The sequence below is a fragment of the Acartia tonsa genome, chromosome 4 (genome assembly GCF_053477335.1).
Source record: "Acartia tonsa isolate MP-2025a chromosome 4, ASM5347733v1, whole genome shotgun sequence".
NCBI classification, from domain to species: Eukaryota; Metazoa; Arthropoda; class Copepoda; order Calanoida; family Acartiidae; genus Acartia; species Acartia tonsa.
The window spans coordinates 24,697,894-24,769,982 of NC_137263.1; the positions used below are offsets into that span (position 1 = coordinate 24,697,894).

Here is a 72,089-nt window from a genome sequence, read left to right on the forward strand (position 1 = left end):
TGCTCAGCTGTGATTGGTTGTTCAGCAGACTTAGCGTAGACTCAGGCTTCTGATTGGCTGGAAATCCTAGAGGATGGCATTCTCACACTACAGTACTTTCAATACAGCGTAAATTATACTGAATATTTAAATGATTTTGACTATAAAGAAGCGTGTTTTTATTGTAAAAATGTTATCAGTTACTGGTATCCTAAGTTTTTGCCAAAAATAAGCTTATAATTTTCTTTCTAGGCAACGTTTTTTAATAATGAAAATTCTATATATTAGCAATAAAAAACATTCAAAATTTCATTGTACTAAAAATATGATTTTGAAATGTCTATAACTTTTTTGTTTTTAAAGCTGGAGGCTTCAAATTTTGGGTATTGGGTCTACTCATGGCAGTCTTTCAGCAGTTAAAGCGGTATATTTCTTGCATGGTTCCTTCAAGGAATATACCATACCCAATACCCCAAATTTAAAGCCAACTCAATAAAACCTAATGGCAGTATGTAGAATGTGAACATATTCAATCCCTGAAAATTTCAGTCGTCAACCTTGAATAGGAATTAATAAAATCACAAAAATCTAGGAATCAATCTAGCAACCCAATTATTGGGCAAATCTTGATGAAATTTTGTTGAAATATAAAACATAAAAAATGAATTATAGAGTAGCTTTGCTACTATAAACATGTTTATTTTATTTTGAGTTTTGAAAGATTATAACCTTCCCAATTGTTAGTAGAAATATCTACTCTATAACTAGGGTCATTCTGTCTGTCCATCCAATTAAGTTTCTTAGCCCATGAAAGATAGAGGTTTGATTTTTCTTTCTTGGATTTTCTATGGTGCATGTATTTACATTATATAGTGTTGGCAGCTAGACAACTCATGCCTGCTTTTTAACCACTTTCATAGCTTTCATTCATTTTACATTTTCTAAGCTTCTGTCAATGTTAAACATATAAGCTTTATTTTGGTAGATTCACCTAATTCATATGCAGATTTTACTATTTTATAAAGTTAGGTACATCTTTCTTTAAAAGAAACCTTTAGGAAATTTATTTCTTTTACTGCTGAAAGACTGTCACAAGTAAACCCAATATGCTAAATTTTAGGCTTCAAAAACAAAAATTGCCTATACATATAATTTTGTTATTGAAGGGAGGCTTCAAATTAAGATTTTTTGGTCTACTTGTGGCAGTCTTTTAGCAGTTAAAGCAATGTATTTCCTGCAGGCTTCCTTTAACCCAGATGTACATCTGTCTGACTGAATTCATTAAAGGAACCCTGCAAGAAATATACTGCTTTAGCTACCTAGAATAAGCTTATTTTTGGCAAAAACTTTGGATGCCAGTAACTGATAACATTTTTACAATAAAAACACCCTTCTTTATAGTCAAAATCATTCAAAAAAATAAAGTTTTTGTTTTATAAAAACATTAGCAGTCAGACCACTCCTTGACTGCTTTTTAACTTCTTTTACAATCTGCATATCTTTAAAAAGTACATTCCCCCCCCCCCCTCCAAAAAATGTATGTTTGGTATTACTTTGATAGATATTTTACATTCCTGTAGAAAATCTTCTCAAAGAACATGTCTTTACTTTTTAAAAAGATGAGTTTTTTAGTGTAGATTCCTATGAAATATGCCGTTCTAATCTATACATTGTTTTGTTCATTTGGGGTACTAAATCGATTAATAGATTTTCAAGTTTATGTGATTTTCTCAACTCCTTTTCAAGATAAAAGGCTGAAAATTTCAGGGATAAATCAATTTTACATTCTAAATATTTTCACCAAGTTTTAATAAACTGTTTTGAACCTATTTTTAAAAAGTATATCAGAAATATACTATGACACCAGTAGAATCATACTGCAGAGAGTGAAATCAAAAGAACTAATTTTACTCAACACTAGAATACAATATTTATGAAGCAAAACACTCTAGAAGCTAAGAATTTTACCCCAAAATAAAAAAACTTCTGGTCTGCAAATCTTTCTCAATCCATAGTAAATAATAAACTTCAAAATCCCCCAAAAAAATTATTTTGGGACCTATTCATATTTTATGTCATAAAAATACCCCGCTTTAACTGCTGAAAGCCTGCTACAAGTAGACCCAATACCTAAAATTTGAAGCCTCCAGTTTCAATAACAAAAAGGTTACAGACATTTCAAAATTATTATTTTAGTACAATGAAAATTTTGAAAGATTTTCATTTTAACAAGGGAAATTTCAATATCAAATTACGTTGTCTGGAAGCAAAATTAAAAGCTTATCTTTGTCAGAAACTTAGACTGCCAGTAAATGATGACATTTTTACAATAAAAACACCCCTTTTTATAGTCAAAATGTCTTTTAAAAACTTGGTTTAAATTGCAAGTGTAAAATCATAGCGGGAAAAAATTAAACTAATGTAAGTAATACAGATGCTCAGCTGTGATTGGTTGTTCAGTGGACTTTGCGTGAACTCAGACTTCTGATTGGCTGGAAATCCTCAAGGCTGGCATCCTCACGCTACAGTACTCTCAATATAACACAAATTAAACTGAATTTTTAAAGATGTTTTTGACTATAAAGAAGAGTGTTTTAATTGTAAAAATGTTATCAGTCACTGGCATCCTAAGTTTCTGCCAAAAATAAGCTTATTATTTTCTTTCTAGGCTGTATATTTTAATAATAAAAATTCTATTATTAGCAATGAAAAATTTTCATTGTACTAAAAATATGATTTTAAAATGCCTATAACTTTTTTGTTTTTGAATCTGGAGGCTTCAAATTTTGGGTATTGGGTCTACTCGTGGCAGTCTTCAGCAGTTAAAGCGGTATATTTCTTGCATGGTTCCTTTAAAGCGTTGTATTTCTTGAAGGTTACATATAAAAATTTTGTGTTTTTTACGTCAAATTCTAATCATTTATTTTTCAAATGAATTTATATTTAACGTTTAAATGGTTCAGCATACCCCTTTTCCTTATATTTAGGTGTCATTTATATGATTATTATATCTACACTCATATTATTTTTTTGTATAATAAAATGTATTTGGCAACTATTTAGATTTTCTCTTCAAACCGGTTTTCACCCCCTCCCTTGTTATTTTTTATGCAGTTGCAGAATGTGAGAATTTGAAGGCGAAGGAAGAGAAAAGGTTATTTCAGGGAAGGTTGTAAGCAATTTCCCTTGTGGCCGAGAGGAGTTTTTAAATAGCTTAAAATGATAATACACTGCCCCCCCAAAAAAAGAGTATGGGGCCCCCCATACTCTTTTTTACTCCCCTCAACCCCCCATCTCTTTTTAGAGGCAGAGAATAGGGGAACGGAGAAGGGAGGTGGAGACAAGGAGCAAGAAATTTGAACAGCGAGAAAAGGGATAGTTAAACGTGCCGTCTTATATTCTTGCCAAGCAGGCAGGCGTGTCGGGCCAGTTTCTTGCGACGGGCAGGCAAGCGTGCTGGGACACATTATATGTTGATTGGGAAAGAGAAAAGGGAGATGAACGCAAGGAGCAAGCGATATACACAGGGAGAAAAGGGGAAGGTGTCATTAATACTAGCAATGGTTGCCAACTAAAAATGAAAATAAGATTTCTAATATTTTTTATAATCCTTCTAGCTTTTTTTTACTATTATATCTTACGAGTAATATTTTAATACCACATCCTTTTACATTATTAGAAAAATGTAATTTCTAGTTGGCAACTGTTGAATGCTTACCCCTTTTCTCCCTATTCATATCCCTTGCTCCTTGTTCACACCTCCCTCTTCGATTTCCCTATCGTCTGCCTTTAAAAGAGAGGTGGGGGAGTGGGGAGTAAAAAAGAGTATGGGGGGGCCCCCATACTCTTTTTTGAGGTAGGCCGTGTATTCTCATTTTAAGCTATTTAAAAACTCCTCTCCGGAGAATGTGTTTTTAATATTTTTACTTTTTGTAAGCTGACTTCATAAATCTTAATCCTTTTTTTCAAAGCAATAACAATGGCAAAATTTAAATTTGTTTTTCAATGAAAAAAACAAGATCCATATTGGAGCTAACAACTCTTTGCTGAGTTAAAAAAATTCCGTACCCTTCTTTTTACCCCTCTTTATTCTCTTTCCTTTAAACCTTCTCTTTACTCTATCCCTCTTTTTATTCTTTATGAATTTCCTTTCCACTTTCCTCCTCTCGGATGAGTGTCACTCCATTCTCTTCCAATTTCATTTTTAGATTACCTTCCCTTCAAAGAGATACCGCATTACGTTTTATTTTAGATACAAATAAGATGCGAAATACTTGTTTTCGTAAAAACTTTGTTGTTTAGGTTTTTATTCTTTCATTTAAAACAAAGATATCAATTTTCAAGTGTTTTTTATCTTTTTAATTTCCTATAATTATGATAATTAGTCGGAAAAACTTAATAGTTAGCTTTATTTTATGAAAAGTTTTTACGAATAATTTACAAATTGTAATGCTATTTCTTATTTTTGCTTTATTTTCTGAATGAAACGTCATATTTTATTTGTTGGTTGTTGTTTTCATAACAACCTGAAAATTGAGATTTAAACAAAATAATAATATCTGGTACATCTGTTATTCCCCCTTTCCCCCTTCTCTTTTCAATGTCCTCCACTCTTCACCCACCCCCTCCATTTTCCCCCCTTTCACTGCTCCTCCTTCCCCCTCTCCCTCCCTACGTACGTCAGTGATAAATCTAAACGCGCAGTGGAAACATTATTATAGTTGCGTGTGAAAGCTAAAAAAAAAAGTAAAAATTATCCATAAATAGTTCTCTATTATTAATAATATTATAATATTGAAAAAATTATATATTAAAAAGAGTTTAAAATCTAAGAAATCCAACTATGGTGCTCCGTGGATAGTGTGTGTTGTGTTTGAATTTATGGATTATGTGGTGGGGTCCCTCCTGCATGGGTAGGTGTCCTGCATGGATAGGTGGACACTATGGTTAGGGAATCAAGACATCTTGCTGTAGCTAACCTCCCTCAAAATGTGAATAAAGATCGGGTTAAAGAATATTTTAACAGGTAATAACTTTTTCTTTCTTCAAGTGAATGATATGTGAACTAGTGATAACGATTTGGAGATCAAAGTGTCGTTTTATAGTCAAATTGAAACGTTTTGTTAATGAACGTTTTCATTTGTTACGGATATGTAATAGTCCAAGTGAGAATTGTATATTTTATTTAGGTTTTATCATTTTATGTTCTATCATAGCACGTTTTTTGTATTATTGATGTTTAAGCTCATTGAATATATATCAACCTGTAGGATAAAGTAGTGTGATTCTTTTGTTGGTTGAGGATAAAGATCTCTGTAAATGCTGTTCTAAATTGGTTACACTCTTAAGGAAAGCTTATTGATTGTTGATTGAAGCTATTTTCTATTGTTTCCTAGGGTTCAGGGTTGAAGCAACTAGTTCATTTAAATTAAAGGGGTAGTTTCACGAAATGCATTTGAATGATTTTCAAGTCTTGATGTTTTCAAAACAACGTGGTAGAAAATTGAAATTCTTTCAAATATATGCCATGTAAATATAGTTTAACCCATTAGCTAGTAAAAAATATGCGGTTGACTAATTTAAGTTCAAATGCATTTCGTGAAACTACCCTTTTACAAATCCAGAAAAATTTTCAAATTACTGAGCTTTTTAGGGAAAACTAGCCCAATTCGGAAAAAATAATTGAATTGCAGTTTTGCTCCTACTTTGGGTTTCATTTTGGTATTGATTTTGGGGATGTATAACGATTAAGTACATAAATATCACAAGATTTTTTTTGGAGGGGGGCCCAATTTGCTTAATCTCGTTATTTCGTTTTTAGTTTTAATGGATTCTTATTCTAAGGAATGTGTGTGTGTTGGGGGGGGGGGGGGGGGGCTGAAATATAGCCTAAAACCACCTAAAGTCTTTTCCTTTCTCTGGAAATTAAACAGCCAGAAACCATTCTGGGTCCTATATGTATCTTCTTGTAAACGGATAACTCAATGGCTCAATAGTTAGCGAGATTTCAGTGGAAAAAACTACTTTGTGATAATATAATAAGAACTCGAAGTAGGAAGGGGGGGGGGGGGATAAAAAGCCCATTGGTATATTTTCCCTTGAAAATGAAGATAATATAATAATGTTAATATTGTAAGAGAGAGAAAGAGAAAATATGTACGTGATATTCCCTAACATATAAAATAATATCTTACTTTTATTCTATATATATAATCTAGGAAATAATATAAGTTAATTTTGGCCGGCTAATTCTTTTCTTTTTGGGATTATGATTTTTCTTCAAGTATATCTTAAAACCTGTCCAGATTCTTTGTAAAGTTGGCCTGCAATCAAAGACTGTTCTGTTAAGTAGTTAAAGAGCTAAGATTATAAAGTTGTCTGAAAAAAAGCATATTTAATTAAGTTTAAAGGCCAAAAAAATAAATCTGACTTATTTCTTATTCGATTAATGTACATACGTATAGAATAGTTTGTTTTGCAGTCTGAGATTAATCACTTAGCCTGTCCTATTATGTCAAGTTAACTTTCTATATTGCTGTGGCAGAGATACATTCTATAAACTAGCCATTTGACAGTAACACTAACATTATATAGATACGTTTTCTTAACCCTTTCTTTTAAAGCTATTGATATGGCTTTGTCCCAAGCAACTAGGGGCGGATTCCCCAATTGAGACACCTAAGTTTAGATAGGTGGTCTGATATAAGTTAAAAGGAATTAATAATATGCGAATTTAGTCATAGTTTTATGAAAAAGTATTTATCTTGGCATGAAAGAAAAATAATAGATGGGGCACTAGCTATAAGTAACTCTCAGGGTGGGATCCTGTGCCGACTTTCATTTGGGTCTTTGAATATGAGCCAATAGTGTCTGAAATGTTAACACCAAGCCAAGTCGCTACAAAAGAGCAGAAAGCAATCTGCTAGCAGTTCCTGGTAGTTGTCTGGGTTAAACATGTTATATATACTTTTACATTTATTATCTAGTTGATATGACAGTTTTAGCATCTTATTGAGTCCATTTATATAAAAAATGAAGTCTAGGACATTTAATTTAAAATTAATTTAATTGGATAATATGTAAATTGGAAGAAAAAATTGTATACATGTGTTTTAGTTTGCACTTGCTGTGTCGATATAATGAAACACACATGCACTGCACATACACAGTGCTGTTTCTAGGCGTTTTAGTGGAGATCATAATATAGAAAATTGAAATCCCATAATATTCTAATATTGCTCAAGATTATGCATTGACTAAAGACTCTAAAAAGGTTTCTTAGTTTGTAATAATTTTATTCAAATCTGTGCTCCAAAAAAATATTTAGGCATAAAAAATGTCAAGGACCCAAATACTCCATACATTTCATCTATGGTATAATTAGGATTTATAGGTAAGAAAATAAGGAAAGAAAAATGGGTACTTTTCTATTTATCGCAAAAATACCAACCAAATTGCCTAAACTTCCTGTTAAAATGAGGTCCAGGCTTGTTTCCAAATGGAACCGGTTTTGACCATTCAAGGGGTAATTTTTTATTGAATTTGAGTGTATCACTTGGTGAATAGGAAGGTTGAAGAATTTTTTGAATCGGCCGCATTATTGGGTGGGGGAGGGGTTGTAATTGGTAGTCAACGTATCATCGATCAAAACCTTTTTTTTTTCTTCTAAGAAAGGCAAAAATTGTCTGTTACAAACTGAACTTAATATTCTTTCGTGGCTTGATTTTATCTTCTTTAATTCTTGCATTTTATTACAGATTAGCCTGAGCAGTGACCTCATTAAGTTTTGATAAATCCCTCTAGCTAGCTATCTACTTCAAACCAAAAGAGCAGAAGCATTTTTTTTTGTATTTTCCATGCACAATTATCAAGGGAGAATATTTTTCGGTGCACTAACGGAGGGATTTTTCATGCGATAAAAAACCATTTCATTTTCCAATCAAAATAAAACAATTCCCTTAAATATCAAAGATTAATTTTTGTTGATGTAATACTTAAAGGAAGCATGCAAGAAATACCACGCTTTAACTGCTGAAAGACTGCCACAAGAAGACCAAATACCCCAAATTTGAAGCCTTCAGCTTCTATAACAAAAAAGTTCTAGGCATTTTAAAATGACATTTTATGTACAATGGAAATTTTGAAAGAATTGCAATGCTCATGTTAAAAACTTTAAAATTAAACTACGTGGCCTAGAAACAAAATTATAAGCTTATTTTTGTCATAAATTTAGGTTTCCAGTTACTAATTATATTTTTACAATAAAAATACCCATTTTTATAGTCAAAATCATTAAAAAAAATTAAGTTTTACTTGCGTTGTACCGAATATACTGTAGCCAATCAGAAGGCTGAATCAGCTTAACAACCAATCACAGCTAAGCTTGTATTAGTTTACCCCTTTGTTTCCGCTATGATTTTCGTTTAAAAATGCAATTTAAATCGAATTTTTTTCATAGATTTTGACTATAAAATGTGGTGTTTTTATTGTAAAAATGTAATCAGTTACAGGCAATCTAAGTTTCTGACAAAGATAAGGTTATAATTTTATGTCTAGGCAACGTAATTTAATATTGTTTTTTCTTTTATGAGCATTGGAAATCTTTCAAAAATTCCATTGTACATAAAATGCTATTTTGAAATGCCTAGAACTTTTTTGTTATTGAAGCTGAAGGCTTATATTTTAGGGTATTGGGTCTTCTTGTGGCAGTCTTTCAGCAGTTAAAGCGTGTCATTTCTTGCAGGCGTCCTTTAAATTGTAATCAATTTGTCTCAAAAATGATAATAAACGTAAGATGCAAGGTAGTTTTCTTCAGATAAACTATCCCTTCCCGATCTAATGGGATCAGCTAAATAAGGAATGCTAATGTCTTCACCTAATGAAGAAAGTCCTGCGAAAATTTTGCTATATTAGTTGAATAATAATTTTCAGTTATTCCATAGGTAGTATAGTAATAGTATACCTATTTTTTAAAAGAAAATTGCAATTTACTTAGGTATCTATCTGATTAATATTATGAACTTATTTATAAAAGTGTGAAAATAAGTACATGCAAGCCTGCACAGAGCGTGTCACTCCTTTTGTCAAATTGTCTGGTTTTACTTTTTCGATGACTTGCCTTTTTTTCTTTCAAGCCACTTGCTTTGAAATGGTGAGTGATTATGTTTGTTTCTCCTTGGTCGCATCTATTTTCATAAAGATAACAATGCCAACTCAGATGGTTTCAATTATTGTTTCTTTGTACCTTTATGGTCAATTATAAGTTAATTGGCAGTTAGGGTCTACAGTTCTATTTGAGTTCAACAAGGGTTTTGTAATTGGTAAACTTATTAAGATTAAAGTACTCCATATGTTTAGGAGAAGCGAAAAGTAGCCTAAACCTGTTCAGGACCAGTTCTAAGCTTTCTGATTGTAGTTATATATACTGAGTTAGATCATAAGATTACTGCATTATTATTTACTCGAACATGCACTTTCCCTAAATCTATTAATACAATGTCTAAACTAATTATGGAATTGGGGGAAAATATGAAGGTTTTGGGGGGAAATTATGAATATTCTAAGAATGAACGTGACATTCTTGTAGATTCTAATTTCTCCCGCCTTTCTTTTTTCGAGGTGCGAAGTGTCTCTATAGCTTATCTTTTCCTATAACATTCTTTTAAATCACTTAAACTTTTCCTAAAATACATACCCAATTTATATTCCCCCCCCCCTATTATTTAACTCATTTTTGCTCTTTCTTTTATTCACATGATTTAGTTTTTCTGAGTGCTTTGGATTTTATGTTCCTTGTATCATTCTGCCTGGCATAAGGTTGTTGGTGTGACCTGAAATAATGATTGACAACAAGATTAATACATACAATTTCCTCCCCTTCCATCCTGTTTATATATATAACTATGTACCTTGTAGGAACGGAATCCATATTTATAACATCCTTCCTTTTTAATTGCTCTGGAAATTTAGTTTACTCAAGAAGTATTATATACCATGTACTTAACTATTTTTATTGCTGGCTATTCAGTGGACATTTTCTCAATTTTCTTATTTTAACGGTAAAAATTTATTTAATAAAGGTAAAAAAGGGCTTTGAAAGGGTTAATTTGTAATGCTTTTCTTCTTGCCAAATCTTAGCTAAAAAGCTTTCAGATATTAACACAAAAACTTATTTTCTCAGAGTTAAAGATAGATCATATAAAAACTGGTATTTCCACCACTTTTCTTTGCCCCCAACCGAAATTTAAGTTTCTATTTTTGTAATAAAAACCTTTGTGTTTTTTGTTGTTTTAATGTTATAACGATTATAATTTCAAAATCCAATCAAAATTGAAGACAAAAGATAAAAAAAATATTTTTTCTTTCCTTACTAACTGGAATTACTGCATTTTTTAAACTAGTGGTATAGTATTATTGTAAGATAAAAGTAGATAGATACATAACATTTAAAATTGATCTCATTTCATTGGTTTTAACATTTGGGTAGGGCACATTCTTTTTATATCAAATTATTTTAAAGAAAATATGGAGGGGGGGGCGGGGGAGGATTAGTTTCTCGTTATTTATGCCAAAATTACTTAAGTTATCTAAAAAATTACATTGAAATGACTTTTGGTATTTAGGCTATTTGTATTTGTGATGTATTTTGTTTATAAAAAAGATGAATTTGATGATTTTGACACGACTGGTGCAAAATCCGACCCCTCCTTTTGAAAAATACTGCAGTTTGGGGTTTATGGATTCAAATATGAAATGACGTCTGATCATTTTTCTCAGCTTAAGATGACAGAAAGTGGTCCATTGGACTGATACAGTCATGTCCTGTACGTATTGAGATAACAAATTCAATTAATGAAAATATTCGTTGGCAATTAAAAATTATTAAATGCATACCTAGACGTGTAGTGTGTGCCCATATATTAACTTTTTTTCATTCATAAACTCTCCAAGCTCACAGATAGACAAACCTTTGATGCACATAAAAAAGTAATCATGATAATGAAACGTTTTGTTCGTTTTCAACGTTCTTGCAAAGTGCCTTACACAGTCAAACATACATACATTATGCTTAATAATTATTTGGGGTTTTGCAAGAACCATGCCCACATACCTTCACTTATACACACACACGCACATAAATTATGACCCAAGGCATGTGTATGTATACTGTAGAGAGGGTTATATGCCATTTTTTGGCATTTTTTTCCTATAATTTTTATCTATAAAGATGGTTTGTTCTAACTTTTACCATTTACTTAATAAATAAAAGGCAATGAGAGAGATGGATTTAAATTAGAAAGAGAGAGAGAGAGAGTAGCACAAGAATTTCTATGTCTTGCAATTGTTATATGAAGAGGGTTCCTATATTGGGTATATCCTTCCCAATGTATCATATCTGTAAAATGCGAGAGTGGATTAGCCCGCTATTCAGGGCTATGTAGCATTGGGCCGGTTGTGTATAGAGTCGGTCGCTCTCCACTGTATTCTCTGGCTAAACTGCTTGGGGTTAGTTGGGGCTCGGAAATCCGTGATGAGTCGGTCGCTCGCACACTATGGACTAACTCCTGCCATATATTTATTCTATAAGAGCGGTAAGAGGATTGAAAAAAAAGTAGTCTAGCTCTGTTTTTGATATTTTAGAATAAATGTATGTATAAATATTGCGATATATTTCTCTGCTACTGCCGGATAAGGCATTTTTAACAAGATATATTTGCAATTAAACACAAGATAGGAGAGTCAACAAAAAAAAGGCACAAAAATGACGTGATTTTCTTTAAACCGCAAAAAAATATTGAAAACAAAATAGATTTTTAAACGCGTTCAAGGAACTCTGTTAGAAAAATATGTTGTAGAATGCAGTGAAATATATAAGAAGCGCCAATATTACTCCGAAATCGCTAAAAAGTGTTGAAAAAAAGTATTTGTTTAATGTACATGGCAATTGTATGACTATGAGTCATGACTACAATCAAACAAAGTCATAAGAGAGTCACAATATTTTCTTTATTACATGGGGCTTCCCCCCAAGCCTCTAGGGACTACAAAGGGTAAGTAATTGCACTTAAAACAGTACAGAAATTCAGATTTCAGGGGTTTAATTTGGCATTTTTCTGGGATGTTTCCCCTTTTTTGTCCTTCCAGGAAATGGGCAATTCAAATATAAAAATTTCCAATCGAGCCATCCCAGAGATCTTAAGTAAGACACAGACACATTTGACATGCATAGGAAAATTAGAAATTATTGTATGCTAGTAGACCCAGACACGTATTTGAGCTATAATTTAATATTAATATGGAAAAATGTAAATATCAATTCATTTGTATGATTTCTATATATTTGATACAGTTTTTCAGTTGCCTAGCAACTCGTTAATTCGCATGATATGGAATATATATTGTTTATATTTAATATAAAATGTTGAATTACTTTTAAGAAGAACTATTTTATATATATTTTAGTATTATTTAGTTCTATTGATATTTTTTGTTGCTGGTTATGTCCCTAGACTTTAGGGAAACTTTTATTCACCTTAGAAAGGCGTTTAAGAAAAAAAGTAATAATTACTATTTTCTTGGGGGGGGGGGGGGGTAAATAGCTTCCCTAAAAATTTTAGTCTTGTCCATCTACATTGAAACCCTAAGCAACAACTATACCTACAGACAGACCCTCATCCTATTTCTTTTACTAAAACCCGACCCTGACAATTTGAATAAATTTTTTGCATTTATGGTTTAAAATCTAATAAAGAATTGTAGGAAAGGGGTAGGGTTATTTTTTAACGTATATAACATTTTTTATTTCTATATTTCTTTAAAATGGAATTCATAAGCTATATATTCAGGGAAATTAAAATATTGTCTGCTTGTTATATTGTCAAAAATTTTAAAATATTAATCCCTGTCTCGTGAATCAAACCTTGCTCTATTTTTTTAATACTTTGCTTGTTAAAATTATGTTTAACCACCTTATCCCTGGATAATTTAAATTTTAGCCAATCTAAAGCAGATTAAAATTAAAACAAGTCATCACTTTAAGGTTTATTTGATCATCTACTTGGGTTAAGGAATGGTAACTTTTGTGAGATTGTTTTATTAAGGGTATTAGTATGGTTTAAGTTTATTTTAATGTTACTTGTTTGAAGGAAAATATAATTTTTACCATAAATCTTTATATAAATCAAACATGTCTAAAAAGTTTAGACATAACTAACATGTTTTTGACTCTTTATTCCTCTTTCTTTCTCTCTGTTAATTTTTCTAATCATGTACATTTGTAATTTAGAAAAATTTGTTTTAATAACTAAACTCATTAAAGACCAAATTACTCGATTACGAAATATACCTATTCAATAGATCAAGGATGACAACATCCATAAAAGCGAAGCTCATCAAATCAGAGGGTGAAGTAATGTTCTAATGTTTCTATAACTTCTATAGGTAACAAAGTAATATTATAGTATATTACGGGTTTTAGATTAACTTAAAGTTTGAAAACTATGGAACGATTCTTATATGCCTATAATAACGTTCAAAACTATCTTTTAGTGATGGACAGAATAATATTTTAAAATGGAGTAGGTAATTTTTTTAGCTACGCCAAAAACAACCGTGCTTGTTCGATATTATTTTAAGATTTCTATTAAGATAACAAAAAGATGAATTCATATGAAATCTATTCATTACAACTTTTGTATTTGTCATTTCAATTACAGAACATAAAAGAAATATCATTTATGTAATCTTTAATCTATATTTTTTAGTAGAGCAGCTACTCGTCACTTAGGTTAATGTTTTACTGTGCTTCGCTACTTAAGGATGTTTTCTCAGTAAGAATACAAAATGTATTGGGTTGCTTAAAACTGATTTAAAAGTACACTTTTTGGTTTTCCAAGAAATAATTCTACAAGTACAAGATTAAACAAGTTAAGATAAGTAAACAGAAAAATGTCCTTTTTTTAGATATTCACATTTTTAAAGGCATTGTAATGGGCAATATAGCCAGAGATGTGACTGGAATATATTCAATCTCAAGGCCTTTGGATCAATCAAAGGGAATTCTGATTTATTTCTGATCATTTTATCATTCAGAATCCATGTTCAATTTGTGAATTTTCAATAATCATCAATGGACTTTCAATTCAATTTATTTGCATTTTATTAGGGCAGCCTTATTTCATTATTTTAAAAACTAGAACGTGTCAAATTCAACCATAAAAATCTATTAGTTTCTCCTGGCTCCCTTTTGTGAAAAAAGATTTTTTATAGGCTGAAAAAAATATACGCATGTATGGAGTCTTTAGATTAATAATTTTTGGTTTTAAAGATAATATATGAGCATGATTTTGTGGCGGATACATATTATGATTCTTATCAAGGGCTGCCAAAGATGCTAGGTTGCCTGTGCCAGCTAGAATAGAATCGTGGCTTTAAAATGTGAACAAATGATTAAAAGAGTGCATCCATTGATTGTTTTGTGGCCCCGTTTTTTAGTAGTAGCGAAGCTACTCTATAATTTACTTTTTCTGTACGATCGCCAGTCAGTCCGTAACGCTATGGGGAAAATGTTATTTGCTCGGCTGCCATTAAAGACAGCATGTCTGTCTGTCGGTCATGCTTTAAAAGAAGTTAACCTTATTTTTTCCTTTGTGATTTTCGTTGATTTTTTATATTCTCTCAATTTTTCCTTTTTTTTATGAGAACTGAACAGATTTTTGTGCTTCGCTACTTATGGATGTTGTCATCCTTGCTTTTGGTACTTTTCTGATTTAGATTTAGCATAAAGTTAGTATTTTATCTTATTTAGCTAAAATAAAACTATGTATTTGAATTTTTTTTTAAATTTAACATCTTTTTTAAGAGTGCTTTAAGGGATTTTTTTTATAGTGCATAGACAGCTCTGGTTAAATCCTGCTAATGGGTTAAAGGATTTACTTTTTAATGTGGGTGCGCTATGGGCCGCCCTCTCCGCATGACATTAAAACAACTATTCAGACAAATATGCAACACCTGTTAATGCTAATATTTGCCTACCCCCCGCCCCCCCCCCCCCCCTTTAGTTTAATATCCTAATTTCTCGGAATAATATTCATAAATATCCAGCAAATTGATCTTATGAAATGTTAATAGGTGTACTTAATTGAGTGATGTTATGGTTGCGATTTTAGCTGAAAGTGTAACTAGTTGCTGCTATGTCAGGCGCGCAGTTGTCAATATAAACATTTTACTTACCGTGCATTAATTTAATAATTTTGAAAATAGAACTTTCTTTTCAGCTAGAAGGCTAGGTCACTTGTATAAAATATTATGTATCCCTATTTTTGCTTCTGTCAAAAACAGCATTTGATTTTTTTCCTTCATTGATAACAAGCAACATCTAAAATCAATTGTAGAAAAGCTTTGCTCGTCAATAAGGCAATTTTATGCATGTAGAATATTCATGATGCTAGATTATCATATCCATCCTACATTTTCTTATTCGCGTATTTATGGAAATTTATATTTGTATCTAGGGCCCTTTCTGCATTTCAGTCATTCATAAATAGATTAATATATGTGTATATATATGTACATATACATAGATATACCATTTATAATGTCAATTTAAATTCAAGAGTAGACGTTTAGAAATGTCAAATTTTGAAAAGTAGAAACTTAAATTCTCTATATTTTTGTGAAACTATTTTATCTTTTAATACTTTTATCTGTTTGTTAAAAAATTGACGTCAGAGTATTTTTATCTCTAGGCTAACTTAACAAATATTTTATTTTATTTTTAAGACGTTTTTCAAGTGTTTTTATTTAATTTTGTACCAGCGGCTGTGCCTCTAGTCTAAATTATTATTTGACTTTGAGAATTTGATATTGAAAGCAGCAAATCTTTCCTGAAAAGCAGAGAATAGATGCAAACTTACATACATACACAATTTTTACCTTTTTTAAATACAACAAGGATATAAATCCCATGTAAACGAAGCGTGTGAAAAGAGAGTCTTTAGAAATAGACGTTCTGAGCATTAGGCATTGCTTTGAAAGTTGAGCTTATATAATCTGAATAAGCCTAAGCTTAAATTTAGAAAGTCTGGTTTTTGAAATTGTAGTAGGATTTTTGTCCTAAGCTCAACATCTTGGAAAATGCTGTCCTAATAAGTTGTAATTATTATGGTTTCTTTTAAATGCCTTAAAGTGATTTTAGGCTATTTTCCCAATATCCCACACAATACCGTAGAGGCTAGGGGCGAATCAACTAGTACTTTGAAAGCAATATGAACTATATGAGATGTTATTTTTTATGACTTTTTTTTCTTTGTATACAATAAATTTTATTTATTTGTAGATACACAGATATATATATATATATATTTGTAAAGAAAGCCCATCTGTTACAATTTTACTTTAGAGCAAGTTTTCTTTCTCTCTCACTCTTTTGAAATGTGTCTTAGTTGAAGTCTTTTCATCGCTATATATTTGTCATAAAGGAAAGAGAGAAATTATGATATGAGGGGGGGAGGGAGGAAATTAGTTTCTCTGATGGAAGTTTCAAGTATTTTCAGTTTCTCATTAAGAAAATGTAAGAGAAAATGTTGGTATTAATGGTAAATAGAACTGAAAATTGTGTGTTTAATCGCCCTAGCAAGTGGTGTTGGTTTATGCCTACCTTACACAGGCAGTATGGCTTAGTTATTCTTTATTTTTTAAAAACTTTTCACGTGTCAATGAACCTTTAGTAATGAAAATAAAATATGCTTAACTCTAAGTGGATTTGGACTCGCTTGCAGTTCATAAGCTCATATATTTTATATATAGATTTTGTTTGAGTTGTTTATTAGTTTAGCTCATTAAAAAAAAAGAGTGTTTTTCATGTTCTTTCTAGTCGACCTAGTTCAATATTTGGTAGGTTCTATATGTATATTGCAGGGAGAAAGAGGGAGTGTAGGTTTCATTGTAAGTGGAATATAAGGCCTTATCTTCTTGACATGCAGTATTGGGGGGGAGGGAAGGGCTGAATAGATTATATTTTGCACATACACACACTCGCTCAAAATATGAAGATAGTAAAGAATGTAGAGTGTGGGGGGGGGGGGGAGGAAGGGGGCCTATCTAGCATCAAATTTTGGATCCATGGCCCTACTCTACTCTACAGATCATGTCAAGAAGAAGCCAAGGTGTATATATACGAAAGAACACAAAAATATGAATATGATGAAGGGAAATTTTTTTTAGGGATGGGGAGTAGTTTCCAGGACGGAGGTGGTGGTGGAGGGGGGGGGGGTTATTGAGGGAGGGAAGTGGTTTAAATTAAGGGAAGAGGTAAATTGAAGATTATGTAAGGAGGGATGGTGGTGGTGGTGGGGAATGTTAGCAAGTGTCTTGGAGACAGGAAAAAGGGGGTGGAGAATGGAAAGTGAGGTGGATTTATAAGAGAACTTAGTATACACACTGGGATAGAAAATAATAAAAGATGGAGAGTAGATTTAAACGAAAAGAGAAGGATTTTTATAAATTTTTTAGTGTAGATCTTTAGCCTGTTAGTTTTTTTGTCCTCTTATGATTTCGTACACTAAAAAGTGTTTGGTTTGCTGTAAAAAACCACTCTCATTTCTCACATAACTTTAAAAGCGATTTTATATTGACTTTAATCTTACCTTTTAACTTATTTGTTTGCTAGCACAGTGTACATATATAGTAGAGCCTTTATATACAGAATGGGAGGGGAGAGGGGGAATTTTTGGGGAGAAATAGAACAGAGAGGGAGCAGGAAGAAGAGAAGGGTACTGGATGGAAAGTTAGACCAGTCTTGCCGCCTGCAGTCCTGGGTAATGCTGACAGGGGGCTCGGCAACCTTAGTTAATATACAGCGAGAGAGTACTGGGGCTCGTGGCCTGAATAGCTGAGTGCACCAGACCACGGCAGCGAGCGATCGACTCTAGTGTAGAGGCCTGATACACGACCTACACTAAAAACTACTCTCTGCTTCAAACTTTTAATTAAAGGAATCATTTTAATAAAGAGGAAACAAACAAATATATCATAACATTGTTTTTATAAAGATTTCTACAGAATTGACATTCATTTTATAGAATAAAACCCAATAAAAGTCTGATATAATATTTGGCTGATTTAGAAATAGCATGACTTCCCAGATATATGTATTTTTACTATGCGTCTAACTCTACCATAATTGTAAATGCTTTTAAGAAACAGGTTTTCAAGAACCAAAATTATATAGATACAAAGTCCATTATATTGGGGTATTTTTTTTAACGAAAACTGTGTGTAAAGTGTATGTATGTATGTGTTTATATTGCTCAAGCTTATCTTATTATTTTATTCAGGAAATGAACGAATATTCGTTTTTCCATAAACCGCACACACATACACGCATATATATACACGTAACACAGGTCTATAATCATAGAAATCATTATTTATATCCATTTTTGTTAATGAGGAAAAAAATATTTTGTAGTTGATTGTCAATGTATTTTATTATTATAATGTATGACTTACGTTACGTATGTAGGCCAGAGTAATGATAAAAACAAGAACTTTCATATTCAAATTAAACGCAGCCATAGCTGTCTCTAATCGGAATGCTGCCATTTCAACTACTAGCAATAGTACAATCACTGTGGCTTTTTTGACAATAAGTGGTCATGTTTTTTGTCAAACTCTTACTTCTCAATAATAGGTTATTTTATTTGCAATATTTTTCACTCACTTGCAAAAATACATCATTACTGTATAAACACAGGTTTATTGCTATTTTTACCACCATGAGATTCAACTGGAAACATTGTATCAACGACATATTGTCATGTTTTTGTCCTCTATATTTGATTAAAGTAAAGTTAGTCATGACTGACGTATTCACTTATATTAAAGCTTATTGAAAATAGAAATTCCTTTTAGCTTCAGAGTAGCTGCGCTCCTTAAAAACTAGGAATACGACGTATTTTGATAAGCTTCCAAAATGAATGTAAATATAATGATTACACACAGACGAACAAACACACATTCATACACTTTCTTATACAAATATTTTGAAAAATGTTTAAAAAGAGTACATATATATCTATAAACATTTATATTTTATAAACAGGTCTCATGTTATTTTTACTTTTCAGGTATGTTTATTTTTCCTCAAAACAAAATTGGTGGACAATTTCTTATTTCTCAGAATTTTGTGATAACAATAATATTGATGCACAAGAAAAAGTTATCAAAAGAACTTGTGGCAAAGTGATAATTGCCCAGAAAAAGTTTAAAGAATGGCCTTTAACACATGATAAGGTGTATAAAATAAGCCATTATTAGTGAATGAACGTTGGTAGATTGATAAAATTAGTTAGTATATCTGGTTTGACTTCTCTCAAAGGGCTGTACTGTGGTTTTTTTTCCGGGAAGCTTCATATTCTGTTATGGACAGGGTAGAGGGTATATTACAACCAATCTTTGGGGCTAGGGACGTTGTCAATATTAAAATATTGATTTATTTCAAAAACGATTTCGTTTCTAATTCCCTTAGATCCCAATCGTTTTTATATCTCTGATCGATTAAACGTTTGCTTAGTGTTGTACTTGTCGTTTATGGTTACTATACATTCTACATTGGGATACTAGCAGCTGCGCCCCCCTATCTAGGGGCTCTGTATTTCTAGGGAAAGGAGAGAGTAGAAAGAAAATAGCCTTAAACCATACCTGGACTTAAAACGGGTTTTAAATTGAATAGTCTAAAACCATCCCAGCTTCACTTAAATGAAAAACTTAATATTCTAGGTATTTAAATATTTTGGATTTACGTTTTTAAGATAATTTTTCCAACAAAAAGTCGTATATTAAATGTCCTAAGTCATTTAGATGAATTATGAATAAGGTTTTTAGGATTGTTCTTTTTCTAAAAATAAGCAAAAGAACATTCTCATTAACTTTTGTGACTGAATATGGCAAACAATCGATTAATCTTCTCCGTTTTTTCATCCTTTTCTTTACCAAATATGAAAGGTGTGTCCTTTTTATAGTAAAACCCAAGGACACCCCCCCCCCCTCCATAATTGTATATTTGCGTTTTATTCGTTTTTAATTAGATATAGGAAGTTTTTTGTATTTAGTCTGATTTGGTGGGCTCAGAAACAGTCTAGCGTTAATTATTCGCGGATTTCTTGATTTTATAAAAGTTATTGCCCGTAATAACAAGTATATTAAGTTATTGCTCATATAATAACAAATCCTCATGCCATGATAATTACCACCCCACCTCCTGGCCCACCATTTAAAAAAATGTACAGAAATTTAACTTATGATTAAACGTTTGCGATATTTTACCCAGTGTGACCTCAAAATGGCTTTTTAATCCTGTTAAGTGTCCTAACCTGGGTTAACTGAAGATAGAGGGGGGGGGGGGCTATGGTGAAATAGGATCATTTCAGGTTTATTACTGGCATTTTAAAAAATGATATCAAATATTAAATCAGACAGGTTAGGTTGTTATCACAGGGGGAGGTGGGGGGGGTAAATCTTAGCAAGGGGATGGAACCCTTTTTTTCGTTGTATGGCTTCTACAGATTATGGCTTAAATCTAATTGCGTGATCTTTGATATGTATTTTGCCGGGTTCATGTATACATGTATTATTTATATATATAATAGCTTTATTACACTAGACAGCCTAGCTAACAGAAATTTCAATTCGACTAACATACAAGAGAATTTCTATTTTCTAGCATACGAATATTTTTATATCATCTATCCAAAGTTGACTTATCTTATACATGAAATGAAAAATAACTGTCCTTTCTTATTAACATATGTACACACATTGTGTCCAGATTTTTCATATAATGTTCCTATTGGTCAAATTAAGCGATTGAACATCTAGACTTTCTATATTTATTATATATATTCTTTATATTTAGGGGAAATATTGTCCCCCCTTCCTATATTATAAAACCAATAGCATTAAGTCAAAGGGAATGATTTTTATTCAGAGGGTGGTGTGTTTGTGGGGGGGTGGTATTGTTATGGTTTGATTTTTGGTTCGCATTTTGTACGCAATATACCATGCCGGGTTACATATACACATTCATATCATTAGATATGCGCTTACCTAGGGGTAAAAGAAGGTTTATTTGGGCTTAAAAATTGTTTTTTTTAATAGCTTGTCTTAGATTTATAAATTTTCGTTTTAATTGAAGTTAAGATTTATTTTTACCGTCTTCAGAAATTTTACCAAAATAAACTACATAAAACATACAGTTTCTACTTTGATTGCATATCGTTTATCTCTGAGTATGCATATATCCACACACACATATGCATGCAGCGCTTTAATAAAATTATAGTAGGGCATATCTTTTATATGTAAAGATTGATTTATTCCAAAATATAGATAGAAAGACACTAAAAAAAATGCTTATGTTATTTAAAATTACTTTGTATCTTATGAACTCAAGCCTTCGTCCACTGAAGATTGATATGAAGTTGATAAGGCAAGAAAAAATGTTTAAAAAAGGTTAATATTAACCTGTAACTGAGTGGCAGCGTGATAACACGGAAACTTGATACTCAAATTTAAACTACTTTACATTATTTTTAATTAAACTCGGAGATTTTGTTTCTGTAGATTTGACCAAGAATAGGAAAAAATACTATTTTTTGCCTTCTGAGATTTTTTTCTTTGAAAATGGCTAATATGAGATTCTCAAATATTCTTAACCAGCCATCTTGATGATTCTTGATACGACACAGCTTACTGCTTGACTTTATAACACTAGAAGCTTTGCCTCTTCTTTATTCCAAACGAAGCTTTCTGTAAATGAAAAACCATATCGGTCTTGCCGTTTGAGAATTCTTGCTTAGACTTAAAAACCTTTTTACTATATTATTTCGATTAACTTTATATATAAGCTTTAAAATATTCATAAAGGACTTTAAAACTTTTAAAGTCAGACTTTTTAGTTAATATTAAAATGTAAGAAATGATATGTTTCAGTAAAATTATTGTTTAATTGACCTTGTTGAAGAAGCCAGGCAGTTACCGGATAAAAAATACACTATTACTGTCATGTATATAGAACAAGAATATATTTGTTCAAAAAGCTTGGCTTAACATAAACCCATAGCCAGTTGTCTCAAGGGATCTCATCGTTATTTTGAGTATGGCAGGTGTCCCAGATGAATTTAATTTTATATTACGAGAATTTTGATAATGGATGTAGAAAAATATTTTCATGAAAAAAAACCTGTTTTGTATAAAAATATGTTGACATAATGACAATAATAAATAGTCAAAATTACGTCATTCTGTATTCTAATGAGGAAAATATTGGGGGCAAAATTGGGTAAAACTGTGCATATAGCAGTTTTTTTTGTGTAAAGCAAAATTTCAAGTAAAAGAAGCATTGTTTAGGGCAATATTTTTCTTTACCTAAATTGTTGGAAAGTCATCAATTTTGCGTGGCAGCTCAGTACTTTGCTTTCCACTTTTTTGGTAGCACAGCTGCTCTTCAAGTAGGGAGTGTATGTTTGTCCGTCACACCGGCCGAGTCGGTCACTTTGGATTTTCCTTGTTTTTTGGCAGATTTAGTGATACCTACAAAAACAGGTTATCAAATCTTTTTTAATTATTTGTTGATTTTATAAAGTTTACTGTTCTTTCTCAAGTTATGTATTTTCTTTTTATTGCTGCGCTTCCTATTGACATAATTGTACTTGTCTTTCTTAGCCAGCAAACTAATGTAGACTTTGTACAGGGCAAAAGGGTTTAGAGAAATGTCCGATGGGTAATTCCATGAAAATTAAATATTAACTGGTAACCTAATTCTCCATATAATGAAAATAGTAGGATACTCAAAATTTTTAAGAAATATGATTTTCTATCTTGTAGTTTTCAAAAAAATAATCTGTAAACCAAATTCTGTAGGACCCATTTCTTTTTAAAAATATCTTTTAAAAATAAAATATTGAAACAATTCCTTTATCCCCGATTTCTATTAAGAGAGGGCGAGAAATGGTAAACTAAGAATTATTATGAAAGTTTTTTGTTTGTTGGTTTACCCTAAACAAATGCCATTATTTGTCATTCACTCCAGGGATCTAAAGGGATAAGACAAAGGCCGATAAATTGATTTACATCCTAAATGATGATAGACAAAATTCTTTCTTCTGAAGATTACAATTTTAAGTTGAAACGTGTGGATGGTCAACTTTATTAATCAACCTATCAAAATTCATTTTAAGTCCCAAAAATTGTTAAGCCAATGAATAAGAAAACGTTATTAAAAACTTTGGGGACTAGTTTATTAAACAGCCCATTGTCCCCTTCCTTTCTGCATTCACTCAGCTATATGCATGCACAAAGTATTGGTAATAAGGCTTTGTATATTTTAAATCTGAATAGTTTTAACAAAGTATTTTGATAATGGAAGCAAAAAATCTGATGAAATGATTTTTGATAGACTATTAAGATTCCATGCGAAAAAAATTTAAATCACATGAATTTTTAGGACACATAGAGACTATATAGACTATATAGACGCATGGACAGACACTCTTGACTTTATAGTAGCTCCACTACTAAAAGCTGATAAATGATGACCCCCAGAATGGTGACCTAAATGGGCCAAATTGAAGTATCACGGCTTGTCTCTTTTAATAAAAATTTCTGACACATTAAATATTGATAACTTCAGCTTTCCTTTTTAGACGTCGTAAATGTTAAGTTAACAAGATTTTTCATTTGGCTAGAGTAACACCTCCCTCCCTCCTCCCTTTAAAAATTATTTTTTAAGCCCATGCGGGGTGCTTAAACCATATAGACACTTAACTAAGAAGTACACTAACATTGAGCTAATATTAACTAAATCCAAAAAACTTTTTATCTTTCAAAGTTGAAATTAGTATGAATGATCCACTTTCAGAAAAAAAGGCTTTTGCCTTAAAGTTTGATATATCGATCTATATAATGTACTTTAAATTGTCTGCCTTCTTGGAAATTTGTTATGTAAATCAGCTAATGCATTAATTATTAATTTCTTCGCCAGGCAAAACTATTTTAAATGAATTTAATTTGAATATTTAATTATGAATTTTATTATCAAGATGGAAGTTTCTTTGGTGACATAATGGCCTGTTATATACGTTTAAATTATGACCAATACTATGCATTTTATCTAGAATTCTGCGTTTTTAAAAGTCTAACACAAAATTTAGATAGGATTTAAGATTTTATTATTTCTTTTGAAAAAAAATCAGATGAAATTGAATCAATTTTAATCTTTTTTAAACATTAAATGGTTAAGCTGGGTTTCTGCGGAAATACAATAATTTATTTTGCTGAAATGTGGTATTTGTTAACAGCTAACAACACATGGAAAGGAGAGTTTATTCTGATGATAAAATCTCTATAGAGATAAAAAGAGAACTCCAAAAATCTTATTATTACAGGACAATTTTGCACATTATAAAAATGACTAAAAGATTAATGCTACTATGTGCTTTTTTCAATTATAACTTTGTAAATCTGTTCAATGTTGGGTTTTTGAAAACAAGTCCCCGTTTGGACCTAGGAAGTATGCAATAATCACGTCACAAAAATCCAGTTCTTGTACATATTTCAACTCATAGATGAAGTTTGTGTGTGTGTGTGTGTGTAATGAACGTTAGGCTGTCCCTAATATTTTAAAGAAATACCATTGCACACTACATAGCAACAAGAACTAAACATAGAACTAAATTTCTCAATTTTATTTAATTAAATATTGTTGTTATCAAAGCTCTAATTATAAATAATGTATTTTAGAGAGAGCCCTGCAATGATTAAGCTTCCCATAGGGCTCTTAATTTCTATATTAAAGTTTAATGAATTTTGCATTAAGACCCTAGCCCTTTTAGGTAATGTACTCATGCGAGGAAACTTAACCTATCGAACAAATTACAAATATGAAAAGGGTATTTTTTGAGCCAGGCTACTTTACAAAATATATACATCTACCGCTGCAATATCGTGCTTGCGTTATAATTGACTTTTTATGAGCCTTATAATCACTTACTCGCAAGCTTAAACCATTTTTTTTTGCATAAGAACGTTAAATAACACACATGGCTTATAGTGGCTTTAATTTTTTTTATAGCATTAATTTCAAGTGTTAGCGAAGATGCTTTTTTATGACTTTATTGTCTTTAGTGGCTTGTTTTTATTGAGTTCTGGGCATAAGATGATAGCTCATTGTAAAAATAAACTGACTATGTAGTTTTATTTTATAACTTTTGATGTCGTGTGTTTTTCTGTAAGTCCCTTAAAAATAATGGTAATTTTGCTTTCTGTTTTGTATCAGATTTTTAAAAGGGGGGGGGGGGGGGGGAAGTGACACTTTTTGAAACCAAAACTAAAAGTCAAAGGAACTCGACTAAAAAAAGAGGTCTGACATTTTGCATGGCAGTTGCTTTATAGGGATACAATATGGAACTGTGAAGAAACGGCGTCGCAAATGTCTAAAACCGCCGAGAAAAGGCAAAAAAAATTTCGGCGGGAAACGGCGGTTTTTGGCGGTTGCGCCGCCGTTTCTTTACAGTTCCATATTTTACCCCTATAAAGCAACTGCCATGCAAAATCTCAGACCTGTAACTCTTTTTTTAGCTGAGTGCCTTTGTTGACTTTTAGTTTTGGTTTCAAAAAGTGTCACTTTCGCCCCTCCCCTTTCTTGTTGTTTAGACCACCACAATTTAGTATCCAGTCGTTTGTTTCAAAGCGAAGCTTTTCTATAATTAGGGCAAGCCTGTCCGTCCGTAACGGATAGTTTTTTTTGTTAATTTAGGCATGTTAGAATTGTCCTATCGAGAAAGCGTAGCAACTCTATACTCGTTACCAAAATGTCCATTTTCAACATGTTGATTTTTAACTTTTTTAATAACATTTTTCATGTGATATCATCATCCGATTGATCTGATTTTTAGAGTACTGATTCCTATTACAATATGTATGTCTATATGAAAGGACTGGTATCTTCTTATTATTTTTTTTTAGAGGGAAATTTTTTAGTTTCTCACAGATAAAAGATATTTTTTTTTTTTCTTGATTGTATGGCAAACAATGATAAAAGTATTTGCTTAGTTATTATCTATTATGGATTATAAACAGCCTTGATATTATTTGGGACATTGTTCCATATTCTCAAAGATAGATTCTTTAGGTATAATATAAACAATTTAGTATCAGCAAAAATGGAGTAGGGATAATAGTTGCTTGTTATTTTTTTTTTTAATTTTAAAGCTATTGGAAAAATAAACTTGAATATTGTTATATTACATTATTTTTGTACTTAAAAAATGATGTTAGGCTGCTTTTGCTGCTTTGTTAATGTTCTTGTTAAAATATGAAATTCTGTAGGAACAAATTGCCTATTTTTAATATGCCTAATTTTTTCAATTATTTAACAAAGTATTATTCTGTATCTGTTCGCTATAAGCTGATATAGATAAATGTATTTTTCACTTGTTGTTTTTTGTTTACTCTCTATCAGAACCTCTTATCTTCTTATTTTTAATACAGGTCCTGCAATAATGTACATGATATTCTAATCATCTAGTTGTTTTTTTTGTCTGGCGGTTTCCTTTATATGACCTATGGACCACATTTGAACTTTTTATTAATATTGCTTATGTTGTATAGGTTAGGTTAAGTAATTTTTATAATAGCCCCGTAGGGATAGGGTCCTCTAGGGATTAGAGCACCCCGCAGGTGCTGGAAATAGTTTTTTTTCGGAATCAAAACTAAAATTTGGAGGAGACCACAGTTGATTTGGGGAAAATTAACTTTTTGTCCCTCCCAAATAGGTTACTTAAGGTACGGTCAAACGGCCAAACTAGTTTTATTATAGAGAAGCATTTCTTTATAAGAGAATTATCCTTTTCTTCAATATTATCAATTAGATTTATTTTTTTATATAGAACTATTGATTTAACATTATACATTTTTTTCTTCATATAACAAGACTATATTTTGTTACACAGATACGGTATCTACAATATTTGATTAAAATATGTAATTCTAAACGTTTTTATCATAAAAACTTAATAAGATATTACTATTTCATGTTGTTTGTATATGAAAGATATAAGATAGGTTACAAGAATTAATCATAATAGGTATGATATGATTAAAATTAATACGTTGGCAGTTCTTTAGAAATCAATTTTTGTTCACTTAGCAGTTATTATAATCTGATAACTAGATATCAAGCGGAAATTTGATTTTTAAGATCATACACAAAAGACTCGTTGTTATATACTTAAGTTTAAGTAGTGGCTGCGCCCCATAAGAGGAGAAATGAAGAAATTTGCACCTTATGATGTGCCATAGTCTTTTTTTTTAAATATAAATGTTAGTGTACCACCCCCACCCCCAACATTACCACATTAATATTACCTGATTCGCCCAATCGGTTTAGCGGTTACCGAGATCTTAAGCTTGAGACAGAAAGACGGACGGACAGACAGACATATATAGTTTTTAACCAGATACGGCAGATAGAATTAATATATTGATTTTTTTCTGAATTAGATTCCAATAACTACATGTTAAAATACAATCTATTAAATATCTTTTATGAAAAATGTCAAGTCAGTTTTATCGTAAATAAAACATCGTCTTACGTACCTAAAAAGTCTCCTATTTTATATATTTACTCTTTAATTTTGAAGTATAATAAAAATCCTCCAAAGTCTCGTTTACTCTTTTTTTTTATCTCTTCATAGAGAGTTATTGAGAGTCAAAATATCTCTTACATGTTTTTTTCTCTCTTTCTCTTTATAATATTTTGAAGTTTCTCTTTATATTTTTGTCCAGTTTCCATCTCTCTCTCGCTATCTACAGGGTGGGGCAAATAAGACCGGACAAATTCTAACTTCTAAACAAATGAACATAAAATCGTCAATTTTAAAGATTTTATTGAATTTTAAAAACTGGCAAGCAAAATAGGTATATGACTATTAGATTATTCAATAAAATCGCCGCCAGCCTTAATTACCGCCTCTACCCGTCTCCTCAACCGCCGGCAGGTCCTGGTCAAAATGTACCTGTCCAAGCTGGCGTATTTCTCCTTGATAGTGGCAATGAGGGAGGTCTTTGTGGTATGGGCACGTCTATTGGTGCATGCTTCAAAGTAGCCCTAGGCCAAAAAGTCCATTGAATTAAGATCGGGCTGCTGGGAGGCCACATTTCCTTAGGAACGTGAGTAACCGCAGAATCCAAATTCGCCCAACTTTCAAGCTACCCTTATACACGGAGGCTCTTATTTGGACCACAGTTGAGCTAGAACGACGTTCTTTACCTTTTTAGAAATGGCATGAAGTTTAAGCTAGGGTTGTCAGCGCAACCTATAGTCTAAAATGAGTTTTTAAGTTTAATATGGGTCCCTAAAGTCAAGAACCGGGAAATTTTCACGGTTTTTGATGTTTTTTACATCTCAAAATCTGCCCCGTTTCACTTTGCTAGAATACTACGGCCAAGCCATTTCAGATAGAGAGCTCTAGTCTTTTCTAGTGTCTTACTTATGTATCTAACAGTATCCCCAGCAATTTGCATAACTCTACCTCACCTACAGATGGGCTGAGGTCATAATTAGTGGGCCCTAGTCGAGAATCCAGATTAAACCACCGGCGCATTTGGAATCTGCCTTGTTGAACATATACGCGGCTAGCTCGTTGTACACGTCCATCTACTCCAAAGATTTTTTTTGCTAAAAGGTCATTACCTAAGCTTTTTATAGTGTGGTCAAACGTCCTGATTGGTCAAGTAGTTTTGGCGCTATGGCCGTTTAAAGTTTGTCCGGTCTTATTTGCCCCACCCTGTATCTATCTATGTAGATATATGTATACTTAGTGATTCTCATGTAGCCACAATATAGTCAGGTTTATAATTATATCATTATATTCTCATTATTATCATTATTAAAAGCGAAGCTGTTTTACATTTAGGATGTGTCTGTCTGTACGTCCGCTATAATTACTCTCGTGGTAAATCATGTTATTGAAGATCCCTGTAAAATTGTGGCATAATCTTGAAAACACAAGGAAATTTATACTTTTTCATAGCTATGTCAATATTATGTATGTTGTCTTTTTATTCATTTTTCTCTTTTATGGAGGTTGTCATCCTTATTGCTTTATATTCATAGAATATAGCATGATGTACATTATTTTAATTAGGTATTATTATTTTGATACTTCATTTTCTTTTGGACATTTTAATATCAGTAAATTGGAAATTAATATGTGAAAATTCTTTAACCTTTAATAGAGTACAAAGTTTTTAAAACTAAAATATCTCTTAAAGGATAGATAAGATTTTGTTCTAAGGCTTGTGGTGAAGCCGCTTTTAATGTTTTTATGCAGTAAGATAAACCTAAATTATTTCATAATAATTTTTCAGTATTTTCACATATGACTAACCCGAATTTTCATTTTAAACTATTCATGTAGAACAGTTTTTTTTTATTTTACCCTCGGCAAATTAGAAATCAACCAAAATGAAATTAAAAATGTTATAAAATACACTAAATACTGCATAATCTAATAAACAATAAGCTATAGGAAAAATTCATATTGTATTAAATAAATAATCTCCAAAGGTCTGTTGCACCAGAAGGTTTTATTTCGTCGCTTCTAACCCTATATTGCTTAATAAAATACATTATAATGTAGCCAAATATTAAAATTGGGCCAGTAACCCTTTGATGACACTGTCTTTATCTGGAAACCCTAATTAAAAATAATTTTTTTGTGGTTAATAGGTATCTATTATTGATATTTTTCCCCTACTTTCACTCGTATTACAAAGTAGCAGAAGGTACCATATTTAAATTGGTTTTCCTAACAGACATATAGTTGTAAATCTGCGTGCTATTTGTAAATAAAAATATTTGATTATGAATTGTTTTAAGACAACAATAGGCCTATTAATATTCAGTTTTGTTGCATATTCCACGAGTATTATTCAATATTCACACTGTTCTACCTTGTAAATTAAGTTGAATTCAACATTTACCTATCATGAAAGCACATTTGTACAGATTATTGAGCTCATAAATTGTTGGTTTGTTTATGAACAATAATAATTTCAATAGGTATTAGTTAGGCTATTAAAAATCATATTTATTAATTTTAGGGTAAATTCTTATACTAAAGTAACAGGATGTTTGTCTGTTTGTGTATCTGTGTGTCTGTACCGAAGGATCTCCCTAACTGCTGAACCGATCGGGTTCTCCTTAACAGGGTAGTCCTTATAATAAAGTAACAGGATGTTGTTTGTTTGTACCGAAGGATCTTGCTAACTTCTGAACTAATATAGTTCTCCTTTACATGGTAGCTTCTCATAGGTCCTGGGAGGGTTTATAACTATTTTGGGTGGCCGGGTACCACCATCCTCTTAATAAAAGCAACAGGTTCAACTTATTTTGAACTAATAGAACATTGTGAATAATATATATACGAATTCTTTCTGAGAAAGTTGTATAATTTGCAATGAATATGTACTAGACAAAGGGTCATTACTATTAAATTTTTCTTCAAAATTATTATTTTTTCTGATTTAAACCTGGAAGGCTTTTTTACATTATTTCCGTGATTATGCGAATAGTATATTTTAAGCAACCCTCCCCTCCCCCCTTTCCCCCTTTCCCACTTTTATAATCTTAACTTAATTGATCAATTTTCAACTTTTAATTGTAATTTATTTTTAAATACTCTTAATCACACAAGTATTATTTATGGGAATTTCAGATATTTAACATGAAAAAAGTAGACTTAAATGATTAGGAAATAACAAGAAACTTCTTACTATTTTCACATGTTTAAAGATTAGGATAAATGATTTCCAAAATTTTGATTTTTGTCAAAGCGTAGCTATTATAGAATCGATTTATCCATATACCATAAGATTTTAAATGGTTGAATAAAGACATATCAAATAAATAATATGGTAGAATTGTACAAATATTTTAAAACCCAACTTAGATACAGCCTTCAAACGTAGTCATGATAGAAATGTTCTTTGTGTTTGAAACCTAGATAAAAAAATGTAGGCATGGAAGACGTTTGTTAATTGTGAGTTTTCACAGCAAGTGCCTGTTGTGCATTTATCCCCCCCCCCCCTTTTTTATTTTTGAAATAAATTAAGAATAAGGTGTTATTTTTCTCTTATATGAATAGATCCGGGGCTACTAGGTACCCAATATAATCTTACCTAACCTGACCCTATAGTAATGAAAACAGATCAATACTTTGTAGTCAGATTTCGATTTGTCATGATGAAGCTATCGTAATGGTACAAAATTTGTTAATTCTAAGCTACTACTCTTCTAACAATGTTGTCATTCTTGTTTTAGGCTGATTTTTGATAAATTATCTTACTATTTTCACCAAAAAGATAAGAACACGTTTGAATCATGTGTTTTAAGTCATCTGAATCATTTTAGTACTTAATTTCTTTAATTTATTTTAACCACATTTAAAGTTGTGGTGCGAAGCATCTCTATAGCTACGTCTCCAAATGTGTACGTCCATATTGAAGCATCCTGAATTAGAATATTCGATATATCATTATTGAACTTTTCATAATTGTACTATAATTTAGATCATTTGTTTCTTAGTCATAAATCTCTTTATTTGTTAATGTCTGTTTGTCTTATTGTTAAGTTTTTAATCATTCTTATTTTCATATATTAAAAGTTAAAATTGTTTTTCTCAATTTTAATGAAGTACGTTGAAAAATTTGCTCTGTCCTCTTAATCTGTCCTAATTCTCTTTTAATTCTAAAAAAATATTAAAAAATCAATCTTTAGTTTAAGTGTTGATAGACGTTATCAATAGTTTATTTTCTATAAGGTTTCTTTTCATTAGATTTCTCTATTAAAAGTTTTAATATAATGTATTGAAAAGTGTTTACATCAATAGAGAGAATATTAAAACTTCTATCGAGAGCAATTTAAGAGAAAAATTCTCTTTGATATAATGAATAAAAAAGGATTTACAACATAATATAAAAAAATAGATAAAAAGTCAGCTATTATACAAATAATTATGAATTTAAACACGCATAATGATTTTTCTTGAATTAATAAATCCCTACCTTTTCAAAATGGATGATTTATATTTATGGAATATTTAGTAAATATTTGTAATTGTTCAGGTATGGGCCAGTACAGTCTGTGCGCGTGCTCCCCTCGCGGGAGGAGAGAGATGGCACCTTCAGCGCCACCCTCCAGGTCGCCTTCATCGACATCACATCTGCCCTCAAGGCCAGACAATCAGAGCATAGGTTTGAGGATAGGTAAGTCAGCATTTATACAGCGCAGCTACTCTATATACTATATATTGTCTGTTAGTTTCTACTTAAAATGGTCCAAAGGATTTGGATTCTTTCAGAAATATTTCATTATTAGGCTTTAGGTCATGATATGGTAAATAAATAATCATCTGGGGCTAGATCTGCGCTGCTCTAACACTGGGGCTACCTAGTACCGAAAATAACCTAACCTGACCTAAAGTAGTACACAAATTAACATCTTTTCAATTTATTTGGGGGTTGTTCTGTGCTCCACTTGGCAATTTGCGGGAAACCGCCTAGATAAGATAATATTTTATTTTAACTTCGCATATTAAACTAGTTATTTTAATTAAAATTAACCCATCAAAATTTTTCTTTGACATATGACTTTAAATTAAAGCCTTTGACTTTTTTAGTTTATAAAAATAAAATATAAAAAAATCTGTACTAATGTTCAAAGTTTAATCTAAACTGAATGTGGGCGAGAGTAAATATACTTGAAAAACTAGTTGAGCTACTTTTTTAACTAGATAATTCTAAATTAAGGATTTATCGATGAAAGACTTATATTTTATGCATATGTGGCCGTTTTAGTTTAGATAAACTTGATTTCTTAAGCCTGTTTTATTTATTATTTTCATATTTATTATTAGAACAATAACAATTCTATGGTTTAGGGAAATGACAATGAAAGTTAAATAAATCTCTTTCTAATGCAGTCTTAACATATCATTTTTAAATGTCGTTTATAGTCTAAATAAATGTTTCATTCTTATTAATTTTCCTTTTATTTTCAGAATATTAGAAACAGATTTCTACAGCCCAGACTCGACGGTGGGTAGCAGTGTGTCGAGTTCGACACTCAGCAGTACAACCGAGGAGAAGTCCAGTCCTGCATCTTTCACCACTAAAGTGGACCAAAGATCTAGTCATACATCAAGCTACGGGCGAGGTGCCAGCACCCTGTCAGACAAATTTCGCGGTCGCTACCACGATGATTATCGGAGCAACAACGGCCGCGGGCCGCGGCACCAGTATAGAAACTCAAATTTCGGCCAGGACACGTAAGTACAGCAAACAGTTTTATCTTTATTCTTCTCTTTTCGATCGTTGCACTCGACATAAAAACTGCTTTAAACGTTCCCAAAGACTAGCAAAATGTTTTTCATGAAAGCAGAACCATTTTATTTTCGTCATTACCTGGATCTTCTTTTTTCTAAGATAGACTAAAAGAAATTATATTGATTTGTTTTATAGATGTTTCGTAAGGACTAATGTATTATTTTCATTAGTGATATTTTTAAAGCTTATATCATACTTAAAAGCCATGAGCTGTAACTAACTTTTGACCCCTATTATAATATTACATATTACTTAAAATTCGTATTGCATAATACAATTTTCCTCAAAAATATAAGAATGATTTTTCTAATTATTAAGTATCTAGTACTTTTAAAAGACAATATTTCTTATCAACTTTTAATAAAAAGAAGTGGCTAAACGATTATAAAACAAGGAAATTGCTGACATGATAAAATTCAATGTACAGAGTAAAAAATGAATTTTTTCGATTACTAAAAAAATGTTGAAAATTGAATATAATATTTTCAGGCGAAATGGGTTGAGTAGTGGGACTTCTTCATACAGAAACAATTATAACTCCTGGAAAGAGAGAGGACGTACTCTTGACCAATACTCAAGTGATAAATTGGACCGGACGACCGGCAAGTCGGTCAATGGTCTCACCAACTCGTTGGACCACCCCGCGTCGCACCACCTCACGTCGTCGTCCGGCAGTTTACCCTTGTCATCTTCCCACCACTCTTTGGGCGGCGGCAGCGGCGGTTCCAGCGGGCCGCACGGCGGCAGCAGCCATCTAAACTCGTTAAGCAGTGGCGTGAACAGTGCGGGGGGCAGTAGTTCTATCCAGGCCAGGAGCAGAACTACTAAAAGTAATAATAATAAAAAGCGACACAAGTCGCGCTCCAGTGATTCGTGTTCTAATTCTAGTGAGTCCAGGTCGGGGGCCTCCAGGTCCTCCTCGGCCTCCTCCAGTTCCCGCTCCAGCTCCAGCGACTCCAACACCAGCAAGTCCAGGTCGCCGGAGTCGCGGACGGCCAGCGGCGGCAGCGGATCCACGTCGGTGTGGGCAAAAATACAATCGTCGCTGGGCAACTACTTGCCCCACACAGAATTTGATAAACAGTGCACCATTATTGTGGGAAATCTACCTCATAGAGCTGAAGGTTGGTTGCATTTTTTATCATGTACCGATAATTGTAGGTCTAATTGAAACGTCGTATTACAGCTTATTAATCGTGATGTAGACACGTTTGATCACAATGGTATACTTTAAGTAGCGGAGCTACTCTATAATTCTAAATGTCTCGATAACCTGTCCGTCCAAGAGGCATAGAATGGGAGAAACGTGATTTTCTCGACTCCTATTCAAGAAACTCTTGAAACTTCTTGCCGAAATTCCAATATTTTTGGTCATAATTATACGACCCATCTAATTTTTTAGCATCCACTCTAAATGTCACTTTGTTATTCTGTTTTTATTTTAGACATCTTTAAATGTTTTTGTGCTTCGCTACTTGGGGTACTTGGGGATTTTTTAATCCTTGTTTCTTTAAACTTTATAGAACATTTCACATCATACTAAAACTTATGAAACAAATTGAAGCTAATTCTTAAAATTGCATTAAAACCTATTATTTCATTTATTTAATAATGTTAGGCCAAGAAATTAAATGCATTTCTAGATTTTAAAACAAAATACTGAATATATTTTTATATTTGAGATTAAGAATCAATTGCTTTGTTTAAGTTAAAGTGTAAAATAGTTTAACCAAAAAAATAAATATATTAAGAAATGAATATGAAGGTTTTAAATAGAACTCTAATCCACTACTAAGAAAGAATCAAAAAGTTTAACTTTTTATGTCAAAACAGAAACCTTTAAAAAAAATAAAAAGTTGGAAGGTTTCTCATCAATAAATAGGATATATATTTAGGCCTTTTCAATAAATTAAAATAGTTTTTAAAATTCACAGAATTAGAATTTTGCGACGCACGTTAGGGTTTTTATTAAAATAAAAAGTCAACTAACTACTTATTGAAAATTTATGCCGTTAAATTTTTGCCTTGAACAATATGGTCCCCAACATATTTTTATTTTATTTTCTAAAAAATGTACAGAAGCTCGACCTTGTTTTGGTCCAAATTGATAAAATATGCTTAGACGCCATTAAAAAATAAAGTTGTGACGCTCTGGGGAAGATAAAGTATTGATTTAACAATTTTGTGGACCTATTTGTACCAATAAAATACAAACTTTTCAATAAATATTATCAAAAACAAGGCAATTTTTATACAAGGGTTATATAGTATATTCTTTTATGAATTTAGTTTATTTCAGGCATATTTTAACACAAATAACACAATAAAAACGAAAAGCTAGCCTAATTTCCCTAAAAATAGCCTAAAACTATCATAATAATGTTATTTACCTTAAGTTTGGATTTAGCTACTTTTCATTTTTCAAAAAAATTGTTTTATGATGAATATTGAAATTATATTATTTTTTAGACGGCAAGTTGAAAGACGAGTTAAATCGTGAGTACAAAAAGAGCGGGTGCAGTGTCCGCGCTATCCGCATCAAATCGCTGCCTAACTCGCACCGCGTTGACAAGTTTGCCATTGTGACCTTCAGCGACCCCGTGGACGTGGTGAAAGCCTTAGAGGACTCGAGGAACAAGAGAATATTCGGCTCACTTATCGAGGCTAAAAAGTTGTTAAGCTCAAACGATGAGAGGTAAGCTTTTTTTCCCCATAAAAGTCACAATTTTTGTGTATTAACTTTTCTGCCAATCTAAACGAAATTAAATATAGTTCTGTATTGCATCGTACATTTTTTGTTGTTATTTTAAAAAGGTAAAAAAAAGAAGTTAACTCAAAAATTCAAGTAAAACTTTGACTGAAGAAAACTTTAGTAAAGAACTTTTTGCCGAATTTATATTGAATATGTATAGGGGAAAGTATTTGATCATAATATTATAAAATAAATATTGATTTTTCTATATTTTTTTAGCCCTACAAATATAGGATTCAGGTAAATATTATGGTATTTCACTCAGTTTTTGGTGTAAAAAAATATTTATGCTTTATCAATATACTTCATATGATTCATAGATATTGATCCTTTGCGTTTCCTAATGCGTAGAAACTCCTTATTTATGCTGTTTTATAAGCTTATCTTTACATGCTATATACTTATATTAAAACGTAAAAAAACGCATACAAGGACAGATTAAGAATTAATGATATATTTACGTAAACTTTATGTTATTATAAAGTAAGGTTTTCTCTTAGTTTTTCCGTCGTTTGTGGATTATAAAAAAGATAAAAATAAATAAAGGGTATGGGAGGGGGGGCGGATCCAATTTTTCTGTAGATTTTGCAACTATATGTACATGAAAGGATAGCTGTCTTCTTTAATTTCAAATAAAAAACTTTACATTTTTGATTAAATGAACTTTTTTTTGCTAATGGAATTTTAATGCCTATTCAAGCCTTGGCGTGTTAATGTATTTTCTATTTGGAAGTGAAAAGATTAAAATATACGGCTTAATATCTACGTCCTTTGACCCTTTATCTGCATTAAGCACCAGGGCTCGGCAGCCGTCCTGTTATGAGTGCAGCTCGTCTGGGGTTTGTTTGAATAAATTAAGTATCATTGTTAAAAATAAGAAGGGGGGGGACTTGACTGCTTGTTTGCGGCTTGGGTGTGGTTCATAAATATTTAGCGGCTGTGGTTGATTTCAGTAGCCATTATCATCAAGCGGTCGCGAACCTATTAGCCGCTGCCGAACCCCTGATAGCTTTTCTTAAAACTTGATGTTTGGCAAGTATATAGTGTTTCGCATATGGTGTATTCTTTTCAGAATCATATCAGTATTTTTTTCTTCTCTACATCCATACTTTTTTCCTATTGTTCTCATCCCTTATTTTGGTGGCATAGCTACTCTCTAACTCACCTAGTTTGTACGTATATCCGAGAATTTTGAGTAAAATCAGGCTCATAGAGCTGTACTGTACATACTTTATGTCGTAATTTTTGTTGATGAAATTCTAACTTCTAAAATCCAAATGATTTGATCAAATCCTCTGCTACTACTTTGTTGATACCCTTTAATTCCTAAAGATTTTAAGAATAATGAAAAATAAAATAGAATAGGTAAAAAAATGTTGTAGGAATGGCCACCCCTAATTTTTGTTCAATATTTGGCCGATGCATAAAAATACTTTGCAATCTCTTCGCATTTTAACCCGTAATTTTAACCACCCCCCCCCCCCCCCCCCATTCCATAAAACCTTTCAAATTTAGGCCATAATTTATTTAGATACATTTCCCTGTATAGTTTTAAAACAGGCAGTGGATAATTAGAATTAGAAAACTAGACTGATAGTTTAAGTGGAATGAAATCAGGTTTGGGTTGTAAAGTTTTTTTTTATATGCAAAGAAATTATGTATATTTGGGTCATTGACTTGGGCTCAACCTGATCACGGACAAGGATATGTAACTGCAAAATATTTAAGTTTCAGTAGTTTATATTTTTTAAATTAACGGTTACTAAAGGTAAAGCCCATCCCGAGACTTGTAACTAAAATAAAATTAATTTTTATTCCTTCTTTACAAAGCACATCGCTTTTGTGTATTATAGTTTCCCTTTTTTTCAATCTGGCCTCAATCTTGAAGTGGTCTGAAAGTTGACTGTGTTTGTGTGTATGTGTTTTAGTGCATAATTATATGTGTGTGTGTATGTATGAAATGTAATGAAAAAAATAGTTGGTCTATAAAGATAATGTCTTTGCAAAATTAGATTACAACTGGTTCTTAATTTGTTTCCCCGCATTTTTTTATACATGGTATCACAGTAGGTTAATGTGACATTTACCCTGCTATCTTTATGTTACATGTTAACAGCAGTAATTGTAGGAACCAGCCTCTTATCTTCCTTGTACTAAATATGGTCCATTTATACTTAATGCTAGAATTAAATCTTTTCTTTTTTTAACTCCATAAATGATCGGCCTGTGTCTACCTTTTTAAGGAAGTTAATCCTTGGATTTAATGTGGATTTTAAAAGTATTTTTAGTAGCCCTGCTTCATTATAATTAGAGTACTTTAGTCAGAAGATATCTTAAGGAAGTTTATTGTTTAGCGTAGCCGTTTGTGACGTGCATGAAGATTACTGTTCTTGTTTTTGTAACTTGTAAATAGTTATAAAATTATTCTTAAGTATTTTTTTAATTTGTAGGCCGCGTGATTCTGAACTCAACGAGTTCCACCCGAAGGCTACGCGCACCCTGCACGTGGGCAACATTTCCAGGGAGGTGGACGGGGCCCAGGTCCACGACAGGTTCAAGGAGTTTGGAGAAATACTCGAGATCGACATCAAGAAGCCGGACTACGCCCTCGTCCAGTTTGTCGACATCAAATCTGTGATTAATGCTATACGCAATGTAGATGGAGAGGTAAGGTTTTACACTAGCTTTTTTTCCAATCCAAACATTCTACTAAAGGTGATTTTAGAGGTTAAAAGCAAACCTTCGTTTATTTGAATATTTGACCTAATACTTTTCGTGAAACAACCCGTTTGACACATTAAAGGACATATAATTGGGCCTTTCTTTAAGATTAATTCATTGCTTTGACACTATTTATGTAAATTATCATGATTTTATTAATACCTACCCATTAAATATTCATAGAAACCTCACTTTGTTTTTAAAAAAAACCTCTAATATTAATGATTTCAAGAATAATAAATTATGTTAAGAAAAACAAGGTGAATAATTAATATATGAAAATGTTGGAAAGTCCACAATAGAAACTCAGCAGCAGTCTTTTATAATTATTGTTTTTAAGTGCATAAAAGGATATACAGTTGTATGGGTTTAAAGAAGTGGTAAATTAATTTTAAAGTTGTAAAAATGCTGCTTTGTCAGTCACGTGACAATAGCTATAATGGAAAGAATGCCTAAGCCCATAAACAGTTAGTTTATGATGAATATACATATCCTACTGGTTGCACATTTTTCAAAGTAAGTGCTGACGTATCTATATTGTTTCATTCCTCCTAGGTTGTTGTCAAACTTGTACAATTAATTGTCATAGAAATTATTATTTTACACAAAAAAAATTTATATTTTGTTTGGAAAGTATGACGAAGGAAGGCTTCTCGGTGATATTGGACTCTGGGACCCAAAGTTTAATAACCACCTGACCTAAGTCGTCGGTCCAAAAACTTGGTACTTTTTTTAAATTTTGATTGGTCTGTTCCAAACTTTAACCTACATAAGGTGAAATAATCATCGGGGATGTATAATGTATATTTATTTATTGCCCATTGTTTTTTTTTCTATAAGATAATTTGTCAAATAATTTTTCTTAAAAAAAGTCTTCATGTGTGCCAACACTAATTATACTTTACTAGATTTATTATTATTCTTTCATTAAGGATTAATTATAACAAAATTATTATCAGTATTTTCCCAAGAAAAATAATCTTATTTATTATTAGAAAGGTATTATAACAGTTTTCTAGAAAAGAAAAGCTTTAGGCTGAGTTTTCCATTTTAGGGAAGCTTCACATAGGTTCCGGGGTGGTTTTAGGCTATTTAACTGTATTTAAGTCTTAGGATGGTTATAGGCCATTTTTTGGAATACCTTTTGGAATACATAGTCCTTAAATGCTGAGGCTGAAAACGATAGATAAAACATCGTTTAACTCTCTTCGTATAAAAACGTCTCTAATTTCTGTTCTTTTTTTCAGTTGATTGCCGGTCAACGTGTGCGGCTAGCTTTCGGTCCCTCTGTTGCGACCAAGTGTGTGTGGTGCGACGGAGTCGGCGAGGAGGTGTCCGACAAACTTCTGACACAAGAGTTCGCGCAGTACGGCAAGATACAAGATCTTATCATTGATAGATCCCGTGGTCATGCTCTCGTCTATTTTGATCAGGTTTGTTATTACTCTATGCTACGGGTATAAGTCTTGGTTATTGACAGCTTTCCGAAGATATAAAATGAAAAAGGATTAATTCATTTTTTGTCGGCCCCGATGGCCCGTGCCAACAAAACTGGTATTAATTTAATGATTTATATAATACTAGCGGCTTCGCCCCTAGCCTCTAGGGGCTTTGCCCCAAGAGGTTTGATCAACCTAATTTTTCGTACTTTAGATTTTAAAAAAAAAAAAAAAAAATTTTTTTGGGGGGGGGGTATTTTTCATTTTTTGGGGGGTTGGGGGTGTCCCACCCCCCAAGAAAATAGCTTAAAACCATCACAGGACCAGTAGGTATATTCCCTGAAGAGTAGAACCCAATCGGTTCAGTGGTTACTGAGATCTTAAGCTTCAGACGGACAGACAGACGGACAGACAGACATCGTTCTACTTTGTATTATAGATTACTCTTGAAATTTTATCTATATAATACGATTCATGATTTTTCAGTATATAGTATAATAAAATATCTCAAAAGATGAAAATTTAGAGTATTAAAAAAAGAGTTGAAAATAAGTGGAAAATTAGGCTATGCATACTCATTGCCCTTGTTATAAGCAAAACATATTTACCTTAAAAGTTAAAAGCATGTTATCTAGTTTCATATTCATGTTTTTCTATATTATATGAATGAAAAGAATAGTAGGTAATGTGAATACTTGAGTAAAAACACTTTATTCTGGTATTTGTGTTAAATCATTCAGAAAATATGATTCCACATAGCAATACTTTTAACTTTATACAAAGGAGAGAGAATATTAATAGAAAAGTATATTCCAGTATGGATTCGCAACCGATTAATAGCTGCTGATTTAGAACCGGTTCTAACTTTCTAATACTTACGGAAAAATCATGTATCGTATTATATCTTTCTACGAATATAAAAATGTACAATCATAATATTAAAACCAGTTTTGTTAGTCCGTACCTTCGGATTCTCTTGTCTAACAAAGCTGTTCGCGGAAAGCTGTTAATATTACGATGCGATAAATAACTCTGCTGATAACTTACAAAGTGGAAGGGGGGTGGGGTCTACTTTGAGATCCCGTAAAGCCAAGTATTTAGTACTAAAAAAGACAACTAAAAATTCATATACACCTTTCTATCAACATAAATTTGAAGGTTCAATTTAGAAGATTTCAAAATCCCATTTCTGGTTGTTAAAATATGAAAATTTACTACTTTTTGTTATCATTTTAATTCATTTGTTTTACGGGATCTCTTAGTAGTTCCCCCCTCCTTTTGATATATTTCCACCTATATATCTAGTAAGCATTGTTTATTCTGTTTTGGAAATATTTATCCTTTTCTAAAATTAATGCATCTTTAATGTAAAATGATATGATTGCATCTAGAGATGAAGTTAAAATGATAACGGTTCTAATAAAACTTCTGGATTTTTTTTTGAATTTACTGTGTAGATAGCTGTCATCTCTTTCATGCATTTAAAAGAAATATTTGGTCAATTTTATTTATTATGCAACAAGCAAATGTGTTGGATATAAAAAATTGCAAATATTGTGTAAGAATTAAAAATCAAATATCAGTCTGATATAAAATTATTTTATTTTAGCTGAAAAAGGCGAATATTGCTGTGATGGAAATGCGAGGCCGCAATTTGGCGGGCTGCCGGCTGCAGACGGACTACGCCAGCCACGAATGCCGGGCGGCCTTCTTTGACCACTGCAAGAAGTCCGGCATGGACGTCAGGGAGAGAGCCAAACCTTGGGAACAAGAACAAAGTGGCTCCAGTGAAAGGAGGTGAGCTTTTTTTATTGCACATACACAGTCCCTGCGGGGTGGTAAACCTAAAGAAATTTCCTAACTTAACTTGTATTATTGCTGGTTGCATTCCCATAAAATTAAGGTTCAATTCTATTCAACTTATAATTTTTATCTACAATAAAATGATTGCACCGTTTTAAACATCCTGTTATTGTCCAAAAAGTGTTACATTATAAACTCATTACCTCAGTTGAATAAGCTGGGTTTACAAAATTCTTATTTGATAACATTGTTTACCTAATTAATCTTAAAGTGAGATAACAATATTTGCTAATATATTATTTAAAGTTTGCGCTAGATATTAATGTCAAATAAACCTGAGAAATTTTATAATTTCTATTTCTAACGGGTGTTATTTTATTTCAGAGAGGGTGAAAGACTGGATAGACTTGGACGTGAACGTTCCATTGATTCTCGGAGCAGCCCAGTGCCGGCCAGAAGCCGGCGGGACGACAAACATTCTCAGAGGAAGGGGCGCGACGAATACGATGAAGAACTAAGGAAGTTTCAGTCTGTCCGCGAGAAGTTTGACGACAGCGACCGATGCTTCACGCCACCGCACCGACGGCCGCCACCACTGCCCGTCTCGAGGTCACCAACCCCGACCTCGTCTCGACTGGGCCGATCTCCTGGCGCCCACTCGCGCTCGTCAACTGGTTACGACATGAGAAATGAGTCGCGGGCATTTTCCGACCGCGATTCTGTCGTCTCGGACAGCTCACGGCCAGAGTCGCCGTCCTCGAGAGATCCCTTCAGAAGCAGCAGATATGTACCTAGAACACAGGCGATTTCGCCGCCTGCATCCGAGTCGAGGCACAGTTCGCCGGCGGTTGTGGATGACTACGACCGCCGCCGGCGATACAGAGGCGGTGACGAAAACTGTGATTATAATTCTAGGCGTAGCACGCACACAAGTAATTCGAGTGATCGCCTTGCACATGCTAGTAAAGAGCACCGCCCCCCAACCGACCCACGAGTGATAGAGGACACTGAAACATTAAAGAAAAACGGGGGCGGTAATTTTAAGTGTGCTGGCGTGGATAGCGGACTGTCAGAGGATACGAGTAGCGGTAGCAGTGGCAGCGTACCTGATGTAGATAACGCCAAGCTGCCGTCACGAGTGTCCGCCCCCCCTACCCGCAGAATATCCACAGACTCGGCTGTGTCCCGCTCCTCTGCTCAAGGCACAGACAGTAGGCCATCCTCTCCCTCCCTCATACCGGTGTACTCCTCAAACCCACCCGCCAACTCGTTGTTGCGGGTGGTGTCGGCTACAGTCGACGGTAGCGCAGGTCCGCCGCGCACCCCCTCATCCCCGCCGCCGCCTGATTCGGACGGTTCACGTCCCGGTACTCCTCTCTGTGATGAAAACCCTGAGAACACTGTATGTCGTGCCAGCTCTGGTCCTGTGAGACTGTCCTCGCATGTCAGAACTAACTCAACTTCAGAGCCCATGTCTCTACCTCTTCCAATGTAAGTTATTAATTTTAATTCAAATGAAATTATTCAGAAATTATAAAATAACATAGTTTTCTTTTCTTTTTTCTTAACTTCTATTTCTTCTTTAATTGATTCTTAATTATTCAAGTAATAGGTATATTAAGTTCTTCTGTTATTAATATTTAATTATAAGTTTATTTGTAATAATATTTTTTTGTTTTTCAGGTTTGCCCAGGACGTTGCATCTACCTCCCCAGGGGATAGGAGATCCAGCACAGACCGCTGCACCATCCGCCCCTCCACGATCTCACCTCGGGACACCACGACAGTCCTCAACAAGTCAGGGTCAAAACTGCCGCCCCCTCCGACGGAGCTCGCCTGCCTAGGGGGCAGCCTTGTGTCGCCGACCAAGATGGCCGTTGTCGGTGGCGCCGGCCTTGCGGCCACACGAGATCCCAGACTGAAATCGCCGAGTATCAAGTCGCCTGGCGTTGCCGCCCACTCGCCGTCGCTGTCAAGCACGCCTGTTGGCAAGCTGGCGCGTGACCTGGCCTCTCAAGTTGTACCTGTTGTTGCTAAGTCTATTCGTTCCCCGCAAGAACCCGGTGTTCTCGGCTCTGTAGACCAAGATATGTCTATGCTGGCCTCGCCGGGCGCTGCCTCCCTTCTCCTAAATGTTAACACCCACAGTTCAGACTCGCGCCATCATCGGCCTAGCGCAGCCGCCAGCAACATGACCGGGTTGCTGGCTGTTGCTGTTCCCTCAAACCAGGCGCCCTCCTCAACGTCAATGAGCCCAGGACTGTTGCCATCTAAAAGACTGGGCCCACCTGAGGAGGATCACAAGTCTAACCAGAACCTTGACGAACGAATCAAAACGTTCACAGAACAATATGAGAAGTGGAACGGGCGAATTGCTGGCTCTGGCAGAACAGACACGTCATCCAGGTTCAACCTTGACCTGAAGCCCAACCAGCCATCGGCAATTGTTCAAAAATTGTTGGCAAGAAAATCTGTTTTTGACGACGATTCCAAGCGCCTAGAAAATCAAAATACCGACGAGAAACCTTCAGATGGGTCCTCAACTCCTTCGTTCAGCTCTTACAAACCAGGCATGGTCCCATCTACGCCGACAGACACACCAGCATCGCCCTTTAACGGCCCCTTGCTGACAACGTTGATGCCACCATCTCCCTACTCGACACGGGACATCTCTCCCCACTCATTAAATGTTGCAACTGTGATATCTTCTTTAGTAACCCCTGCCACGTCCCGCCTGTCCACAGGTGGAACTACGTCAGCAAGCGGCGGCAAGTCCCAGGCCTCGCCTAGCCTCCATCATGGCCACCAGCACCACCATGCCAGATCACCTGGGGCGGCCAGCACTCCCACCACACCTTCTATGTCACCTCGTGGTGGATCAAGACAGATGCCAGGCTTCTTTCCTGTTACCCCAACCAGCGCGACACCCACAGGTGTATCGCCTGTTGGGAAGCTAAGCACTGAAGATTCACACAGCTCACCTTTGGCACCCTCAGTGCACAGTGATGATGATAAACACCAGCAACAACAGTTAAGTCGGCCGCTACCATTGCCACAAAAAGCTGGAGCCGCCGCCACGTCAGCAACTGTTCCCATCAAGCCTTTGGTTGACAAACTGGGCAAAACTGCAGCATTTACAAAACCATCGGCTACGGTGACACCTACACTAAAGTCAACAGCTTTAACGTCATCGAGGTCTTCTTCAGTGTCATCAACGAAGACTGTTCCAACTTGCACAGTTGTGCCCTCCACCAACCAACAGCCGCTGACGCAGATAAGTGTACCGCCTGCCGTCGAGAAAGGCGAGGCCAGCTCTACTACGTGTTCACCAAAGTTGGATGCGCCTTCTAGCGGTGGGCTGCACTCAAAGCTTGAAATTTCGGCGGTCGAAGAAACCGACTCCGACCCTAATGTTACCTCGACAACCAAAGATATAGGTGTCGACAAGAAACTTAAACATGATTTGATAAACTCCAAGGATCCAATCAAAATTGGTCGCAAGGATCTTGATAGTCTTTCATACAAAAAGGATATAAAAGAAGAGTTATTTGCCCCGACATTACTTCACAGTACGCCTAAACTGAACAAGAAATTTGACCCAGCTGATTTATTGAAGAGAGACTCCAAGAAGTTGAAGGAGAGTAGCAGTATTCATTCCAAGGATAAGCTAAAAATGAAAGAGTCGCAGAAACATAAACACAAGATGAAACACAGCAATGATCTGAAGGATCTCTTCTCTGCCACAGCAACCATCAGAAAAGAAACCAAGAAAGAGGATAAGAAAGAAAAAGATGAGAGTAAAAGAAAGGAGGATGATCACCATAGCAAGGAGAAGAAACGACGCTTGAGCTCTAATTCTGAGATAGAAGAAACGGAGCCAAAGAGCAAGCATGCTAAGATTGTCAAGGAGGAACCAGCCAGTCCTGCTGAGCTGGAGGCCGCAAGGAAACAGAAGCTCAGTGCCATGGGCAGGATCCCTAAGCTGGAGAAGAATGACCTGGCCAAGAAGGAGGAGCAACGCAAAGACAAGGATAAGCACAAGCATTCAACGTCAACAAGCTTCAGCACGTCATCTTCTATCAGCAGTAGCAGCAGCAAGTCCAAGGATAAATCAAAAAGTGATGAAAAGTCAGATAAGCACAGGCACAAGGACAAAGACAGGGATAAGGAGCGCAGCAGGACCAAGCATGAAGAGGATAAGAACAAGAAATCCTCATCTTCCTCCTACAAATCTTCATCCTCCAAGTTGCACAATGTATCCGCTGATGAGGAGAAGTCGCGCAGGGATAAGGATGCTAAGAAACACAAGGATAAGAAGGAAATGAAGAAGAAAGATGAGAAGGAGAGGAAAGATTATGATAAGGAGAAGAAGGATAAAGAGCATAAATCCAAAGAGTCACGCGAGTCCAAGGAGTTCAGGGAATCCAAAGAGCCAAGAGAACGTAAGGAATCCAGCAGGGAATCTAAGGAGTCCAGAGAATCAAAGGAGTCTGTAGAATCCAAAGAGTCCAGAGAATCAAAGGAGCCCCGAGAACCCAAAGAGTCACGAGAATCCAAAGAACTCAGAGAACCCAAGGATTCTAGGGAATCCAAAGAGACCAGCAGAGATTCCAAAGAGCCTAGAGAGCTCAAAGAGTCCAGCAGAGATTCTAAGGAGAACAGAGAATCTAAGGAGTCCAGGGAATCCAAGGATAAGTCACGTGAAAAGGAGAAACTGAAGGAAAAAGAGCGCCGTGAAAGAAAGAGAAAAAAGGAGGAGGAGAGAAAGAAATGTGAGCTGCAGCAGCAAATGAAGAAGCAGAAGACAGTCAAGTTGTCTGACAGCTCCGATGATGATGTGAGCTCCGACGAGAGCTCTAAGAGAAAGTGGAGTATATTTGATGAGCCTGTGGATCTTAATAATCCTACATACTTCTCTATGTATGATAAGGTAATATTTTAGATTTTTTTACATATTTTTTTACACATAAAAATGAAAACATTGAATCCAAGGAAAGGTTTTTTCGATACAATTATTGAGTATAAAAGTATATTGTCGTGGGCTTAAAAAAAGTAATTAGATTAAAATTCAGTTTTGAGTGTTTTTTTTTATTTGAGCTTAAAAAGTTTTTCTACAGATACTATATTATATTTTTAAACTAACAGGAAAGCAGCTACTCTATAACCTGTCCGTCGCTTTGATTATTTGTAATATATGTTTTTTTTGTATGTACTTTTAAGTAAGGCTTACTGAAAAAATAACTTTTATATTTGATTTTTATCGATTAAGTAAAATTATTTGTTATGAGGTCTATAGAGCTTAACTAAATAGGAATTCCTTGATTTTAAAATTTTAATTTTGGAGGGAGAATGTATAATATATGTTCTTTACAAAAGTAACAGTTAGACTATGTATCTGTACCGAAAGATCTCGTCAACGGCTGGTCCGTAAAGATTCCTTTACAGTGAAGCTTTTTTTGGTCCATATGAGAAGGTGCTTTCACCCTTGAAAAAGAAATCGTCCCAAGAGAAATCCCCAACTCCTCTTAGCCCTGAGTATTTAGTTAGTAGTTTTAAAAGTAAAGAGGACTATCCACGAACCAGAACAAGTGATTCTAAGCATCTTCCAGAATTGACCCATAGTATTTTTTTAGTGAATATACTAGGTTCATGTTTAATATTTGCTTTATCGACTAAAAAGTTAGGTTTTACCATGGTTTTATATGAAAAAAACTTTGAAATGTAAACCAATTTTTAAAGCAATATCATCAAATGCTTTGTTGTGTTAAAAGGACAAAATAAAATAACACATCAAATGTTGTATATTGCAAAAGTACATTAATTAAATTGTTTTCAAGTTACCAACCCTTTTTCTAAATATACATTTTTAATCACAATGATATACTTTTATGTCAAAGCTTTTAAACAACAGTTTGAACTCATCAAAACATTCGATTATATTGCATCAAACAATGCTTAACATTTTAAATTTTTTTCATATAGAACCATGGTGAAACCTAACTTTTTAGTCGATAAAGCAAATATTAAACATAAACCTAGTATATTTACTAAAAAAAAATACTATGGGTCAATGCTGGAAGATGCTTAGAATCACTTGCTCTGGTTCGTGGATAGTCCTCTTTCTGATTAGGAATGTATAAAAAAAATATTTTAATTTGAAGTCAGGAAGATTAAAAACTGTACATCTAACGCTCTTGTTTTTAGAATAGACACCAAACTTGAACAGGTTTTAAAGTTTCCTCTTAACCCAAGCAGAATGAATGATACGTCTTCAAAAATATCTGAAGTTTTATTCAATTATGAGAAAAATTAGTTAGCTAAGTTATCTTAAATTAGATATTTATTTGACTTAAATTTTAAGAGAAATTAGCAAATAAAGAACATTTACATAATTGTTTTGTATATATAATGTACTAACACTTAAACAAACAAAATAATCATAAAGTGTTAAATTTTCAACTTCTTAGAATTTAATTTCTCGTATTTATTCGAAATCGGTGGATTAGAAACGGTTCTCATCAATACGAAAAAAACAATGTCTAGCACCGTATTATATCCAGTTTTCTACGGATATAAAAATGTACATTCACAAGATTAAAACCAGTTTTTTAACCCGTGCCTTTGGCATCTCGAGGCTAAATAAACTGGTATAAAATTGTACATTTTTTATCCACGGAAAGCTGTATATAATACGATGCGAGAAATAACCATTAATTTTTTTAAAAATGTATAGGTTGCGTGACAATCAAATAAACAATAGAAATAAAATTAAGGCTCTTTTTGGTACTTTATATATTCTTTAATTTGGATTTGTCCGTATTTTCTTTCATAATTATTTTCTGTTTTCTTTATTTATACTTTAAATTTTATTTTCGTTTAAGATAAAGTAAAGATTTAGCTAAGTAAATTAAATAAAAACTAATGTTATAAGAAAAGAAACTAATCTAAATTTATTTTAGGTGAAGGCCCGGAGGTCCTGCGTGAAGGCTAGAGAGGAGGAGGAGGCCAGAAAGCAGCAGGAGGCTCTTGACAAGTTTTCTAAACTGAAGGCCCAGAGGCTCAAGAGAGAAAAGAAGCCTGTAGAATCCTCTGACGACCCAATGTCCGATGGTGGCACCACTATGAGACACTCTGGCAATGAGAGTGACGCGGCCAAACTGAAAATGAAGAAGAAGGCTTTGTTGGCCACCAGTTCGGATAATGAAGATCTCATGTCAGGTGGGCTGGACATGCAGCAGCAGAAACACAGGCAGCGGCGCAAGAAGGTGAGCTCTGGCAGCGACCGTAAGTCCGGCAGCGACAGGAAGATGAGCAGCAGCAACAGCAGGGTCTACATTGATACTGACGACTCGGATACCGACCATTTCAACAAGATGCGCACCAAAGCATCCTACGGTATGAGCCAGTCTAAGCCAATTGGTGGAATATTTAGCTCCGAGGAGGAACATGATACGCAGGTACCTGTGATGAAACCAGTCTCTCACAGAAAACCACAGATCAACTTTGATACCGACTCTGAATCCAACACAGAGATGAAGCCTGTCATCCCCTTTGTGAAGAAGGAGGTTATTGAGGAGAAGAAGGTTGCCTCTGAGAGCGATACAGAGCCAGAGGATAATAAATCCTCTGCCCTGGCTGTCCTGACCAAGGGCAGGAAGAAGAGTCCCACCAAGGATGTTGTAGACAGCAAGAACTCAAGTATCAAGATGGAGCCAACATCATCAGACTCCGAGGTTGACATGAAGCCTGTTCTACCAGAACCTCCCGTCATCCAGGTCAAAGCGGAGCCCACTTTGCCCATCAAGGTTGAGAATGACCGTAGCAAGAAGGTGGTTGTCAAGAAAGAGGTTAAAAAGAAGGAGAACGAGAAGATGTTTGCTACTTCGTCAGAGGATGAGAGCTTTACCAAGAACAGTAAGCCACCCACTCCCAACACAAGTACCCTCAAGAACAGCATGATTACCAAGCCCAACATTTCCAAACTAAATGTTGACCAGGTCTTTTCACCATCAGATGCAGACAAGGATAATCTTGACTCACCAGCTCTTATGACAGACAGTGATGATGATAACCACAGCCGTCCACCCACACCTAAATTTGAAACATCAACCAAGCCTCGTGTTGAAGAGCCACAAGTAGCAGCTCTGGCACCAGTAGTTGCTCCTCCTGCTCTGGTTCACAAAGATAAGCTGGCATCCAGTAGTTTGTTTGATTCAAGTGATGATGACACCAGCGCTGTTCAGGAGAAGACTGAAACTGAACGAACTCGCCATCTGTCTGCACACGAACGTATGAAGCAGAGTGAAAATCTTTTTGACAAGCTGTTGACAGTTAATGTTGATGAGTCAGCCCGTCTGCCCAAGAAGTCACCTGGTGGCTCTTCAGCCAAATCTCCCGGTAGCGCCAAGTCACCTGGCCAACGGCTAAGCGAATCTCAGAAATCACCTGGCAGTCACAAGTCACCTTTGCTGTCACCTGGTGGTAAGCCAACATACCTGCTCGCTCATGCTTTCCACAGTCGAGCCAGTAAGGAGGCTGAAAAGAGGCACAAGGAGCAAGAAAAAGAACTACTTAAAGGCAAGGTTGCGGATAAGAAAGACTCGAAATCTGATGATGCTACTGACACCAAGGATGTTACTGAGGATGATAATGATGAGATCAAGATTGTTGAAGAGAGACCAGCTGTTTTAGCCGCTACAGTTTCAGCCGAAACGGACAGTTCTAATGACATCGAAATCGTGTCTGCTGAAGAGAAATCTCCTGAATCTGTTGATAAGAAGGAAGATGACGGCGACGACGTGACTATGAAATCTTTATCATCTGACGAAAGCTCTCTTGCTGAAGCATATCCAGAACCTAAGCTTGAACAGGGATCTGAAAAGGTTGCTGTTGCTACAGAAACCAAAGCGAATGATGTTAGCATTTCAGAAAAGAAAGATATCATTCCTGAGGCCACCATCATTGACCCTGAGTCAGATGATGATGAGGGTAAACTTGTTATTGGTGAGGGCGATGAAGGCAGTGATGCTGAAGTTGTGAACATGGAAGATGAAACATCCAAGGCTAGTCCAAGCACCAGCACCAACAGCGAGGAACCAGAGGTCATCATTGAACATGTCACCAACAAGGAGACTAAGATTCCTGATATCAATGTTGAGGAAAAGCCCGAGGTAAAGGAAATTAAGGTTACAAAAGAAGCTGACAAACCATCACTTGATTCTAAAAAGCAATCCGAGGAAATATCCTTTTCTATCAATGACGTTGAACAACCTAAGGGCAAAGCTGTCATTTCTCAAGAGGAAGAAATTCAGAATGCTGTCAACGCTCTACTGGGCGAGTCATTTGATTCTTTCGATACTGAGGACAAGAACGAGGTTAATGATGAAGTTGAGAGCATGGAAGTTCAGGAAAGTGAACCTGTTGACGATGAAGCTGCTCAAGCTGTAGCTGGCCTTGGCATTTCTAGTCCTGAGGATCAATCAAATGATTGGATTCAACCATCTGCTCCCGCTGCAATCATCACTGAAAAACTGGCTGATAATAAAAAAGATCTTGTGGCTGAAGAGAAACATAACAATGTTGATGCAAAGACTGTTAAAGAAGCTGAAAAGGAGTTGGTCAAGGAGTCTGTGGAACCTAAAGCTGTAGTGGAAGAAGCTTCGCCTGAGAAACCAGTTGAATTTGAAACAACTGGCCCATCTGTTACAACCAGAGGCAAGAGAGGTAGAAATGCCTCCGCAAGAGGTGGAGCTAGAGGTGGTGCCAAGAATGTTGGTGACCGTCCTGAGCCCGCGGCTGCTCCTCTTACTGCTCCAACTAAACCAGCTGCTGAGGAATCAACTCGCGGTGCCAGAGTTAGAGGTGGTCGTCTTGGATTTGGATTGACACGTGGCATGGCCGCCAGACAAGAACAGCCATCAATGCCAGAAAATAATATTGATGTCTTCGAATTCCAGGATGAGGATGATAGTAAAACAATGGATACACAGCCAGCTAAGATCAAAGAGGCCGAGAAGTCGCCAACAGTTGAACCAGTTAAACCAGCAGTTGCCAAGGGTAGAAAACCTGCGGCTGCTGCTCCTCCTCCATCTGCTCCAGCTGTTTCCACACCAGCTCCAGTCAAGCCTGTCGTTGAGACTGAACCTAAACTGGTTGCTGTTGCTGTAACTGTACAAGAACCACTTCCAGCTGTTGTTGTACCTCCACCTATTTCTACAGTTGTTGCTGCTCCAGCTAAGGAGACAATTATGGTTGCAACTTCAGTGAGTATGCCAAGCAAGCCCATTGTTGTTGCCACAGCTCCAGTTACCAGTGTTACAACACCTGTGATGAACCAAGCTCCGCTTCTTGTTGTTGACACTAAACCTAACTATGTGGAGGTTAAACCTGCAATGACAATTGTTACTACTGCTTCTCCTCTTGTTCCCATAACAACAGCATCTTTGACCCCCTTACCATTGTCAACCAAGAGTCCAGAAGGCATCAAGCCATCTCGACTTCGCCGGTCAACGGGCGGAAGGTCACGGGAAAGCGAAGAAGAGCCCGCCGATACAGAACAGGAACAGAAGATCAAGCTGATCCTGGAGCAAGCCAAGCAGGAGGCTGCCGCAGAACAAGCTGCTGCTGCTCAACATCTTGTCTCCGCTGGACTAACCATCCACCAGGCAGCTACGCTACCTGTATCTTTAAGTGGTCTTACAAGCCAGCCAACTGTTTGTATACCACAGCAATACCAGGCCACAGCAGTTGTTATGACCACCAGTCCACAACAAATCCAACTGAAAACAGGTGTGCCACAGCCTACTGTACTGCCGCCCAGACACGACCAACAAGTGCGGCCACACCCGCAGCTTACAGTTGCTCCCATCAGACCAGTTAACACAATGGTGCCGACAACAACTCTTCGCCCGGCTCTACCTATTCAGTTTCCAACACAGCCCTTGCCGCCTAAGAGCTTGCGCAAGACCCAGCCAGTACTACTGGAACAGAACCTACCACCACCAGTGACTAAGAATAACACACAGTCTGTTGTTATTCCTCGTTCAACCATTCCTATTTCTTTGCCTACAGAGCCTATCCCAAGATCTGTCGCCATGCCCGTAGCTGGCGGATCAAGAATGCCCATGGCCTGTATGCCTATGACTACCACCAAGATGACACTGGCTACAGTTGCTACCAGGATGATGACAACACAAAGTCCTGGCCTGGTGAGCGCTCCTAGGCTGCCCCTGGCTCTGAATGTTGTCTCGAACATGTCTCACATGCCATATCGCATGCAAACACCAATCTCAACCATGAAATCATCTAGTCCAATAAATCCTGTCTTGACAGCAGTTACAAAGCCCACAGTAATACCTGTCGTCTCAACCATTCAACTTTCAACAGGTCCTCGAGTTTCTCAAATTCACCAGCAAAATTTCGCCCGCAATCCCATTGCAGTGCCAAGATCATCTCCTTCCTCTGAAGGACTGGGCTTACGTGTTGCTCTGAGACAACGAGAAGTTGCCGCCAGTGAACAAGAGGCAGATAAGATGGGCCAACAACAACCAATGGCTTTGGATCTTGCCTCATCAAATCAAAATGCCTTGGCAAAGAAGGAATATCTGCAGCCAAGAGATACAGAGCTTAACCGTCCATCTAGCACTCCTGTTGCCCTACCTCCTCACTCAGAACCCATGGTATCACCCAAGGAGGATGAGAAGCTGATGTACCATCCAGGTATGGACCAGGCCACGCTCATGAGACAGATCTTGTTGAGTCAGCTGCTACAAGCTGGCTTTCCAGAACAGGCTGCGCTGCAACACCTGCCTGCCTTGTTGGCCGAGGCTACTGCTGCCAAGCACAATCCAATGGCTGGCCAAGTGGCATACCAACCTCATGCCGCCCATCATGAAGAGGACAGACGCCAGCCCCTGCCTGCACATGTTTCTTACCGCCAGACTGACTCTCCGCTGTATCATGTGCCGCCGTCACCAGCGCACAGTAACAGCCAAATGTCCTACCACTCCAGAGATTATGGTATTCCTCCATCTCATCATGATCTATACGGCAGACCCCAGACTGATATAAGCTCAATGGTTCCTCCTGCTGCCCACTCTAGTCAGATCAAACGGTTATCCCACTCAGCTGGTGTTGCAGACTTTTCCATCAGATCGCCGCAACTGCAACAGCCACAGCCAATCATTGAAGCAGAGAAGCCTATGAACAACGTAGACTTGATGACCAGCTATCGCATGCCTCACCTGGCTGCCTATCCCATCTGCTGGACAGGTATACTTGGCCTTAAGAACGACATGGCCAATGTGCAGATGCACTTTGTGTCTGGTTGCCGTGACCTGGCGCTTGAATACCTGCCAGAAACCGGTGCCAACATGAAGATTGTGCAGAGAATGAGGCTTGAGGACCAACAGATCGAGGGTGTGAAGAAGAAGATGGAGACCAAGTCTGAGCACTGCCTGTTGCTGGCCCTGCCGCATGGCAACGACCAGGACCAGTTTGAGACGCAGTCCAGGATCCTGCGTAACAACTTTATCACGTACCTGCAGCTCAAGAGCGCGGCTGGCATCGCGAATGTGACGAACAAGGACAACCAGCCCGCTATTGTTCACGTCTTTCCCAGTTGTGACTTTGCTAATGAAAACCTTGCTAGGTAATTGTAACTTTTTAAATTCACAACATTATTTTCTCGTATTTTTTCAAATCCGGTGGATAGGAACCGGTTCTCATCCATACGAAAAAACTATGTCTAGCACCGTATTATAACCAGTTTTCTACGAATATAAATGTGTACAACAGTACAATCATAAGATTAAAACCAGTTTTTTTAGCCCGTGCCTTCGGCATTTCGGGGCTAAAAAACTGGTTTTAATCTTGTAATTGTACATTTTATATCCGCGGAAAGCCGTTTATAATACGATGCGAGAAATAACTATTCTTAGTTTTTTTTAAATTAAACTCGGGTACCTATAATTTTTTGAAAAATATGAAAATATTTTTATTTCTGAACTATACCTAACTGTTCTATTAATTTTACTGACAACTAATATTTTATAAAATTTCAGAATTGCACCAAACCTGCTTGCCCGAGTAGCTGATATAGAGCACCTTGTCATTGTTATTGCCACCGTCTTCAACGATGGGCCCAAGTAGGACACCTGCCGCACCCCCTGACCACCACCATGAACCCAGGACTCCTGTGGTGCAATTGTGCAGTGTTTAAACCAACCTTGTCTAAATTGTTGTGTGGAAGTGAAGTTATAAAAAGCACAATATCCCACAGAAAGAACCAACATACCTATGTAAAACAAAATTATGACACTAATTAAAAAAAAAAAGAAGAACCTTCAGCATTGAGAAACTGTTTCAATTTGAAACTTGTTCAAGGCAAATTGTGAAAATAATTAAAAGGGGTTTCTTTGAAGAATAAAATCCCAGCATTACATCACACCAAAATTAATTATTGTTTCGCTGTGTATGTTAAGTGCATGGCGTTACCATAACATATACTCCAATACCAGCTAAAAGCAGTCTACAAAATTTTGTTAAAGATAAAATATGGTAGATTATGATAAAAACTTTATTTATGCTTTAAGTTCTTAATTTTAAACCCGGTCATTTTAAACAAGATCTTAAAGCATTTCTAGATTTGAAATTTTATTTATTTTAAAAGTAATAATTAGACTGGTATTGGTTTATAAAGTTATGTATGTTGATATCCTGAAAATTGTTAAATGTTTAAATGTGGATTACCAAAATGTAATTCTGGAATGATAGAGGCGAGAGTGATTATTTTTTTCTTTTGCTACAAATATTTTCCCCCTTATGATTCCCTATTTTTTTTTCTTCTCTCTCACACACACACACAAACCTTTTTCCCGTTGTTCTAAAATATCTCTCTCATACTCGTTATTGTCTCTCTATCTCTAGTGTTTTATCTTTTTTTTTCTCTCGGTTTCTTAACTCACATTTTTTCCCAAACTTAAAAAAGAAGACTTTATAAGATTGAAAATTATTTGTGATTTTTTTTCTAATTTTTGGCAACGTGAATTGCCAGTTTGTGGCAGATTTAAAATGTTCAGTGTTTCAAGGCGTATAGTCGGCAAATTAAATGTTAACTTTCCTCAAAAATATTTATTATTAGTTTGTTATTTTTATTTGAGGAACAAACAAAGGCTTAATAATATTTAATTAGAATCCAATATTTCATTAGAAATATCAGCATAAGAAAATTTTCACTATATATTGGCGAAAAATAAACACACAAAACATATATAAACAAATAAGACTTTAAAACAAAGGGGCAATAAATGAAATGTCTAGCTGTTGGCTGACTATTATTATTGTGAATGAGTGTATCCGCCCTTAATAAATATTGTCTGGGGGTGGGTGGAGGTTCACAACCTCCCCCCACTCACCCCCAGACTTTCTATATCCAATTATTGATTGTTGTTATCTTTAATATGCCAAATATATTATTTATAATTGTAAAAATTTCTTCTTTATTCTTAGTATAACTACTCGTTAACTCAACTTAGTTTGTTTGTACTAAATAAACAAGATAAACGGTCACATGGTGGGTGTATGAAAGGTATCGTTACATGAAAATCTGATGTAACATTCAAGTAATTAAATTTGTAAAGAGAAACTTTACTTTCGTTATCCACTCCCTTCTAACCAGTAGAATACAAAAATGAAAGTGTACCTAATATCAAATTTATTCTATCAGTGCCACTAAATGAAATATGAAGATTGGACAATTCCTAAAAAAAAGAGAAGTACTTTCACACTTATGCACTCTAATAGCTTTGATCCACAAGGCACTCGAGTAGCAAATACTCTAAAAGCGATTTACAATATTTCTGATGGAAGAGGTCAGCAAGTGAGGGAAGCGGTTACTTATGAACCTGCTACGCATTTGAAAACAGAAGATACTCTCAGGCGTGTTCTTTTTTTTAAAGAAGCGGGTAAAGAAAGTGTTACGAAATAGTTATAATAGCAAAATAATGTTTAGATCAATTTCTGAATATGTTATAAAAAGTTTTTGAAGCATAAGTTTACAATTTTTAAAAACAATACATATTGATAATTTATACCTTGATTTAAGGGCAATATACACAAACATAATTTTTTAATTTACAGATAAAGGCGATAAAAAAATTTCAAAACTTATTTTGGTTTCTATAAAGTTTTAAAATTGAGTTCTTTGACTAAAATGCCTAATATTGCTATTTAAAACCCCGAAAATAGGCCCGCGGATAGTTTTATCCTATTCTTTTTGATTTGCCCCACTGTGCATTGACGAGAAGTTAGACTAGTTCTAGGTCAAACTATGGGCTATTTTTTCGAATAATTATTAGGTTAAAAAAATATAATAAAGGTAAAATAAAATTAGATTTCAAAAAACAATATAATTTGAATGTCGTCATTTTAATCAAACTAAGCTGACATTTTATTTTTTTCCCTATATTTTTAAAATTGTCTTATTTCATTTATTTTAGAGATATCTTAACGCTTTATAAGATTTAAGGTGTTAGGAGTTGCTTCTCTAGCCTCAAGGGGCCTATTCACTTTTAGGTAAGTGTGAAAATCAATGGACTTATGACCAAAACATCCTGAAAAATAATAATCTTGAGCACATACATTTATAGTTAGTTCTAGTAGTTTTATTATTATCTTTATTTTGACAAAAACAAACACGAGTTGATGCTTAATTTATATTTTTAGTAAAATTTTATCTATAATTCAAGGAAATATTTTTAAAAGTCTATCATTTTATGATTTGTACAAAAATCATTTGTCAAATGTCGTCGTCATTGACAACGACGACATTTTAAATGAACTATATGACAAGTGAAAAATATAAATATATAATTTTTAGTACCACTGTATTGCCAGTTTTATAAAAATGATAATGGTAAGCCAGTAGTGTCTTTGATTATGAAGCAAAGGGTAAAATTTTGTTTATATATATTCATTAGGGAGATTTAAATCAATTTATCACCTATTTTCTTCATCTTTAAGGTTCATAGGTAAATTACATAAATATACATAAATATATAGTAAGTCAAGTTCCTCAATTCCTTCATTGTAGTAATAAGCCGAGAACTGTGAACAATTTAGCCATTCTGTATGTCTTTCTCTCTATCTTTCTTCCTATCTCTCTCTATCAATGCCCTTGTGTCTAGTTCATCTTTTTGAAAGGCTTAACTGCTACATTAATAATCATGTAATCGTCCTTGTTTATAATTCTAATATTAGGATAATAAATCTATAATTGTAGATGTATAACCAGACACCCATGTACATGGATTCCCCAGTTAGGAACCTTTTTCGTCTGCTAGCAAACTGCTTTCTGCTCTTTTGTAGCGACTTTGTTGTATTAAAATTCCCGAAGCTATTGGTTGATTTTTAAAGACACAATTGAAAGTCGGCACAGTTATTTAACCCTGTTCCCCACTATTGTTTTACTCTAATTTAAGAATAACCATCCATGTTGCAACAACGAATAAACTTTTGGTGATCTAAGATTTATGTTTTGTTCGTATACACTTCATCTTAATATTAGACTTTACTTAGAATATGTTCTAACATCTACTCACATGTATAGGATATACATGGATATATTGACAGAGGAAAATGTGTCGTAAATTTTTAGCTTGCTAATATGGGCCTCATTCATTGGTCAGTTCGTTCAACGAGTAGGAGGTGAGGAGATGGGTAATTAGGGGGTGGATGGGGAGTATTGTTATTTTAGCCAGTTGCGAGTATTAATTTATCAGAGTATTAGAAATCTGGTGCAACACCCATGTAATGTATGTATCACTAGCTATAATTCAAAACATACATTCATATAAATTCATATTTATTTAAGTAGAATAGCTTAAGACTAAGCACAAACTGATTTTTTAAAATCCCAAAGTCAAATAAAAATTACACTAAATGTAGAAACGTTTCTTTGTCTCAAAAAGTGTTCATGGCTGACATAATATGTTGACATAAATATAATTGATATCCAACAGCATTTGAGAAATTAATTTAGACATTATTAAGGAGTGTTATGGGGATGAAATACAGGGATCTTAAGGGATAAGACAATAGCCTATAATTTGATAATACACAAAATTACCCCTTCAAATTCGTGGTTGAAACGTTTAGACACTAAACTTAATGAACCAACCAATTACAATTTAATAGGGGCGTCGTAGCTCAGTGGTAACGCACTGAGTTACGGTGAAGAGAGTTCGAGTTCTAGTCCCCATGTGGAAACTCGAATTTCTCAGTTGAATACATTCACGCAACTTCCCCTGGTTGTGTAAGAAGGGAATTATTGAGTAAGTTTGGATACTTAATAGTCAAGTACATAATATCAGTACTACCCTTATCCCAAGCTCCTCTGCGGAGAGCGTCATTCATTACGGTGACTTAATTTGGGACACCTGCCATACTCGGCGAGGGTGAGGTAATAATGAGTAGCTCTCATGAGATAGCGGGTCAAGTCATAATGTGCTTGAACGTGGAGCTTGATAGCCCTAGTGGCTATATAAAAGTGTCTCAGCCTACTCCATGACTACTTAGGCCCAAACCCTAAGAGACTATGGCTAATCAATCAATCAATCAATTTAATAGAAGTACCCATAGTTGTTAAGACAACAAATAAGAAAACATTAAATTAAAATAAAACTTTGGGGACCAGTGTAATAAACAGCCCAATGTACTCTCCCTCCTTACAACAAACAAACTTAAACAATGAGGATATTTGCACAATTATGATGAGTCTAACCCAACAATGTCTATATATTCTACAAACTATATTTACCCTCAAAACTCTTTTCCCTGCTCCCCCTGAAGCAGGGATATCAAGGGATAAGACAATAGATGATAAATTAATGCAAACTACCAATTATGATGAACAAAATTTTCCCATCTATAGATTAAAGTCATTGGTGAAAAGTTTGAACACTGCTCGTTTTCGTACCAATCAATCAAGATTAAATTATACCCTTCAAACATACAAATGAAAGAATGTGTTTATGAACATTTAGGTCCAATATTCCCACCCTCCCTGCCCTTAACCCATTTCTCTCATAACAGCTAGACAGGGAAATCTATAATACAAAGTAGAACGATGTCTGTCTGGCCGTCCGTCTGTCCTTAAGATCTCGGTAACCACTTAACCGATCGGAATCGACTGTTATGGGAATATACCTACTGGTCCTGTGGTGGTTTTAGGCTATTTTCTTGGGGGGTGCGACACCCCAAACCCCATAAAAAAAATAACAAAAAAATCCCCCTAAATTTTTTTTCTTCGAAAAAATCGAAAATAGTGGGGGCACCTCCAATTTTTTATTTATTTCTATTTTTTTAATTACCTCATGGGGCAAAGCCCCTAGATGCTAGGAGCGAAACCGCTGGTGTATAATATAATACTAGTTATTTATCGCATCGTATTATAAACAGCTTTCTGCGGATATAAAAATGTACAATTGAATTAACATATGCACTTTATTTTGACAGGGAAGTGCACGCCACTGATTTCAAACCAGCTTACTAATAACGAAATCAATTCGGAATAAAAATCACGAAACCTATACGTGTTTTTCAGCTGTCGTTGGGGGGGCATACATAGTAAAATTGACGACCCGTTTGCCCCCCAAATATTATTTAAGATTTATTTCGCTTGTTGGTTATACCTTAATCCTGATTTCAAACAAAATTTCTACTATTGGATGTAATCAAGATCGTCTATAACATGCAGTAAACGGAGAATGAAAAAAAATGAAAATATTTTTTAAAATATTTACTTAAATCTCTGTCGAATTTTAATTCTTCAGAATAATTCTCTTCTGTCCGAAAAAAAACCTTTTATTTTAAAACTTTTGTGAAAATCACGCAACCTTCCATGAATATATTATTAATATACATACTTCTCTCGAAGAGAGGGATCGGACATATTGGACCAAAATGATACTACCCTCAAAGTTTAAAACTCATTCTTCCATTCGTTAGCTTAAAATTTTGTGAGTAAGGATAAATTGCGTGTAATTAGGTTGTACAAATTATAGTGTCTACACCTTTCTACCTAATAATATTAATCTAATAAGGGTATAATATGTTTATCTGACTACAAGCAGAACAGACATTGGTGAACTAAAGAGAAGCTTTACTTTTTATAATTTCAACCTAAGCTAATATAGTTTGTAAAGATTTACGACCAGAGTTTTTTAAACGTAAATTACTTTTTAATTATGCCTTACTTTTTTAAAAGCTTTCTATGTGTATAAATATTTATAATTTTTGTCTAACACTTAAAATTATTATTTTTATAACGAAGACAACTATATCCATAAAAAGCACAGTTTAGAAAAAATAATTGATTTTAGAGAAAAAAGAAGTTTTGACAGGTAATGTAAATAAATCACAGAAAGCGATGAACTTTTAAAGATATCACCCTTACTTTTAAAATGTACCTAAGACTCTTCGAAAACAGCAAGAGTAAGCAGGGAAATAGCCTTTAACCATTCTTAGAACATTATTTAGAACTAAAAAAGCTTTTATCAATCCCAGAAGCTATGTGAGGCTTCTCTAAAATGGAGAACTAAATCGGTCTCGCAAAATCTAACTTAAAACAAAACGTAACTACTGGCTTTACTTTTTTGTAAATTATGTCAATAAACAAAGAAGATACGATTATTTATTCTGGGCGTAGTGTGACGGACAGAAATGCCGTTAGAGTAGCTGCGGCGCGGTATTTAAATACGATAAAATTTACAGACCTCCCCTGAAAATTAACTTATTACATATTAATATTAAAATTTCTTAAATACAGGAAACTGTTTAAGGATCTACTAACATTTTTAGGACTTTATTGTAGAGATGCTTTGCTTATAACTTTGTACCTTGTGGTAAAAGTAATCAGTATTTCTAAAATCAGATGAATAGGATAATTTTGACATAAAAAATTTTCTGTTATAAAAAGTATAAAAATCAGAAAGTTTTAGATGGACGTACGGGCTTTCTGATAAAGGGTAGTGTTGCTACGCTTCCTAAATTGTACATAACATTTTTTGGAATCATTATGCAAAGTTTGAAATCGACAGGACAATTCTAACCTGTTTAGATTGACGAAAAAAGCGAACCATTACACGAAAAGAGCTTTCTATCCCGGACGGACGGACCGACCTTAATTATAGAAAAGCTTCGCTTTCAAAAATAAGACCACAAACAAATTAATATTATCAATAACTATATTTCAATTAATTTTGCTAGCATTTTTTAAAAACTTTTTTTACAGGATGGTTCAACAAAACAAAAACATTTTTAATTTTAGGATAATTAAAAATATATAATTTGGCACGTTGAATTTGTTGTATTTTTAAAAAATAAAAAAAATTATTTATTTTATCTATTTCATATAAAAAGAAAAAAAAAATACATTCTAAAATTTAAAAAAATTTGCAAAGAAAACTATTCACAGCATATTTATAATTATGGCATGATCATCATATCAAAATTTATTGCTTTAAATTTCTTCATTTTTTGTCAATTTTTCGGCACTTTTCTGTGAATTAATATTCATTATATATTATTTATTTTTACACACCGGTTTTATCATAACAAAAACATATTACAAATAAAATAATGACTTCTTTTTTTAACTTTAATTAAAGCAAAAACTAACATTTTTCATAATTCTCACTAATTTATGTAGTTTTTTAGCTTTATCATATATTTATAAGGCATATATGTTCATAAGTTTGATTATAGTAGAAATAATAATGCTTATTTATAAGCAAATAATAACAGTTAGTCAATATAATAAGTCTTTTAACAATATTATAAGGAGCGCAGGATAAATTTTGATTATTCTCCTTGTTACGACTAAAACTAAAATAAGCAGTGGCGTCGCGCGTTATTTACGTGACAAGCTACGTTTACGCGCGTCTGCTATGCACTTGTTTTCTCTTGTAGATAGAGGTGGGTAGAGAATATATGGTAACTTTTATTTCATCTATGAAGTAGTTGATCTATCTGGTGATGTATTATTTTATCTACAGGATTCTTGTGTTTGTTTAAATTGATATCGTGCAGCGAGGTCTGAGGGATAGTAGTATGTATGTATGTATGTAGTACAAAAATGACGAGATCACATTTTTTTTCATTAAAAAATCTGACTTTTCTAATATTAATAATAATATATCATATTATATATATGTTACTGTTTTGATTATTATTTTATATGCAAGTTTCGTGTAAAATTTGTTCAAATGTTCATTTTTCAGATGATAACATCTAGTGGATGTTTGAGTAATCAGGTGTACATAAACAGCTGCCAGCAGGCAGCTGCCAGGTAGCTTATCAGCTACAAACTTCAGCAGAATTGTGGCAGCTTTTCCTGCAAGTGAAACCCGTTATCCTTGGGCACAGGCAGCTGCCAGGATATCTTGCTACATGATGCCCTGGTTGTGTGGCTGGTGCCAGAACCCGGAGGCTGCCTGCTGATGTTGGTGCTGCTGTCACATAATGGCTGCCGCAGCCCCGGCGGGTATACCGCTGCCGGCATGGATTGTAGGACCGGTAACAACAGTACTCTGCGGCGGGCCCACCTGCACCGTGGCCATACCAGTGTGCGCGGCGGCAGCTGCTGCTCCGGCCGCCTTTTTCTTATGCGTTTCGGCGTGCTTGACCATGCGGTCCTCGCGGATGAAACCTTTGCCGCAGACCTCACAGGAGAATGGTTTCTCTCCGGTGTGGAGGCACATGTGACGGCGGAGGTCAGTCTTGTGGTTAAATTGTTTGGGGCACACCTCACATTTGTAAGGTTTGTCTCCGGCATGCTTCGCTAGATGCTCCTGAAATAAAAAAATAAATTAAAATATCACATCTAACAAAAATGTTAAAATTTTTATTATTTCATGCTTATAGAGGAATTTAAATTTAATAAGTTAAAAATGGTCTCATTAAAAAATGACTTTTTAATATACCCAATTAACTTTTAAAATCATTAATTTAAAATATGATTAAAGGTTGATAAATATTTCAATTTTTATACATGAAAGAATTCCATAACATAGCTTTTGGCATTGAGGTAGATGAAAAATTAATTTCTTTTCATTAGGCAGCACAAATTTAAATGAAATTTTGCGAATGTGCGAACTAAGTCCTGTGTGAAAGATTCGACACCCAACATCAAAAACGAATTTGAATAAAATTTAAACAGACACACATTGGTCAGTGTGAGACATACACACAACCATACCTACACACACACACACACACACACACACACACACACACACACACACACACACACACACACACACACACAGAATCTTCTATTGTGTCTAAAAGGAATTGGAATGGTATTGATCTACTCTCCAGCCCCCCCCCCCCCCCCCCCCATTCTATAAATCTAATTCTAGCAGTTTCTGCATATTTTGAGCTACAACAAATTCAAATTGCAGAGTTGAAAATATCCCAGAAACCTTTTTCTTCTTAGCATACATACAGGAAGGGAGTGGACCATGACAGTTTGATTAAACTTTAACCCATTCTCCCCCCCCCCTCTTCCCAATATTGGGTACCTTTAATTTACAATTTTGGGGAATATTTATCTACCATTGTCCTTTCCCCCATATCCCTGTATACATCTTAGCTCTGGTCAAACATATAAAATATATTCTCCCCCTCCCCCACACACACAGAAAGTGTGTGTGTGTGTGTGTGTGTGTGTATACCTCTGAAAGTCTTATGGATGAAAACACATGAATATTGATGGAAGAGAATAAAACAGAAAGAGTTGCACCCATTCTATCCCCCCCCCCCCCCCCATCATACTAAAAACCTTTTTCTGAAAAGCTGAGGAAGGGGGGGAATTATAACTATGGGGATATATTTTAGCAGTATTTACTTTAAACTTTATTCAATTTATGCAAATTTAGTCTTTCAAATTTAATAATAATTTTCAAAAATCATATTTAGACAAATTAAAATAAATTTTGGGATTTAGTATTAGCAATTATCATCACCAAACTTCTCAATTTAATCTTATTTATTTAACTTGAAGGTTATCTTAATGTTTTTTATATTTAATATCTAAGTTTTGTTTAAAAGTAATACAACTGGCAAATTTTTTTTTTTTAAATACTACTAGATTACGTAGTTTAGATTTTTCCCCTTTTGGGTGTAAGATAACTTTTTCTTTTTAAAATTAAAATTAGGGATTATAAATTATGTTTTAATTATTATCTAAGTTTGGTTTAAATATCAGAAATTATGAATCAGGTTTTCAACAGTTTCATCTTTGAAAGGTTAGGTTGAAATTTTGACTGTAAATTAGAAAATGCTTTTTTTTAGATCACTTTGAAATTTTTAAATTACAATTTCTTATAGATTTAATCTAATTATAAATTGGATTATTTAAATGGCACACAGTGTTTTTATTCCTAACATATCAAGAAATTCAAAGAAAGTAGGGAAAGGAGAGAGAGAGAGATAGAAAGAGAATGAATGAAGGTAGAGAGTTTATTCAAAAAGAGAATCAAATTGGGAAGAATAATATAGAATATATGTAACTTAAAAGTTCAGGGGGGTGGGGGAATAATGGGGAAAAGGGTGTAAAATTTGTACTATTCTCCCCCTTATTTCCCTATCTCTCTCTCTCATATTATTCCTAGACATATAACTGAAGAAGTTACCCATTTAAATTTTCTGGAATATGCAGCTTCCAATGGAATAGAAACTCAGGTATAATGGGATAAGTAAATAGATAAAAAAATATTTCCACTCATTTCGGGCTGGAATAACAGAATTTTGTTCTTTTGAGAAGTGGGGAAAAGTTGTTTATTTTTCATTGGCCTATATCTGTATCCCTGTGTAGAGAGGGGAATGGTCAATACTTTACCTTCTCTCTCTCTCTTTCCACACTTCGTTAATTCTAAGATGGCTGAAACACCCCCCCCCCCCCCCAAGAACTAAAATTAATGTTATGCCCCTCCCCCCCCCCCTAACCCCTATGGGAGGGAAGTTCCTATTGAGAGTAAAATGATGTCTCAATAAAAATTTTTACATCAACATAGACACATTTTGCAAAAAATCAATTCTAATCTATTCAATAGCGTTGGCAATTTAAGTCATGTTAGCCTGCTGTGTTGAAAAAGGTTTATTAAGCCATCAAATCTACATTTTTAACACTAAATCCAATAAAATTGAGTTTTTTAGTATGCTATAGGCAATTTGGATTTTAGGAGAACTGTGAAAACGTTTTAATGTCTGCCATTCAAATATTTTATTCTTATTTTGACTTCTGTTGAAAAAAAAACATTTATTTTTTTCAATTGATCTATTTTAAAATTATAAGGAGTAGTTTTATCAAATTTCTCACTCTAGTTATGCTAAATAATTTTAATGGCACTTCCTAACAAATGTAGTTAGATCTTCCTTGTTATTAACGAATGAAAAAAAGAAAAGCATGGATTGGTTCAAATTCTTCTAGATATTTGATAAATATGTTACATTCATTGATTTATTTACAATAACTGCCAGATAATATTTTGTTGTTTGCATGTTATTAATGTATTTCTTATTTACATAATTGTCCTAACAAAACATTTTAAAACATTTGGATGGTTAAAAAATGAGAAATTCATTAAATATTAAAAATTTATGGGGAAAATCACTTTGTTTGTCTATTGAGAAAATTAAACAACTAATGGTTTAGAAAGAAATGAGATGTTCTAATAAATACACAATAGTTGATTTGATTGGTTTGGATTATTGTCAGCAAATCTGTTACATTAAACAGAGGTGCCACAAAAATCCACATTTTTCAAACTAAATTCTTAATTTTTTTTATTGATTTACATTCAAATCAGAATAAAAAGAACCTTTGATTGCATAACCTTTCTCTAAAGATGTACTTAATCTCAGGAAGGGAACTGCTTTTTTTTCCCTCAACTGCTTTTAAATTTGTCATGCGAGTAGTTAGAATTTAGCTTTCATTAAAAAGCACAATTTTCTTAAACTTTGTTATTTTATACATATTTGTAGCACTTTTATAAGATAAGAAAGGTAAGAATAATGCAAATTAAGCTAATCAATTAGGCCAGGAAAAATCAACAGTGATTAAAAGGGATTTACAATCAAATAATTTTATCATTACAGGGATATTTATTACTTAAAATAAGCTTTATAACCTATTACCCTCCTTTCAGAACCATAAATTATAATCAAAATCTTTAAATTATCAAAAATAGTTGATGAACATGAACATTTTTAGTAGCGAAGCTACTCTATAATTCGCTTTGTCCGTCCGTCCGTCAGTCCGTCCGTCCGTCAGTCCGTCCGTCCGTCAGTCCGTAACGCTATGGGGGAAATGGGATTTACTCAGCCCCTATAAAAGATAGAAAGCTGAAATTTTTTGACAACATTCCCATCATTAAGGAGCACAATTAACTATAAAACATCAATGGCGGTCGGACGGCTTTTTAGCAGGTTTTAGGCTATTTTTTTATTTTTCACATTTTTCCTCATATCTTTGGTGTTTATGGTCCGATTTTCAAAATTTTTTCAGTTAGATATATCAAAATTAAATTTTCCGTCGTTTAGAGACCCAACAATGACGGTCAGACTGCCTTTTTGCAGGTTTTTGGCTATTTTTATATTTTTTACATTTTCCCCCATATCTTTGGTGTTTATGGTCCGATTTTCAAACTTTTTTCAGTTAAAGATATCAAAATTAAATTTCCCATCGTTTGAAGAAAACAACAATGACGGTCAGACTGCCTTTTTGCAGGTTTTTGGCTATTTTTATATTTTTTACATTTTCCCCCATATCTTTGGTGTTTATGGACCGATTTTCAAATTTTTTTCAGTTAAAGATATAAAAATTAAATTTCCGGTCATTTGAAGAAATCAACAATGACGGTCAGACTGCCTTTTTGCAGGTTTTTGGCTATTTTTATATTTTTTACATTTTCCCCCATATCTTTGGTGTTTATTAATCGATTTTCAAAAAATTTTCAGTTAAAGATATCAAAATTAAATATCCCGTCATTTGAAAAAAACAACAATGACCGTCAGTCCCATTCACGAAAGTTTGTGCTTCGCTACTTATGGATGTTGTCATCCTTGTTTTAAAGTTAATTTTCATTCTTGTTTTTATATTTTTTTATATCAATAAGTAAAAAAGAAAATATCATGAAAAATTTAGGTATATTTTTGAACTTAGATCTCTACTATCAGCAAAATTACATAAAAATACGAGGCATACCTATCACATAAAGATTAACTTATCACCAAAATCATCCAAAAAATGAAAGTAATGTTGTAAAATTTTGTAATAATATTACTAATATATATATTTTTGTGTAAAGAATAAATCTGATAAGATTGGTGACAAGCTATAAATGGCTTTATCGATTTTATGATAAACGATTCTTAGCCCCTCCTCAACCCACCCACTTCACTCCCCCCCCCCCCCCAACTATCCTTAACTAAAAGTGTTTGTAAGTCGCGTAAGTTTATGGTTTAGATACAACACCCCTTTCTTCCCCCCACCTCCCTCTTATGGTTTAAAGACAAAACCTCGATGTGCACTGATATAAGTTTTTATGATATAAAAGTGTCTGTACTACAACTACTAAATTATTTTATAATAAAGGTTTATGCAAAAGCTAACATAAACATGAAATTTTTTGCATAGATGGTTATATAAAAAATGTTTTAAAATTTTTTTGGGGTCATTAAAGTAAATTTTTATTTTTGTTATGATAGATTACCCTAAGAAATCACTTTTTATTTTTTATATATTTTGCTAAAAATCTAAAAAGGTATTTTTAAAAAAAAAGTTTAACATTTTTTTTGAAAATTGGGGTGTCTACTTAAAGAAAATATCTTTGTATTACCGCAGAACCAGTAGCTATATTCTCTGAAGTGAGGAGCCCAATCGGTTCAGCGGTTAAAAAAAACCTTAAGCTACAGACGGAGAGTTATCGTTCCATCTGTTAAACTATTTCTATAAGAAATTTTAAAATCTTTTTATCTTAATTTTTAAGTTATTTTAAACTCCAAATCTCAAAATAGCTTTAATTTCATTAGTTTTCTAAAAGAAGAAAAATATAAAAAATAACTCCAAAATATACGACATTGTAATTATGAATTATTTTCTAAAAATTATGTAAATTTAATTGGTCTGACCCAAAAACTTTGTAAGGGTACCATTTAAAATTCAGTTAGAATGTCAATGAAACAAGAAGGATATATAAAAAATGGCACAAAAACTTTTGAGCTGTCCTACTTTTTTGCTAATTATAGTTCATCAAAAAGATTCTTTTCTAACAAGTAAAAATGGTTTTTATTTTGAAGAGGAAGGATAGTAAGGGGGGGGGGTAATCTTAAAGTATAACTAGAATATAAAATAAAAGAAATGAGTAAGGAGGGGGGGGGGGCAGGGGGTGAAGTTATGGGGGATTATTACACAGGTGGGTTGGGAGGGGCACCTAAGGTGGGGTGGGTGGGGTAGCTAGAATAGGTTACACACACTCACACACACATATGAGTATATATGTGTGTGTGTGTGTGTGTATGTGTGTATGTACATAGCAAGCATGCCACTAAGCCACTATTTCCACTCATAATCTACCATAACTTTCCCGTCCCCAGGCAACACTATAAACCTTTTACACTCAACCTAATATACACACACACACACACACACACACACACACACACACACACACACTCACTCACACACACACACTCACACACACACACCACTAATAGAAAATTAGACAAATTTAACTCGCACCAGGAGTTCTAATAAAACAAATTTAAAAATGCAGATTAAGAATCATCAAAAAAGACGTGTGCGCGAATCTAATGAGAGTTAAAGGTAGGGGGATAAAAAAAAAACAAGGATGACAACATCCATAGGAAACAAAGCACCAAAAAAATCATGGATGGACAAATGAACAAAGTTATAAAGCAAATGTTCAGTTGTCATAAAAAGAAAGGTAGAAAAGGAAAAGAGCGAACATGGAACAACTAGAAGATCATAAAACCTTTATGTGACATGATCTACAGACTAACGGAACATGCAAATTGTATACTGCATGCTCATTGGTATAGGGAATCTTCACAAAAAAAATCAGCTGTCCATCTTAAATAAGAGCTGAGAAAATTACGTTTCCTTAAATTGTTTCAAACAGACGGATATTATACATTATAGAGTAGATTTGCCACTAAAAGAGAAAGAAAGAGATATGGAGAGTTGTTGAATAGATGATAGATAAAGAATTGCAAACATTTTATCTTGATGAGCGTGGCTTTTTTTACAGTTCCTAATGATAAGGACATTTTTATTACGGCATTTAAAACTATTTAAATTCATTTCAAGATAATCAAATCAAGAAACTGTTTTTAAAATTGATCTTATAAAAGTGACGTGCACAGTGTTGCGCTAGGAATAGGACAAAATTTCATTATTCCAGGAGGGTAGAGGGGGGGGGGGGCAAGCGGACGCCCCCTTTTCAAAGCTTTTTAGTTTTCTTTAGAAGAGAGCCAATGGAAATTTGAAAAAAAAGTCGGTAATTTTTCACCAATGACAACTTTTATTTAATGACATATGATCGACGTAATTCACAGACAATGCATATAAAAAGACTGCCAATTTACGTATTTTTAAATAACCAATATAGAATGTGTTTATAACACCATATTAGGTAAATAATCAGTTTATAAATAAGAATAACTATTTATCGTTAGAGATAATCTATGGATTACCAATTAAACACTAATTTGCGAATTCTGTTTAATAATGGATTAGAACCACCACCAGTAAAGGGAAGTTTCATCAAATTAATATTATCAAAATTACTACTACTTTTTTTCTTTATTTCCATTGTAAACTTAAAAATTAATGTATTAATTACAATATAAATTAAAAATGTTAATTTATGTCAAAATTAAACAAAAATAAGTTATTGCAATATTTAAAAGTACTAACAAGTACAATTTGGTCCATATGTAGCGAAGCAAAAAGATAATCTATGTTTTAAATCTTTAAAAATTCGTTTATATGGAGGGAAAAATACATTTCTGAACGATTTTTGGACATACGAGCATATCCTTGCATATAGAATAGCTTTGCTGTTAAAAATATAAACAACAAAAACTGGTCGAATTTCCATAATTTTTCAAGAACTTTCTCACTTTTAAGATTTATGCTCACTTATTTTCATCCCAACCCTTTTATTGACCCCCCCCCCTCCTCCAGTTTTTTACTACCATTTTCTCATACTGATGCTAACTGATCCTTGCGCCAGGAGTCAGGGGATAGGGCAATCCTGTACAAACTGGGAACATTGTTCGATATAAAATGGTTAATGTCAACTACATGGCATCAAATGCAAGATGTCATTGCTAAATTATTTTTGACATGTAGTTTTTATTTATGCTATGCATATATGGTATATTTTGCATTAAAGGGGAATGGAGGTAGCTGAAAATAGCCTAAAACCACCAAAAGGAATTAAATAGCATAAAACCATCCAAGAAGCTATATGAGGCTTTCCTAAAAGTAAATTTCAATTGGTTTAGTTGTTAAAAAAATCCTACTAAGTTATGAAATAGGATAAATGTTAACTATTACGAAAATAAATCAGTGGTCTTGGCTGTTATATTGTCGACATGCTGGTAAGAAGCAAGTGCTGACATATCAACGACTTATGACTACACAGTTTTATCTTGATATAACATTAGCATAAATGTTTTACAGTGAAAATGAAAATATTATTGTCTTAGAATAGACGTAAAAAAATATTGAAAACAGAACATTTTTTCTCCATTTAACTATCCCTAAATTTTAATCCACACATCTTAAGACTTTTTTTATTTTTATAGAGGTAGCATAACAAAAATAACCATAATTTTAGGTTTTAAAACTTTTTATGAAGGCT

At 34.1% G+C, this 72,089-nt stretch overlaps 2 protein-coding genes across 4 annotated transcripts in view; one reads left to right on the plus strand and one right to left on the minus strand.

Annotated features, from left to right (window-relative positions):
- The first annotated feature begins 4,619 nt into the window (after window positions 1-4,619).
- Window positions 4,620-56,628, plus strand: LOC145316537 (uncharacterized). 3 transcript variants are annotated; one of them, XR_013878565.1, is made up of 14 exons: window positions 4,620-5,005; window positions 32,164-32,304; window positions 33,099-33,365; window positions 33,913-34,547; window positions 35,893-36,118; window positions 36,395-36,415; window positions 38,626-38,842; window positions 40,144-40,329; window positions 41,945-42,132; window positions 42,523-43,629; window positions 43,822-47,068; window positions 49,098-54,787; window positions 55,200-55,654; window positions 55,838-56,628. XR_013878565.1 is itself a non-coding variant. In XM_080157109.1 (13 exons), the coding sequence occupies exons 1-13, from the start codon at window positions 4,923-4,925 to the stop codon at window positions 55,285-55,287; spliced, it is 12,096 nt and encodes a 4,031-aa protein (XP_080013235.1). In that variant the 5' UTR covers window positions 4,620-4,922; the 3' UTR covers window positions 55,288-56,628. The 3 variants fall into 3 exon arrangements, 2 of the variants coding, with proteins under 2 accessions (XP_080013235.1, XP_080013236.1); XM_080157109.1 differs by having other exon boundaries at window positions 55,200-56,628; XM_080157110.1 differs by lacking the exon at window positions 36,395-36,415 and having other exon boundaries at window positions 4,627-5,005; window positions 55,200-56,628.
- A 5,735-nt stretch (window positions 56,629-62,363) lies between these two features.
- LOC145316539 (uncharacterized) overlaps window positions 62,364-72,089 on the minus strand; it is a 26,014-nt gene continuing 16,288 nt past the window's right edge. Inside the window, exon 2 of the mRNA XM_080157111.1 lies at window positions 62,364-63,986. Coding sequence (XP_080013237.1) covers window positions 63,651-63,986 — 336 coding nt within the window. The 3' untranslated portion in view covers window positions 62,364-63,650. The remainder of the gene's footprint in view (window positions 63,987-72,089) is intronic.

Coding starts and splice junctions, on each gene's coding strand:
- LOC145316537 (XM_080157109.1), top strand. CDS start 4,923: ATGGTTAGGGAATCAAGACATCTTGCTGTAGCTAACCTCCCTCAAAAT. Junction 5,006..32,163: donor GTTAAAGAATATTTTAACAG/GTAATAACTTTT, acceptor GTAATTGTTCAG/GTATGGGCCAGTACAGTCTG. Junction 36,119..36,394: donor TTAAGCTCAAACGATGAGAG/GTAAGCTTTTTT, acceptor ATATTTTTTTAG/CCCTACAAATATAGGATTCA.